The 72089-nt window shown below is 35.1% G+C and overlaps 1 pseudogene across 1 annotated transcript; it reads right to left on the reverse strand.

The window, feature by feature from the left end:
- Nucleotides 1–29202: 29202 nt before the first annotated feature.
- Nucleotides 29203–57564, reverse strand: LOC306669225 (enolase-phosphatase E1-like; annotated as a pseudogene). The gene is made up of 3 exons: nucleotides 56732–57564; nucleotides 30115–30245; nucleotides 29203–29331 (listed from the first exon to the last, which is right to left on the reverse strand). The product of its transcript is annotated as an enolase-phosphatase E1-like (transcript).
- Between the last annotated feature and the right edge of the window lie 14525 nt (nucleotides 57565–72089).

Consider the following 72089-nt stretch of genomic DNA (forward strand, 5'->3'; position numbering starts at 1 on the left):
TTAACACAACATTATCTATTTCTTCCCCCCCACAAAGACTTCTTTATGTAGCTTATAATTGCAGCGATTGAGTTGGTTATTAAAAGTCATTTTTCGATAAATTCTGTAATTTGAACATGTCACAGATTTGACAATACAGATTTTTACAGATACCACTCTTCTACCAGTCCAGCTGGGATGAAAACTATATTCTGCTTTTATTTGCTTATATTATTACTTACACCTCATGGGAGATAAATGATATTTTACCCATGATAATTGGGCTACAAGACAAGAATGATAAAGATCATGATTTATTTCTTAAATTTCCTGTCCTAACAATTTCAGTCACTGTAATTTAAAGGCATGAAATTCCATACTGATTAAAATACAAAATTCTCTTTCCTTGTTGATAACAAACCAACTCCCAGCATTGTCAATGACTATAAAGTTCCTTTGGTTCTTCCTTTGATTATTCCATAAAGATAAAGTTTCATCATTTCTGCCTGTCAATGTCTATCCATAGCCAGTTTTTCAGAAGAGAATTCCTACTAGTGATGCTATTTGGATAGCAAGTCTTGTTCATCATGATGATGAGTCTCTGGGAATATTTTTATCTACCTGACTCAGTCCTTCAGAAACCTGTGGAAGGTTTGCAATGACAAACTCAGTGCCAGTTAACCTGTTGTATAATTTATTGACATAGTATACTGATGAAATTCATGCAATGAGGAAGATAATCTGAACCAAAATACATGTGTCTTGTGCTGCCAGTGAGTACAGAAAACAAGAAAATACTTGCTTCCTGGCACAAAGATTACCACAATGTCCCTTATCAAAGTAACCTGTGGTGTGCTACTCCCGAGGTCCAACAAAGCCTATCTCTCTCACGGTTCCATTTCTACTTTCCTGTAATGATTTTATCCACATTCATATCTGATCTACCCCAAGGAGCATATTGAGCTCTAAGATGCCACCCACTCAGCAGCAATCTGCTTCCCATCTCACCCTGGCACTAATTTAGCAGCAAGATCTCTTTGGTGTAGGGCCACAGAAAGTGTGAATGCTCAACCCCTCAGCTTCTTCTGCCCCATCTAATTGATAGCACTTGCTTTAGTACCTCCTGAACTTGACCAGAATGGTAAGCAAAACATATAGACCATGGACTGAGTAGCCATGATAGTCTGCTACGAGAAATCAAATCATTACGTTTTGTATGACTTCTTCCATGTTTTAAGGAGACGTTCTTCACAGAGCTTAAAGATAGCAGGAACCCAAAGGGGGGAAAAAAGTCTGTAGATGTCGCTCGATATCAGCTCCTACTACATATCATGTTTGAAGAAAATACTGAGTTTTTGTTTGTTTGTTTGTTTTTTATGGTACTGAGATCATAGCAAGCATGATTGCAATTCTCCCTGGATCAATATGTAGTTGGGATCATTTCCCTCTGCTAGGATCTCTCCCAGTTTGCATTAGTTCACTGTTTATATTCTACCGCTCTTCTTCCTCCTGCCCACAACCATGCTCTCTCTCATAGCTCAGCAGAGGCGCTATCATCAACAGAGCTGATCGTGACACCAGATTTTCATACTTCCACATTGTCCCACAACAGGCAGATGCAGGATTTGGTAGATTCAGAATCAAGGAACATACAAATATAAGGAAGGTCATTATTAAACAGAGAAGTTCTTGCGAACCTTGTGAAGCCAGAATTAAAGACAGGCAGTGTAGGTAAGTGATCTGGTGGGATAGAGAAAATAGAGGTTGATTTGGATCCAGAAAGTTGGAGACCACCCCCAGGAGATTGGAATGTCAAAGTCTCCAGAGTCCTTTGATTACCGAGATTACCTGTGTCTACTACCCCTCCCAAAAGGTTGTAGGCAGGGAGTTGTTAATGAATGCCCCCTGGGCTGATTCCTGCCTGGATCACTCATCCTTTCCCCTCCCCATCTGCTTCCCACCTGTTGGCCATCCCACCGGCATCTCCTGGGCCTGGTCATGCAGGCAGGAAGGAGAGAGGTAAGAGTGAGAAAGCAGGAGAACAAAGAAAATCTAAAACATATAAAAGGGGCAGGACACTCACTTGTGGGGATACCAGAATACCCCCTGCTCCTTCCTAGGTTTTTAAATAAATCCTGCTTTCTACACTTGCTTTGTCACTTCTCTAATGTTCAAACTTCAACTTTGGAGGAGGCAGAAGTCGTCATCAACGACCAGCAGTATCAAAGGCAAATCTCCCCACTCTCCGTTTCCCATCTCTCCCTTTCCTTCTGTCTCATTCTGATTTCTCACCCTCACTGTCTTGCTTGCTAGTTCTCTTCTTCCATCTCAGTATGGATGAACAGAAAACTGATGTCTAAATGCTGAATAAACAGAAGCTTAAGGCAACATTAAATATAATTAAAATAAGCAGATTCAAAATCACTATCATTATTTAACATATATTTTTTCCTGGAATTACAAGTAAATTCAAACTTTGGAGAAAAATAAATAAATTAAAATAATAGAAATGTGACAAATTTAGCAGAGGGGTCACAGATCATGGGAAACTGCTAAAGGTCACTTTACTTTTACTCTAAAAGAAATGTCGAGCAGCCAGGTGGTTTTGAGTGTTTATGCCATTAAACACACCTCCATATCAGAGATAAAAATTATGGTTTTAGACCTTATTTATGTATTTTTAGTTTTCTTGGAAGATCCAAATAATTGCAAATGAATAGTCTCAGTTACCTTTTAATTATAATTTTTACTACTTTTAAATCACAAGCGAACATGGTATATAAGTATTAGACTATGGAGACTGGGCAAATATAGAAAAATTGATTTAGTTATACTAACCTAATCCTTTCAGCTTTCCCTCTCTCTCTCTCTCTCTCTCTCTCTCTCTCTCTCTCTCTCTCTCTCTCTCTCTCTCTCTCTCTCACACACACACACACACACACACACACACATCGTACAAACACAAACCACATATTTAGATGTCCAAGAAGGAGCTAATGTTCTATTACTAAACTGCTCATCTATCTTCCCCAGCAGCTAGTCTGGATATAGAGTAGATGTTCCAGGGAAGTTGGTAAGCTGTAATTTATGAGGTTCTGTAAACAGATGAATGAGGGGAACGGAGTACTCCTCAGATACACACCTGGGTCACAATGACTCACCAAATTCATTCATAAAGAGCTGATGGTTGGCTATGTCTTTCTTGTCTTGAAACCTTGAGAAATTGGCTAGACCCTTCAAAGGGACAGAAAGAAACCCAGTGGGTGAGAAGCCACAAAATCCCAAGCCAGCAGACAAGTGAGAGAAATACATTTTACATTCAGATAGATCCTAGTAAGTGTTTGTGTTTTTCACTGGAGATAAAGCATTCCATTCAATATGCAAAATCTTAGAGTGAAGTAACTGGAGATTTAGGAAACTGCTACAAATTAATATCAATTAGGCAACAATTAAAGGTAAAAGGTAGGGCTTTATATTCTCTGCAAAAGCTTGCAGACTAAAGACACTGTTACTTTGGTGAACTGAGGAAGTTCTCTTGATAGCTGTCAGAGATAAACCATTTTGTGATTAAAACTTATTGCTTTTCATTTTAATCATTTTTATTAAACTTTATTGTTTTCAGTTTGTCATCACAGCATGATAGATAAAATGCAGCATACTCATAAAAATCAATATAATTGCATATTAACTGTCAACATTTCTAAATCATGGGACCATAACAAATATTTTTGCATGTATTTATGAATGAAGAACAAATTAAACTATGTAATTGAAAAGTTGTCCTTACATTCAAACTCCATACAACCCCTTAACAATGTTTTTCTTAAAGTAACTTAAGAAAATTATAAAGTGATATTGTCTAAATAAGCATTATGAAAAAATTATACTTATGTCTTCTGTTATATTAGCAATATTTTAAAGCAGGACCTGCAGAACTGTTTTTTTAAAACTGTTTCTCTGGTAAATGAGCAAAATAAGAAATTGTATTGTCACAGTTGCTACTACTGTCTCATTTAATTAGGTGAATTTATTTTTACATCTCTTCAAGAGTTTATTTTGTTTTTATCTGAGTATTATACATGTTATATTAGACAATTATTCTAGATTCCTTAACAGCTGATTGTCACTTTGGTTTGATCAACAGTGTTGTAATTGATCATAAATATGGCCAATTACAAAATAACTAAAAAAAAAAGTGCTCAATTTAATGGTTATGTAGTAACTAGATTTTGACACCTCCAATAATGTGTCAGATCTGGTTCATTCTGGTGCAAATTTGATTCATGTTTCATGGAGCATATCTCTAAATTCACCTACTTTGAGAATGTAATTTCTGATGACATTGACAATTTTAAAAACACCACCTTGAAAATAATTATGACAATTATGAGTAAAATATTTGTAAAATAAATATATTCAGCTTATAATAACTAATACTTATTGTTGGGCTAGACAGATAAGTCTTTGAGGTTGACAAAGTCATAAGACATCACAAGTTGACGCTTTGTGTTGCTCTGTTGCCTAAGAACACATTTCTCAGAATCTGAGAACTCGACATAATGGAGTGCATTTGATATATGGGCATATAAAAGGACTTTGACAAGGTATTCATTCCTATTTGCACTTTTAATGATAAAAAATGGCTTAAGAAGAAAAAGAGTAGTGACTTCAGTAAGCCTGTATTTTTTTTTTTTAATTTTTTTTTTTTTGGAGTTGTAGATGGGCAGCATGCCTTTATTTTATTCATTTATTTATATGTGGTGCTGAGAATCGAACCCAGTGCCTCACACATGCTAGGCAAGTGCTCTACCACTGAGCCACGACCCCAGCCCAAGCCTGTATTTTTTTAATCAGAGCATAACAAATGTCAATCTAACAGATATATATTTTTGCATAAGCATGTGTTCTATTTAATTTTTAATTTTTTAAAATAAAGATAGGTATCTGCATAGTATTTCGAAGGTAGACTGAATAGTGTTTCTAAGATTCACCCATGTTGTGTCTTATAGTTCTCTGTTGTAAATATTATGTAGTACGCCATTGTGTGAATACAATGCCTCTGTTCACTCTATTCTGATCAGACATTGTGATAATGTCTAGTTTGGCACTTTTGCAGGTGGGTAGTAAAGGATTCTCATACTTTTTCTCCTTACCAATATACACGTCTGTTGCAGCCAGCAAGTCAGACATATTTCTATGGTACATACATTTGTTAAACTCCACTAAGCACAAACCACCAACAACATACCAGAGGTTAAGCAAAGTTGGACATATTGGTTTTTTGTAGCAATGGAGAAACCAGATAATCGGTTGGAGGAACCATGGAAAGTCGGTGAAAGCATTCATGTGGTACGGAGGGCTCCTCTTGGTGATAATATTGGAATTTGAAAACCAACAAGCAACTAACTGCAAGAAACATGTTCCTATTTTTGGCGATATGGTTATGTGAGGAATTGCTCTTAGCTCAGTACAATAGTGGCCTTGTCACCAAGACATGACTTAACACACTGTGGCTAAGTGTCAGGTTCATTGTCTCTTATGCTGTGGTTTATTATAAAATGTTTTCTCATTTTGCACTTAAATAAGAGTAAAACCTGGATAGTGTGGTTTGTTTCAATTATTAGTTCTTTAATCAGACTTTCAGCTAGTATATCTATTTTTTATTTTACTAATTTTCATGCCCCAGTAAGAAGACTGAAACAAGAGCAAGCAGGTTTCATACACTCAGAAACTCCCTGCTTCCATAAATATTTGACTTTGATTGTTAAAAATTACTATTCAGTCAAATACTTCCCCACACATTTATGCCCATACACTTAATCACACATGGTAAGAAGAAATCTATGCATTTTATACATGAAAATAATGATAAAGACATGGAGAATATTACTATTTCAAACTTTTTTTTGAAATCATACTTTAGATCAAACATTTAGAAAGGATTTATTTTAGGCATACTAAGTTTACCAAAAGGACTAATTATTACCATTAAAAAGGTAGACTCCAAATGGAGTGATTGTCAAGCAATTAAATATATTGCATCTTTGGGAGACCCATGCTGCTTCTCCATAGTGATTCTGCCCACTAACAAGACATTTTTGTACCAAAACAACAATGACATTATTATTGTGAATGTAAGCAAGACTTGATGATCTTCAACAATCATTGCATTTGGAAAATATCTTTTCTTTTGACATTAATCTCAGAAGAGGGATAAATCTTTATGTCAAGCTACACAGAAACTAGGTTTTCAGACAGTAGAGATGAAATAACAACTTGCTGACACACAATTAAAAATATAAAAATGTTTTCAATTGCAATGACTAAGTAGGAAAAATAATAAATAAAGAACCATGGTTAGTTAAAATCAAGTTTGTGGAGGTAGCTGCTAAAAATCTTTGACGATTTCAAAAACTTAATTATGTTCCATTCAGATGTTTCATAGTCCGCAACTCTGTGATTACACAGTTCTTATATATGCTTAAGTCAAAACTTTTGGAGAAGGTTTTGACTTTCATATCACATGATGACTTATTAGCAAAAGATGGCAGTTCACTCCTGAAAGAGTCTAGGTGTCTGAGGCTTGTGGAAAAAGTGGAGTCTGTATAAATAAGAAAGATGCAAATCAAAATCACAAGGATATGTCACGTACACATCATCAAGCAAGGGGAAGGAAAGGGAAAGAGGAAGAGGAGGAGAAGGAAAAAGAGAAGACAGGTCTTGGTGAGTACGTGGAGAGATTAGAACTTGCACACCTGTATGGTGTTGCTGGGACTGTAAAATGGTGCAGTCATGGAAAACTGCACTGCAATAGCTCAGACAAACAAACAAACAAACAACAACAAGTTCCACATGAGCCAGCAGCAATCTGACGTTTGTGTACAGAGCCAAAGGAACTGAAGGTAGCATCTCAAAGAGATGTCTGCTGTACAATGTTTGTTGCGGCATTGTGCACAATAAGTAAGATTCAGACATTAAATTATATGCATCTAAAGTTCATGAATAAAAATACAATATGGGTATAAAATATCATCTTATAAAACCTGAAAAGGAATATTATCCAGTATTTGCCACACCAGGGATGAAACTAGAGGACCTTATCCTAAGAAATAAGTCATTCATAGAAGAAAAGTGCTGCATGATTTGACTTATCTGAGATATCACTCTTGTAGAATGGTGCTCAGGAGCTGGGGAGACAGGAAAGTAGGTAATTGTTATTCAGCAAGTATGAAATTACAGATATTTCTCCAAATCTGTTTTACAACATTGTGCCTGTAATTAACAATACTGTATTGTGCCCTTAAGAGTTTGTTGAGGATTTGTCTTATGTTAACTGTTATTACTACTATAAAATAATTAAGAAAAATTAAAAATTCTCACTTCTCAAAGCATTCTCAGCCTTGCATTAGAACTCATAATTTGGAAAATGAAGAGCTGTCCCTCCAATTACAGATCATTATTCAAATGTTAATCTTCACAAAGATGCAACATCATAGCATAAACTCCAACAGCAAATCCTGTTGATTTTGTCCTCAAATTATACTAACAATATGACAATATGACTACTATTTTCTTCTCCATTATGATAAGCAATTGACATCTTGTTCCATGTAGATTAATAATATTCCCCATAAAAAAGTCTTCCTGCTACCTCTTTTGTTTTCTCATATACTATCCTTGACAAAACTATCCTGTATAAGATAAACCAATACCCTCTCACATCCATTAGAATAAGAATGATTATTTTTGAGCCTTAGAATAAGGCTCAAAAATGAATGAATTAATCTCTTCAGTAATGTCCAAGAAAACCTATCACAGATTTGATTCAGAGTTAGAACTTTAGTGGTTCTGCTTTGAATGATTTCTCATACAATTGAAGGTGAATGCATGAATATTTCATTTAAATGTGACCCTTTCTATGTATTTAAAATTGCAACTACAATGATACAATATTTAAATTGAAATAGAATAACTGACTAAATTCACAACAATTACCAATGGTTAGGTGCTTAAACAGTCATAAAAACAGTAGCAATGAAAATCTAAACCAACAAAAATGGCATATACAATTATGACAAGGGTATTTTGAGTGCTAATTACTTATATCTTCATAACGAACTGGAATATATCTATTATCTCAAAATTTTAAATGAGCAAACTGAATTTCAGAGGTGTTGAGTCACATGCCTCTGAACTAAGTATTTCAGAGTACCAGGTAAACTCTGAGTCATTCTGAATTAGCACACTCAGGAACGGTGTAAAGGATCTCATGGTAAATTAGTCAACATGTGTTTCCTTATTATTTGTCATTGAATATTACAAGATACACTAGACATTGGCTTCCTTCTTGAAAGACTGTCCATCTCATCACCAATTAGGAAATGAAAGTGAAAAATCTAAAACTGCTTATTTGTCCAGTGGCTCCTTTATCTTCTCTAGCATTCTGACTATATATAGACATTATGCAGCCCTTTATGAATAGAAGGATTCATACCTTTTCTATATTTAAAATATTCTAATTTTTTTCTAGTTCAACTATCTCCAAATTGCATAAATGCAGATGAAATCACAACATGATATCCCCTTGGCCTCCTCATTTGCTTGCAGGCCTTCAGGGCATACAGGTGCTCCAGGCTAGACACTGCTGCTGCTGCTTACCTAGTGAAACCGTCCACTTTGGGATACTGATATGGAGGGTTGCTGCAGCCCCATCTCCACTCTTAGTCGTAGCCCTTATTTAAAACAGGACAAGGGGTGATGGCAGATGAAGAAAAGGCAAACAGACACACGCAGAGAAAAAGCCGTGGCCAGGTGGACAGTCAACCCCTGATAGAGTTTCACCACTTTTATTATACAGGTTTCATCAAAAGGTTATTTGTGGGAATGTTTCAGCAAAGCAGGCAGATTGAAGGATGCAGGAGTGGCAGTACATTAGGGTCATCTTGTTTTGCTCAGAATTCTCTATCCCTGGGAGCCGGGGCCTGAGCTCAAGGTCCTGACTGAGAACTCAACCTTTGCACAGTTTCCTTGGCCTGCATCACCATAGCAACTGGGCCATCTAGACCTATACTTTTGCATAGGTCGGAACGCAGCCAGGAGGGAGTCAGAAATGATTCCAATCACCACTCTCCACACAGGGTAATGACATCAAATAGTCATTCCTCTCTAGGTGTTACAGAGCTGAAATAAATCTTTGGAATTCTGCATTTTCTTTCCTCTTTCCACTATTTTACAATCTCTTACCAAATGGTTGATTAAATATCGATGCACAAATAGACAGTCCAAGCTTCTCAGTGAAATCTAAGTACACATCTTCGATTGCACTTGTGATCTTACACTACAGGCATGACCTAACATGCATGTGAAGGAAATGTCATATTTTTCACCACACATTCCTTTACTTCTTCCTCTGTAGCTTTCCTTTCCATTTTTAGTAGACAAACTTACTCTCTTGTATGTAACACATAACTTTAGAGACGTTTTAAATTCTTTTGATCTTTACTATGAACTACTCAGTAACTTCTTTGATAAAGATTTACTCCTTTATTTCGTCTTTTATTTAATAACTAATACTTTCCTTGATATCCACTGTACAAGTACTCTGTTTTTTCCATGATATTTTATGGTCATCACAAAAGACAGTTGCTCAAAAAGTAAACTTTCTACCAGTCTCTCCAAGCCTCACTAATTACTGTGTGGATTAAGAAAAGTAAATATTTATTCACTTCTTGTGATGTGTCAAGGGTTGCTCCTTACTACCAGACTCACTGTTTGTTGCTTTCATTATCACTTTTTATTTCTTATTGTAATTGCTGCAAATGTTATCTTACTGGTAATTTGTTTTGTTTTGTTTATGTCCAGAACCTACTTTTGCTTGATAGTAACTCCTTGAAAAAATTATTAAGAACACACTCTGGAATATGGAAATACTCTTTCAATTTCCAAAGCAAAAAAATAAGTGATTCATATGAAGGTCAAGCATGACAATATCTAACCCAAGTATTGTGCCTAACATCTAATGTTCTGAGGTTGGAGGGTCTAATTTCCCCTGTGGGAGTATAGGGTTAACAGGCTACTTAAGAAATGCAAAGTATGTTTGATAGAAGTAGGAAGATTTACCTCATTCAATGAATGATAGGAAGAAGATAATTGATTTGAAGTAACTATTATGATTAACAGTTGTCTTTGTCTTTTGCTCCAAAGACCTTGGGTGAGATGATGGAACACTAGATAACTAAGAGACCTGGAAAGAACAAATTCAGATAAATGAGCCAACTCCTTAAGACTCCTGACCTGAGTTGGAGGTGGCATCTTCTCCTCTGGGTATAGAGAAAGATGTAATATCTCACAAATGATTTAGAGGTTGGACCTTATTGATAGATAATCAATCTGTCTTTTAAGGAATTAAAGAGAAAAAATAAATAGTTTGCAGAAAATGCCTGTATTCTCAACGGTAAAGATAGAAGTGAATCTGAAAAACTCTACCCTAAGTCATTCTACCTACCAAGGATTTTTTATTTTGGTATCCTCTATAACATAATCCTCAATTACGTAGTTATTATAGTTAAATTTCTATCACTGGCTTCTTGCACATCATTTTAAATATGTCATAGCACATTTATTTGACATTATTTTTATTTTAAAAAATAGCTTAATTTAATGTCACTACTTTTATACTATGTGCTTTCTTTGAAAGATATTCACCTACCTAGAGTACAGTTTTTAATATTTATCTTCGGAATCAACAACTTTGTCTGTCAATTCTATAAGTCTGTTCTAATAGATCATTTCATATATATTTGTGCTTTATACTATTAATATTATAGAGAGCTGAAGGTAGAACATATATTTTATTCTTTTGTTTATCACTTCTATTCATTCTAGAACTTCAATTCATTAGAAGATAAATCATTTAAATTGATTAACAGTTTTCCAAATGTTATCAGTCCATTTCTAAATATAAAAGGGAAAATCCAAATACTCATTAACTGTGGACTCACAGTTACTAAAGTTTTAAAATTTCTTCTTAGGAATTTTCAGGTATATCTTTCCCAAAGCAGAACTGTAGAATCAAGAAAAAATTAATATTCTTAACACAACAAACAGAATTCAGTGACTTATCATTTATGTAACTAATTACTATTTCAAAACTTAGTGCTAAAAGTAAAATAGATGATACCTTTATTTATATGTAACACAAAAGCATAATAATTTTATGAGAAGTAAAAACTTTTTTCTTAGTGATATATAATCCATAAATGAAGAAAATTATATGATTTTGTTTTTATAAATATGTATTTGGTATTTATTTTACATGTAAAAATAATTCTTTAACAATTGAAATAATACTGCTACTTTGCCAGGCTAAATACACTGGATACTTCAAAGAAAAAAAATAAAATAAAATGTATTGGCATAACTATTTCATTAAACATGTATCAGTAGTCAAATTGTTAATATGTATCAATATTAATGTGTACCAGTAATCAAATTGTTGCATAAAATTACATGGATTGTCCTCTTTTACACAAGATCAACTTAATCAGTATGTTTTCCACTATAAAAGATGGTTTTCATGACTCCTTAGTTGAGGGATTGTAAATATCTTAGCAGTAAATAAAAATGAGCTATGTACTTTAGAGTTGTAGTTCTAGTATCCACTTATTTGAAGAAATCTACATTTTTATATTAATGCTTTTCTTAATTTATAATATTAACTATTATAATAAAGTATCAAGACATTATAAAAACAGAACACATTAGCAACCATTATTCAAAAAAATTAGAGCAAGGAGAGAAACAGAGACAAGGAAGCCAAGTACACAGAGAATGAAAGGGTTGGTGCAGGGATCATCCTGCTTTTTCTGGACATGGAACTGCAAGAATTAAAGCACGCAGGCTTAACGTGGACACTGAGAGTGACTGTAACAGCACTCAGGAGTCATCAACTCGTCATAACTAACTTTATCCCACCATTAAATTCTGATTGTAACAAGGCAGTGGCCATGACCTGGTGTGTCTTGAGGAACAATTATTCATACAACAATTAGTGGTTTATATTGCTATGTATTTCAAGTCAAGTCAAATGTTTCCTGAAGGATTAATTAGTCAAGTTCATATATGGGTGGAAAATAACTAAACACATAAAATAATTTAAACGAAAACATTAGAACCAGATACTGTTATGTAAATATATCAATGTGCTATACATATATTTCATTATGAATATACAATTTTGCAAACTTTTGTCTCCACTAACTTTATGGGAAGTTCCACATCCTTTGACTGGGGAAAGGAGATAATCCCTGTCATGCTATTAACTTTGTTCACCTAATGATTAATATAGGTATGGAAATTAAATATATTTCTGCAGCCATGCATAGAACATCAGCACAGATGGAATTTCTTCTTTTGATCAAAAATATACTCCAGTTAATACTAAATTTGACCTTGTGTACACCTGAGGACCTTCAGTAGACAACTAATTTACAAAGCTGATTTTCTGAAGACAAACTGGAGAGTAAGTTATTAAAGCAATTATCTCTAAATGAGGAAGGAGTAATCTTAAATCCCTTTTATACAAATCTCAAGTGATTAATACATGACTCTGCATGAATCAAAAAAGAATCTTGATTTTCAAGATGACCTCATCTAAAACACTGAATTTGCTATTAAAACGTACCATCTTCTGGCATGAAAAGAACAAAAAAACAAAATATCTTTGGTCCTTTGTCAACATCTATTTCATAAATATCTAAAAGTATATGGAATGGATAACAGTTTAAAGGCAATATAAATCAATTTGTAATGAAAAGCTATTATTAATTTTGATCTTGCTCCAGTTTTATCTGTAACATACAACTGCTACTTTTATCAATTTAACTTCTATTTTCTTTTGAATACCTAGGGTCAAGATTTAATTTTTGACTTTTTAATTAAGATTGTTAAATTATTATAATTATATTTGGTATAAGGTTTTTCTAAACCTAATCATCACCTGAATTCTAGGATAAATTACGGTTTTTCCTAACATGGAATATCTTGACATTAATGCCTGTTTTTCTCATTATGCATTTTTTGTGGGTATTTCAAAGACAGAAAAATGATACCTGTGGAATTTATTGCCATATGAGGGTGAAATAGGGAGAGAGTAGGAAAGTTTAGAAGAATTTAGAGATAGGCAGAGAGGAGTGAAAAGTATCTTGGAAGACCTTTGTTTCCTAACATATGCAGAAATCTCTCAGAATGCATTGGGTCATGGGTGGGTAATCGCTGTTCACAAGGCTTCCAGAATAAGGGCACTCACATGAGAATGAAGTAAAAGTAGTTTTTCCTACATTGATATCAAGTTTTTGTTTGTTTTTTGTTTAAGTACTGGGGATTAAACCCAGGGGCACTTAATCACTGAGCCACATACCCAGTCCTTTTTTCACATTTTTATTTAGAGACAGAGTCTCACTAAGATGCTTAGGGCCTCGCTAAGTTGCTGAGACTGGCTTCGAGCTTGGGCTCCTACTGCTACAGCCTCCCAAGCCACTGGGATTACAGGGTGTGCCACTGTGCCTAGCTGATATCAAGTTTTTAACTGGAAAGATGAGTAATGATTATTGGAAGATGATACAAGTGGGCAATAGTTTTTCACCTTTTATATTTCCTTCTCTTGGGTCTTCCTTGACAAAAGTGTTGCGTAAGATGTTAATAATTCCAATCATAAATATGCAGAAATAGTGATAACAGCATCATATATCATGATGGACTTAATATTCATGTATAACATACATATAAAGAAGAGCATAAATTACTAGTGTACAACTTTATGAATTCTAATGAAGAGAACAGGCTCTGCTGCCATAAAACCAGGAATATTCTCTTATTTTCCCCAATTGGCCACTCAGTCCTCCTCCTAAGAAGTAAACTTCTATAAAATCATAGATTAGTTTGTTTACGTTGGAAATGCAAATGATGGAAACTCTGCAAATGTATTTTTTGGGGACTAGCTTAATATTTTGTTTAATTTGTCACACATTTTGGAAATGATCCATCATTATTTCAATTAATGTTTCTTTCCCCATCCTCCTCATTTTATCTGTGACCCTAAATCATTTCTAATGCATTATTATGATTTATTTAAATTATTGAAGACTATTATTAAGGAAAGTTCTTTTTCATTATTAATTATATAATTATTATTCTGAGCTTTGGACTCTGTAGTTTATTTGATGTATTTTGCAGTTCGCTCATTCTTTCTTGAGTTGTTTTTTTTTTTTTTTTTTAAATCCACTGTAAAATCCACCACGAGATTCTGAGTTTCATTTTATATATTTTACATTTTAGAATTTCCATTTAGCTATTGCCTTACAATTTATCTTTCTCTGCTAAAAAACTTTACCATGTCAGTTATCATCTTGTACATACAGTTTAATAAAAATTATTGCCTATAACTGATAAATATATATCTCCATACCTTTGTATTATTTTTATTTCTTTCAGTTGGTTTCGTGTCAATTCATAAGTAATGGTGTATTGCCTGGATTTTTATTGTCAGATAGTTTGTAAGACAATATAGAGATCTTTTGAGCAATGTTTTACAAAAACTGACCATGGTAAATGTTAGATTGGTATTCTGGGAACATATCTTCTCAATCTATTCAGATACTAAACTACTCTTGAATCTATGACCACTTTCTGGAAAATATTGTCTCATTAGTACAACTTGTCCTAGAGTGATCTTCTTCATATTTCCCACTCTAAGCTATTTTTATTTTTATAATCATTTTCCTCTTTGGAATACATTTGGCTTTGATTTTGTCTTGCTTAGTAAAATCTCCCAAAAACTCTGAAGTTCTGTAGAGTCTTCTTAACAGATTTTCTTATTCAGCTTATTGAATTTTCATTTACTCCCTTTTTTAATGAAATCAAGATTTTAATAAAAGCATGTTTAAAGTGATCAGCAGTGCCAAGTTTGCCTTTCATCTCTTCTTCAATTTCTGTCATCTTGGTTATAAAGTTTTCATTATTTGATAGGTCTCTGATCCCAGCAAGCACATTTTTTTAATATTCTTTTAAGATTTCAAAGTCGTTCTTATTGGCCATCCTAGTTCAAAATCCTCTTTGCCAGGAATCAGACTCCCACATTATAATATTTATTCACAAGGAAGTGGGATAGGCAATTTACATTCTCTATGTCAGACAATCTTCATAAGAATCGTACAAGTATGAATAGTTGATGTTATAAATCTCCATTTCTACAGTGGTATTTGAAATTAAGGATAAAGATGGAATATATGGGTACTCTCCCCTTTCTCTTCCTCTGTGTGTTTAGGATGTATAAATTCGCATATATTTCCCAAAGATTATATAAACAGTACCAAAATGTACACAATCCCATTGGCATATACTTGTCAATATTTACACCAGATAAGAATGAAAAGCCTATATGAGATTTCTCCTGAAAGAAAGATTCAGATAGATGACTCTATATGGAGATGTATTCTAAGGAACCGGCTCTTGTGATTGCAGGGTTGACAAGCATGAGCTCCTGAACAGACTGGCACTCTAGATACCCAAGGAAAGTTGATGGTACGGTACCAAGCCCAGATCTAATCTGCAGTTAGAATTCTCTCTTCCTCAGAGGACGTCTATCCTTTCTCTTAACATTTGCAACAGATTGAAAGGGACCCATCCACAATATGGAATTAACTTGTTTGAATTGAAGTCCACTGACTTAAATGTTAATCTAATCTCAAAATACCTTCATAGCAACATCTAACTTGGTGTTTGCCTACATGTCTGGGTTCCATGACATAGCAAAGGTGACAGGTAAAATGAACCATCACTGTTAGCACAAAAAGACTGGGCAGCACACAAACCTCACAAAACAACTCAGCAGTTTATTCAGGAAAGTAATCTCACTTGGGATCAGGGGGTGCAGGGATGAAAGAGCATCCATGGACCCACTTTCCTGGTGGAAAATGAGGCAGTGAACGAAGAAAGGGACTGGGATTATTTAGGTTCTTTTGAGGTGTGGTCTAGTGAACATATTAATTTTCTTGGGCACTCAAGAATTTGGGGTCTATTTTATTGATTAATGAATGGGTCAGTTTGAGTGCTCAGGAATTTGAACTCTTTGGTTCGGGGGTCTATGCTCTGCATTTGGGGGAGATCACTGCCTCCCAGAGACTGTCATTTCAGGTGTGATGACATCTCCTCCCAGGCCTCCTATACGGAGGGTTTGTAATTTTCAATATCTAATAATCACATTCTCTCCACACTCCCTAATTCAGGATCTTACAAGTACATACAGAATGTTTAGCTGTAGGCCGGATTAACAGAGCCTTGTGATCACAGACCAAAGCCCTTAAAGCATAAGCCCAAATAAATTTTTCCTCTTTTAAGTTGTTTTTCTAACTCAGAAAGCATAGGAGGAGGATTAGTTAGAGATAACCAATGGATTTTGGTTCAGATAGGAGTGGTCAACCCAGTCAGAGCTCCAGAGTGAAAATTCCTTCTTGAGAAAGGTGAAGTTGGATGGTATTGAATGGGCCATTGTACTACTGCTCTCAGTTCCTGACTGGGGTCATCTGGGAAAGAGGCTGTTCTCAATCACTACCTTGCTGTTCATTGGCTAAGGCTCAGGATGGGAAAAAAATAATCTTGGCTTAAAAGTCAGGGCAAACTTTAGATCATGTAGAAGGAAATAAGAGGGAGGGGGTATGATAAATGGTGGAATGAGACAGACATCATTATGCTATGTACATGCAAGATTACATGAATGGTATGCATCTACATTGTGCACAACCATAAAAGTGAAATGATGTACCTCATTTGTGTACAATGAATCAAAATGCAGTCTGTAAAAAAATAAAAAAAATAAATAAATAATTAAAATTTTAAAAATCAGTGCAGCTGGCCACACTGTAGGCTTTGGATAAATAAGCATTTCTTAAGGGAAATCTGAGGGCACACCACTTATTGGCCATGATGCATTCCATGACACTATTTCAAATGATTATTTGGATAGTCCATTGTATAAAATGTGTGATGGGATTTTCAAACTGAAAAAAACACTGCCTAAATTAATAATATTTACTCATACTAATGTCTGCCTTCTCCCATTTTTCTTTCCAAATTTATATTTATAATACAGAAATTTGTCTTTTGTATTTCCAAATGAAGGTAAAGCTTAATTTAGTTTTTATGTTGCATTTGTACTTCTATACTTTAAGTTTCTAAAATGTTTTTGACTTAATGACTTAAACTTTACTTAGCAGCTGGGAAGAAATAATTCAGTTTCTATAAAGTATTTCATTTACTGTCAGGGGCTATTTTAGACCCCGGGAGAATCTACCTTATCTTTTTTATTTTCACTCTCTTCAAAGTAAACAGGGGCAGGTATTGTTATCACATCTTGGAAATAGGAAAATTGAGCTCTGGAAAGTTAATGGCTTGCCAAGGTCACTTTAACTTGAAAACACTGCTGAATCCATATTTCATGTGTAAAATAAAGACGTAAAACATTCAATGTAAGCATATATTGGGGTATTTGCAAAATATTACAATCTTTAAAAATCAACACAACTTTAAGCTAGTTTATGGCACCTAGGTCACTGATGATAATAAATATTATGTAAATTTATGTGCAAAAATAAGCAGCTAGACAAGGTTTGGAATACATGAAAATATACTATAATTTCCCATTTCCATGAACTCATTGGTAAAGAAGAGGACCTCCTCTTTCCTACAACTCAGTTCTACTCTAATAGCATCAATTACATTGGTTAGGCAAACTAATAAAATGTTAACTACTAACCATATTATTGAAAAATATAAGCTTCCATTAACCAATTTCATGGAAAAATAATCCTTATTACAACTTTCAGGACAAAATTATTCATATTCCCTAGCAAATTGTACTATTAGGTGAATTATATGGCAAGTAGTATTATCCTGATAGCATAATTTAAAGCTTATATTTATGTAAGAATTAAGATTAACTATAAAAATCACAAAAAGTACCATTTTTTGACATTTCACTTTATGAAATATACCATTTTCCATTAAATCTTCTGAAGAATTTCTAGTTATAATATATTTGATGTTGGGAGAATTTTCATACTCTTGTTCATGGAATTTTTGCCTGCTAAGAAACATGAGAAGTAATTTCTGGCCCAGGTTGAATACTATGTCTTTAAATAAGTATATTTCATGGGAAATTATGACTGATAAAGACTATAGCTATTTGTGTAATGATTATGTGATGTTTAAGAGGTTACAAAAAGCAAAGTGTCTCTTTCTATACCAGCTTTACTGACCACACAAAAGGAAGCACAGGACTGTTTATATCATCAGGTCCAAGCAACCAAAACACACACTGGGTCACTTTACACAGCAATTTATAAGAATATAGTATTGCAAGGACTTAGCAGTTGTTCTCTTCTTACAGTACTTTTTCCCTTTATTTTCAGATTCTTGAGGGTTTTGTGATTAGAATTTGAATGCAAAAGACAGCTATTTATTTGGAAAAAAAAGTTTTCTTTCCTTTCAAGAGGTAGTAAGAAAAAATTAAAAATATATTTGTAATCAAATCAAAAACAACTTTCAAAATTTTGTTTGTGAAGTCATTACACATTTCCCTTAAGATAGCATTCAGGTGTCTTTAAGTCATTATTTTTAAGTTTGCACATGTAATCTCTTCCTCTCTCACAAATTGCAGTGAGTTAATGACTCACTGGTCATTAAATTTATTTTTCTATTTCCCAAAAGATTCTTTCATTCTTGAAAAATGACTTTTATAAATTCATTGGTTTTATCTTGGATGCAAATGGTTTACTTTAGTTCTACTACCTCTGTGAACATCAAAGGGTTGAAACATTTGTATATATTTTCAAATCTTTATTGTTGAGAAAAGTACTTCACAACAGATTAAATGTTAGATTATATTTTTAACAAAATTACAAATGTCTGTATTTTAAAATACATATAATTTGAATTACAGCTCAAGTTTCTTAAGTTAGTATATTGTGCATATAACTAAGAACTCTCTACACGGTGTATGCAAAAATAATTTTTGTATCTAATATATAAAAAGCAAACTACATTATCGAGTTACCTAGTGAAGAGTTGTAATGCAAAGTAAAATTTGACCTTGTAGCTGAAGTAAATTTAGTATTCTGAGTTTGCCATAATTATGTGAATTATGAGTGGGAAATGTGGAACACATAAATATACCTTGTACAGAGCAGCCAACAAAACCCAATCATAGAAATGTATAGATTCTGACCTTGGAGACTGAATTAACAGCTGACCCTGGGCCCTACTAAGTCAGACAATCTAGGGCAATTTTCTTTTCTTTTGTTTTCTTTTTTTTTTTTTTTTCCTATGTAAGTACAACTAAGGAGAATAAATTTATATTTTATATAATGAAAGTCTAATAATATTGCCACAAACTTATGACTTGATTTAAAATAATAACACTGATTAAAAACAAACAAGAATGTATTCTTCCCCTTGTCGTTAATACAGTGTACTTTCCTTTTGTTTATTTAACTTCTATAGTTCTGTCTTGAAATATTATCCTCGCCTGTTTTCTTTCCTCCTAGAGAGAGCCTGAAATTCACATTCATTCTAGGAGAACAGCATACAACTCAGCTGGGGCAAATCTTATACCTCAGGCTTGTTTTCCTGCCACTCTTAAGAATTTAATTAGTTAATTAGCTTTCTCAGGTGTAAGCAGCAGCTGTGCACATCTGCCTGGGATAGTGATACATGACTAGCCAGAGGCGATACCCCTCCACTTTGGCCTGAAGAAAAGCCCTGTGTCTCCTCAGTCTGCCTTTCCATGCACACATGAATATAACTGGTGTAGACACCAATATGTTGGCCATAGTGTCCTTTCTCCCCAAGGAAATCGGTCTGCTTTGTCGCTTTGATTATGCTTTATGACCAGTTATCGTTCCTCACTTTCTCTCCCTCTGTTCTTAGCTTTTCTTGCATCTCCATAATATCTATATTTCAAGAGGAAGACTTTTTGTTCTGGAGTAATTTTTCTTTTACAAAACAGATATTTCCTCCATGGTTCCCACCTACAACAAAGAGTTACCTGTTTATTTATTTTAGTTCTTAGGAACAAGAAACAAAAATGACTGACTAATTTGAATGTAAAATATTTTGTGGACTTTGATTAACTTAGAGAAGCAGTCAGAAAAATGAATAAATCTGTTATGAAATAGAAAAATAAAAGGACGTCCACAAAGACAGAAATAAACAAAATCATGTCCAAGAAATGACTGTGAGGAAAACTTGTGCATGCGTGCGCACATACACACACACACACACACACACACACACACACACAGATCAATAAATGCACATCATTTGGAAAAATAACATTGTGTTAGAATTTTACTTAAGACATTTTGGCATATAGTGCTAAATACATTTGATATAATCACAGTGCACATCTAAATTTTCAAATGCTTAATTTAAAAATGTGCTGTTTTTATCACAATTCACAGATATACCTAGAAAAAAAATTATGCTGTGCATAATCTTTAAAAAATGTTAGAGTGTTCCAGAGCCCATCAGATATTTATCTTTTTCTCAGTCAAAATCTCCTATTTTAAATTTTATTCAATTTCTTAATTTAAACCTACAAACCATTTGTCAGCAACTGCTTAAAGATAAAAAACAATAATTAGCCTGCAATTCAAGTTTTATAGTGATACACTTGAACTGCTCTAATTAAGGATTTTCAAGGTTCTCAATTTACTCATGTTATGTCTTGTTATTGATAAGTATGCTTCAAGAAAATCACCATTTTTTCAAAATTGAAAGTAAATTCAATTTCTTTACTACATTATCAATTATTTTGCAAAGAAATGAATATTTCTTCAAGTACATGGAAACTTTATCTTTCCTACAATATCAGCTTGATTAACAATATTTTGTATTATACCTGTATAGTATAAACTCCTCAGAATTATTGCACATAAACTACACCAACTGAATAATTTGTGAATATTTGCTACGCATGCAGCTAATATAAGCAAAATATATTCCTGAAGACTTAAAACAACTTAATGATATAAAATGATATAAATGATTATATGTATTCTTAAAATGATAATTTAATGATATAAACTAATTTATTTAAAAAAAAGTAAAAACTCATTTGTAATAGTTAATCTTACATGTTAGCTAGATGGACTAAGAGGTGAGCAAAGAATTGGTAAGATATTATATTTGGGTGTGTCTGTGAAGGTAAATCCAGAAGAATGAATGAACACTTTCCATCCTCATCAATTTTTGGAGGAATCATTCAATACATTAATGCACAAATAGAACAAAAACTGCAGGAAGATCTCTCTCTCTCTCTCTCTCTCTCTCTCTCTCTCTCACTCTCTCTCTCTATTATTGAACAGGGACATCCATCTCCTGCTCTTACACATTGAAGCCTCTGGTTCCTGGACCTTAGACTCACTTTTAATAAATCTCCTTTTTAAAATCAATACATCCTTGGTCTGTTTCTCTGGAAAACTTCACTATTACATCATGTAAAAACAAGAGATTATTGTCAAATTCTACATTATGTATTATATAGTACAAATATATATGGGTGCATATTTTTATATGTAGGTACTTACACATTTTTTTTTTGTTTTTAAAAATATCTGTTTAGATTCCATGATGACTGTAAGATTTTCAGGGTAATTTCTTAAAAGAGAGCTGCAGAATTTCAACACTGAATACTGTCAAGTAAGTCAGGCATTCAGGAAGCGGAAAGAGTGCTCCTTGAGCTGAGTCCTCCTCCTCCACCTGCATTGTACTCCTGTAGTGCGAAGATTTTCCATCCTCTACCCCAACCTTTTCTGTTTCTTACCTGTGTGTGTGTGTGAGTTGGGAAAATTTGATATTTTACCAGTTCAACATACACATTAAATTCTAAAATATAGACTTCTCATTCCTTCTTAGAAATTAAATGAAGCTATAAAACTGAATAAGGAATGAAGTTAAAGCTTTATCATCTCTGTAGTGGAGATAATTTTGTGATTCGATTTGCAGGTTTCCCTTTTTGTGTGAGGGAATGAGTGGTGGGACTGAGGGATGCGGATAAAAACCTCCACTGGCAACGTACTTAAAAGCTGAACTTTATTATGGTAGGAACAGAATGTAGCACCTAACTACTGCTCTGGAAATTTACATCTTCAAAGAAGTTTCAAAAAATAATCCTTAAAGGTGTTTAGATAAGATAACATTAAAAATATCTAGTCTAATTAAATACGTAATTTCATACAATTTCCAGTGTGCCAATGGTTTCAAGTGTGTGCTCTACCTCACGAAAATGTAATTTTATGTAGGAGAGCATTCATTCTTAAATCATTTCTCTTCATTGCAGATTGTGTACTGTAATAAATCAATGAACACCTTTCCACATCTAATTATTTAGACTTCAAATATTTTCAAATGTGACCATTAGTTAGCTTTCGATTACTGTGACAAAATACCTGAGATGAATCAGCAAAAAGGAGCAAAGGTTTATTGTGGCTCATGGTCAGAGGTTTCAATCCAGGGTCACTTGTCTCCATTGTGTCTGGGCCTGAGGTGAGGCAGAACATCATGGCAGAGAGGGCAGCGCAGAAAAGTTGCTCACCTTATAGAAGACAGAGGTAGAGAGAGAGGAAAGAAGAGCAGGAGCCAGGGACAATAGGCACCCTTCAAGGACACTTTCTCAGAGACCTATCCTTCATTAGGCCCCACCTCCCAAACTTTCCACCACCTCCCAACAGTGCCACCATTTGGAAACCAAAGCTTCAACACATGGCCTTTGGGGGACCTTCCAAATCCAAACCAGAATTGCAAGGAAATGAAAATGACATATTTTTAAATCCAGTGAAAAAAATTTGTTTTAAAGTGAATAAATTTTTCTTTCCCAAATATTAAATTTTTATCTTTGTGATATTGAGTCAACTTACAAAAAGGAAAAAATAAAAATAAAAATAAAATTTTTTAAATGTATTTTTTCAATACTATTTTTTTCTAGGAATTAAATGTATAAATTAATTTTTAATGTGTCACCCCCAAACCATTTATTAAGTTATATTAAGCAATCCAATCTTGAAGACAAATTCCCATTTTCTCATTATATTTCCTGGGTAGAGTTTTAAAAATAACTGTATGTTAATAAAAAAGTTAACTTATAGATAATACATTGGTGAATAATTAATATATATCAGCAAAGTCACTATTTGTTGCAATTATGCTTAATATCATAACTAACAAATAATGTTTTTTTTTATTGTGTATTAAAATGTGAATGTTGCTAATACTTTCAGCACTACTGGACACGTATATCATAGGAAAACAGCAACTCAGCATGCAATGACACCCCCCATACACACAATGCATCAGAAGAAACGAACAGTCTAAGATCTGCTGTAGTCTTTATTTCCCAAGAAAATAATAGTCTAAAGATAAAGTTTAGACATACTTCAAAAGGAATTAAAATAAATGTTATGAATCTGATTCTCAATTTTTAGCTGTTTGCTGACAAAAATGCAAGAAAAGCAAAGTTTGGCATAAAGCACAGACAGGCTAATTCTAAGCAATAAACTAACAATAGAACAAACTATGAAAAGCTGAATCCCCACCCCCTACTTTTCCTGGTGCTGTTTTAAGTAAAACAAATTACTTAATTTCCATAAAGCTGTTCTTTTCAAGAAAGCTCAAGTCGAAATCAAAAAGAAAATAAAACTGTATGATGCAGTGAACCTCAAAATTATTAAGATCTTAGTATGAAATCTACTTTTCAGAGGAAATGTATGTATGTGTAACTTCAATAGTAATAGTAATAATTATGATGATGATGATAAATATTACCATTTATAATCAGATATTGAATTGTGAACCTTTCTGTCAAAAGTTTATAGATTGAAAAATTATATCATATGTATTCTTTTTATGTTTTAAAATTTTTGATTTTTACATTTGTATTAGTATTGTGGGGGAAAAATAGATGTATTCTAGACAGTTAAGATAGTTTAATGGTCAGAATATTCAATAATTATAGAACTGTGATAATTCCACTAAGTGAAATGATAAAGTCATGATTAGAATATTGCAGGTTTCTGACTCCAAACAGGCCTAGAAGTTATAGATCCAGCTTCTCTGCATTGCACATTTTCTCCTTTATGGAAAACTTAGTTCTCTGTGCCAGACCCTTTGGGAAGTCTCAAAGTTCATGAAGCTATTGTTTTGACTTAGCTTTGCCTTCCTTTGACCCTTAGAGATTTTTCAGGTTGTTCTCCTTTTTTAACACTCAGACAGGCATATTTATATTACAGATCACAAATGAGAAATGTAAAATAATACAGTTCAATATTTCATTAAAATATTTAATTTCCCATTGAATCTAAGTTCCTGGAAGTATTTTGTGACTGTATTATTCCCTTTGCTCATTCAAAGAAGAATACAGATAAGATATTTAAAATATTCCAGTGGAAGAAACTTAGAAAATTTGCTTTAGCAAATATTAAAACGGTAGATAAATGACCAAGATTTTCAGAGTGGGATGAATTCTTCTTGATACCAAAAATATACATTACTTTATGATTTCATAAAATAATATGTTGTGTGGCCAAGAGGGAAAAGAGAAAGAAGAAACCTTTTTCTTAATAGGAAGATCAAAAATAGTTTCCAGGAAAACATCCTGTAAGAATTGAATAGTTACTGGATTTAACTATTCTCCTAAAGTTCAGGATGAGGTTACTATTAAAATATTTATTCATGGGTTTAACATGAATTCAGCATATATTTTTTTTTCTTAGGTGTTTTGAGACATCAGGAACACAACTGATTTCTCCTTGGAAACTTGGAATCCATCCAGAAGAGACAATGAATTACAAAAAGTGAAGAGACAAACAGGTTCTATAAAGAAAAATCATGCTGGCCAGATGTACTAAGTGCTGGTTTAGATAAGATAGGAAGGTATATGACATGGCAGGACCCAGAAGAGGAACTCACCCACACCTACCTCAGGACAGCACTTTCCAGAAGGCTGTGCAGGATAGCATTCTAAGATTCTTGAGTCTCCCGTCTGTGCCTGAAGAGTCTGAAGTTCCAAGAACGTGGGGCTTATACCTATAAGTGTGGTAGGGCACCAAATTAGAGAAGTACTCAGAGGTGAGCACCTTCAGGCAAAAGGAAGAACTTAGAGTTCTATTCCAAGCGAGAGGGAAAACATTCAAAAGATGAGAGCAGACAAGTGGCATCCTGTAATTAAAAGGAAGAAAGTTTCCCATTGTGTTACAGAGAGTTGACTGGGAGACCTTACACAGATACTCGCAAGAGCAGAAACAAGGAATTATAAAGATAGTTATTTTAGTACCCCAGATGAGAGATGTTTGTTTTGATGTTGATGATTTAAAGATGTTTAGAATGTGGTCATATTTTTAATATGCATCTGAAACAATTTTCTAAAAGATTGAACATAAGTTTCAAGAACAGACAGGATCAACTGATGATAGTTGGGAAATACAGTATACTCGACTCTTGAAAATTTCATAAAATATCCATAAGACAGTGATATTCTCTCTCTCTCTCTCTCTCTCTCTCTCTCTCTCTTCCTCTCACCATATATATAAAGGATGATGTCCTTGGTTTGGGACAATCCCACATAATGATTTGCATCCTGCCTTGAACAAATGAACAAAACCCTCAATTAAAACATCCCCAGTGTTACGATGTAGATCTGGAATGTGTCCCCAGAAGCACCCTTGCTAGTAATGTAATAACAGGTAAAATGTAATGCAACAATGTTCATAGGTAAAATGATCATATCTTTTTGAATTTTATTAAAAGACTGTATTTCTTATTTCATATGATTGTCAGTCACATAATTTACAATTTTAATAATGTTAAGAATGGCATTATAGCCAGGTGGGGTGGTGCATGCCTGTAAGTCCAGGCTTGGGAGGCTGAGCCAGGATGATCTCTACTTCAAAGCAGCCTTGCTTCACATGCACAAAGCCCTGGGTCCAATACCTAGCACCACAAAAACAAAAATGAAAACAAAGAGCCTCAGGAACTTAGAGAGACCCAGTCTTAAAATAAAAAAAAAAATAATAAGAAGAAGAAAAAGGGCTAGGGGCATGTCTCAGAGGTTAAGCACCTCTAGGTTCAATTCCTGGGACCAAAAAAAAAAAAAAGATATTATAAAATATACATTGAAATTATTCACTTTTTTCTCTGCATGCTAGATATTTGCTTATCCCAATGTAATGAAGAGCAACTCTCTTTCAAAGTATCGTTTACCCTTCCTGACTCCCTTGTAAAATTTGAGTGCGAACGTATAATGCTTTTATGGTTCTGTGTAAACTTGTCCACCTCAGACTTTCTGAGCTCTTTTCAGGTTAAGGCTGTGTTCCATGGCAAATATACTCAGCCAGTTTGGGTCTCCTTGCTCGCTTGGACCAGCGTGTGAATGTCCTCTCTTCTAGGAAAGCATCTCCCTGACTTGCCCTTATATTCCTTTCTGTGCTATTAAACCTCATTATAAAACACATTGAGAAACAGCATTATTTTATTTCCTTTTTCTACATATTTGATTACTAACTCCATTTATATTAACCATGACAATAAATTTGTCCAGCATATGTTTAAAAAATATGTGTTGAATTAATGGCTATTCCTCTTGAGTTCATTTTAGTGGCCTGGTGCAAGAGTACCTAGAGCTCTTTTCTTAGAAATACACATTGAACACAATTGTCTACTTTGAAATTTGTACCTATATGAATAAAACAAAATTAAGAAACATATTCAAAACTAGCCCTAATGTATGTTCTTCAAAATTTTGTCTTAACAAATCGGTAAGAGTTTGATATTAGAAAAAGTGATTTCTAAATTAGGAATTGTATCATATTACATTATATACAGAGGCTTTATATTATTATGTAGGCCCCTTAAAATTTCAAGAAAAAAAAAAAAAACAGGTAAAGAAATACTGCTTTAGACTCATTTTTATATCTGGCAAGAAGAATAGTTACTTTTTTGTCACTACTGTTTTAAAAAGCTAAACCTTAGTTTTATCTTGTATGTCTTTAATTTTGTTAATTCTTATAAGGTTGAACGTTAAAATGAAAATAGTATTTATCCAAAAATATTAATATATATAAATAACATGTTTACTTTGAGAAATGTGAGTTTCCAAGTCTTAATATCGGTATAGAAATATATTTAGTTTTCCTTATATTATGTAAGCAGTGTGAAAACAATTCTCATTTAAAAATCCCTGAGAACTTAAATTCAAACCCTGGCTATCAAATTGCTTCAATATTAAGACAAGCTCTGGGGATGGATTTTAAATTCCAATCTTTTTAGAAATTTTTTGTCTTTGATGAACAATTTCTCATGTTCATTCCAATGAACAATAATGTCAGGGTAATCAAAACAAGAATTTCAATTCCAAACATATCCCTAGAGATGGCATCAATATAAAAGCAATTTTTATCTGGACAGGTTTTGAATTTTCACCATTTCTAGGGATTTTTTGTATTTCTTTATTGATGGTAAATAGCACAGAAATAGTTATTTTGATACTAAGGCAGATTAATGTGCTATGCCACATTGTATTTGTTTATATGACATTCTAGTGCAGAAAACTTAATTTGTAAATCTTTCTTATCTAGTCATTATCAGTTTACTACTGTGTATATATCTAAATATCTGTTTCAATTGTTATTTCACATTATTTCAGTCTTCTTTTACAAAATAGGCCATGACAGATTTGTTTTTAATTGTGGGCGTATCCTATGATGAGAATTAATTGTGTTAATTCACTCCCCAACCCCCAGTATTTCAACAAGAAACCAAGAACATTATACATAAAAGATTCAATTAGAGTCATGGATTTTATGTTACTATCTTGAATTTGAAGCCCACACTCCTATTCACTAATGGACACTTTCTAAACACAGGTTTTCCATTAACTAAATTTTGTGGGTTGATATGTGTGACTTTGTATCACATAGAATAAAACATAAGTGTAAGGAAAAATGCGGCTCAGTTCGGGACCAGCAATGGCTCCAGCCCTTCGGATGGAACTGGCGCTCTGTATGCCCAGTCTCAGTTGCTGCTCAACAGTAGCTCCCAGAAATCCATGAGGGACACAGGACCTCACGCAAGAGACTTTATTATGCTGACGACTAGCATGCCCACTCCGGGGTTGGAAAGAAGGGAAAGAGAAAGATGGCGAGGGGCTTCTCCCAGATATTGGAATCTCCCAAGCTGGAAGGAACCAATAGCGGAGGAGAATACTTGCAAGCTGACTGATAAACCAATAGGTAGATAGCATGTTTAGACTGACAAGCTAGGATGTAATGTGGGAAGCAGGAAATGGCTCTAGCGAAGGCCGGAAATTCCTGCAACTAAGGGGCGGGCAGAGCAACTTTTAGACTGGCAAGTTAGGTTGTGGTGCAACGGAAGGGGCGGGAGATCGGAGATCGGCTTTGTATTACAATATGTTTTATTATTTATACATTTTAAAGAATATTCTTGTATATTTATGCTAAGTACATGTTAGGAATTGGTTTTTTTTTTTTTTTTTTTTTTTTTAATCCTCCATGTCTGTGAACACAAATGTCAGGTCATTGGATAAAATAATACAAAAAAATCAAGTTTTACTTTTCATTTTAATAGGCAAAGTTAATAGAAAAGATCAAAGATAGCTCCACATATGCTCCTAGGAGCTAAAGCATATATTTTACAATTTCTGTTTAATGATCCACCTAGATTAATTTTACATAGATTTAAATTAAAACATAAAATTATCTATTTCTGGGAACAGTGGATAGATGGACAGATAGGTAAATAGATGTGACAAGGCGCAAGGGATGTACAGAACTTGAAAAGAGAAGACAATCATACCAAGACTAGAAACAAGGAGACAGAGAGACAGTCATTTTTGTTGAGTCACAATCAACGTTTGTGAAGGAGATTCATGGGAAGAGAGTTGTTCACAGCAATGTGGTCAGCTTTGCACTTTAGACTCGAGTCTTACTTATAATTTTACTATAGAAAATAGTAATTTCCATTACAGTGACCAGTTTGAGAAAACCAAAACCTAGCAAAAGACAGAGAAGTTCTATAGGTAAAGGGGGCTTAGGTATACCTGTAATAAATGGGATGAGTGATGAAGATATGAATAAAAGAAAGGGGGTCTGCAAACACACATCAGGCAGACACAGGTTGTGGGATATGGGTCATGATACCTCCAGGTACCTCGACAAGTTCTGCTTCCTCAAATGTTGAAGTATAGCACCAGAGAATCGCCGAGGCAAGCATAGAGTAGCGGGTAAGAAGCTTTATTTAAAGAACAGTAAAAGACTTCTGCGAGGAAGAAGGGGACCCAAAGGCGGAATCTGTGGACTAGGGAGTCTCCTTTTGTACATCTAAAGTTTCCTTTCTTCTCCTGTAGCCTTCTCCTTATCTTGTTCATTTCCCCCATTCTACATGTGTGAGGTTTAGAGATGCCGGAGCAGGCCAGAAGGTGAGGAGCAGTAGACTGGAAGGGCCTAGGTGGAGTGCTGGGCAGGAAGGGAGCAACAGCCAGCGGACATTAATTAAGAACTCCCTGTCTGTTTAGAAGTTGCTTCATTAACATCCTTTTGGGAGGGGAAGCACAGGCAGGTAATCTTGGTAGTCAAAGGGCTCTGGAGACATGAACATTCCAACCTCCCAGAGGCAGTCTTCAACTTCCTGGACCCAAATCAGCATACATTTTCTCCGTCCAACCTAATCACCTGTCTACACTAACTGCCTGTCTTTAATTCTTGCTTCAGTCATGCCTTCATGGATTCCAGAGTTCCTTAAATTTGATTCATTTTAACCTCAACTACTCCAACTGAGTTCTTCATATACGTTCTGACACCATTAGAGTTTAAATAACTTGGAGAATGCCTGCTTCATGTGTATCACAATTCTTACCCACAACGTATAGCTTAGAATGAGTGACTGCCAGTCAACCCCCTGCGTTGCTCCTGTCCACCAACGGAGTGGTAACAACCAGTGTGCCATAGCTTCCTTCTTGTTCTTTATTTTCAGTTAATACAGCAAGACCTGTGGACGCCATTGAGGAGCACTTACTCTGAGCTGCTTGAACTCATGATTCCGGGTATCCATCTTCATTTCGACTTGGATGAACTCTTTGTTCTCAAACTGGGTGCACCTCAGCTTGCCTTTTAGGTTGACAATGATGACAAACAAGAGTGCTGAATCTAGAAAGGTTTACAGTTAGGCATAACGTTTTTAGATTAAAATATGGATACATTCATATCTTCAAAATTGAATGGATATCGAGATAGCATCAGCTTGTTAACAGGAATGAATTATTATGGAAATCATACTCAACAAGAGACCGAGCACCACTCAGAGGACTGGAGAACTCAGGTTTATTTACACTGGCAGACCCAGATGAGCTAGTGATCTGAAGTTCTGGGTCCCAAGATGAGGTGACATGGGGCTTTTATAGGAAATAGGGCATCATTTCTTAATCATGACAATATTGGTGGGTTTGAATTCTTGGTCTAGGAGTCCAAAAACCATGCACAGGAAATTTATGATTAGTAGTTCACAGGTGTGGAACAAAGGGAGTAAAATACTTGTGAGTGGCCTTCACCACAGGCAGCAGTAACTTGAGATACCTTGAGTTTACCTCCCTAAAAGCTATATTTCTAAGATCTAAGCCTAGGAGGTTATAGTTTAGACAGCAGTTAACTGGCAATTAAATGATGTAGCTACATTCCTACAGAGTTCAAAAAGTTAGGAAGTAGAAGAAGAGAAGACTCTTCACACTACTTGTTGAGTGAGTCTCTGGCCTTGAAAGCCTGGCACAGATATGTTTACAACTCAATAGATAGGGCTCCAAGGTTAATTAGGTTCCCTGAAGAGAGGCTGCCAGAGGGGCTGGAGAGAGCATTAACCCTTTCCTCAGGCATTGTTTCCTCATCACGTTCTTAGGATTTCATTTTGCAATCAGGTCTGATTACTCCATCACAGAATTATAGATGAATAGATAAATTCAGAGATGACACAATTCATGCAGAGAAATGCTATGGAATTTACTGTATCTTATTAAAATCTGGAAAAAAAAAAATCTCAGTTCTTAAAACCAGCTTTCATGCTGACCCTACTCCAAGTCATGGAAGATAAAAGTTTTATGAGAATTTGCATCATTTAAATATCATAGGAGGTTGAAGTAATGGTTATGGTTTAAAGATAATATCATATGAAAGAAAGCACGCTGTGTTTAAATTTTTTAGTATGACTAAAATCGTGTCATCATTACAGTTGTATTAGACTTTTATTTCCAGGAAATCACTGCAAACTTAGTGAGCCACCCAAATTCAAATACATTCTGATGAGCTTCTCACTGGGTATAGTTAAAGCTTCTGCAGGACTGTATCTCTTTTGTTGGCTCTAGGGAAAAATCTGTTCCCTGGCCTTTTTGAAATTCTAGTGGCCACCCACGTTCTTTGTCTCTTTATCTCTTTTTCTATCCTTAAAACCAGCCAATAGCATCTCTCTGTCCTTTCTTTCCTTCTTATCACAGCCAGGAAAAGTTCTCATCTTTTAATGAACCATGTAATTAGATTGGGCCCACCCAGATAATCCAGGATTAAGTTTGAATCTCAAGGTCCTTGACCAAGTCATTCATGCAAAGTTTTTTTTCTTTTTCTTTGCCATTTAGGATAACACACTGAAAAATTCTGGGGGTTAGTATGTGGATGTCTTTGGGAGGTACTTGCCTGCTTCCAAAGGTTACCTACTACATTTAGAGAAACTATTGATGGAAGGATTATTTTGTTGTCATCAATTATCTTGTCCAAAATCGTAAGATAGACTGACTATGAGACTGACTAGAATCAGAAAAATGTAAGACAAATCCAACAGTGTAATTTTGTAGAGAGAGAATAAAGCATTCCAGGTGAGTAGATATGAAAAAATTTATGTCTGGTAGAAAAAATTCTCAAGTGGACAGTGATTCTCCATGTGAGCTCAGAATCTGAGAGTTCCATTGAATGACACTTTTCACCAAGCACTAGAACTTCAGAATGAGCTACTTCCTGCTCATTACTTTGTGCGAATATGTCCTCTGATATTCTTTTTGTTTTCATGTAATATTAGAGTTCATAGATTTATCTGAGTAAGTTCTCTCTAATTAAACCTGCCTAATTTCAGGGCAAATTCAGTTTCTTCCTTTTGTATACAATGTGTTTAAACTATACTTCAACCTTCATTTTTCTACCTTCTAAATGATCACAAAATAATATAATTTTCATTTTAGCAAAATTTAACCTAATATCACGTTTTTCTAAAGTTACAATTATTGTTAAAGGAACTAGCAATAATGTCATTAATTCTTAATTTTTTGGATCTTGGTATAATTATGGTGTCCAAATATGCTTACTGGATCTCTTTTGCTAATGTTATTTGTTGTGAAACCAGTCATAAGCGGTCAGATATTAGCACATGCTCCTTTAGGACTAAGGCCAGAGAGGAGAGACTGCATCGCTTGTGACCCCTATCCTCAGCCTACCCAGTCTTGATTCCACACTCTCCCGAGCATTAGTTATGTGACCTTAGACAACTTAGTTGACCTCTTAATGCTTCATATTCCTCATCTGTAAAATGTAGCTCAGCGTGGTGCCACACACCTGTAATCCCAGCAACTCAGGAGAGTGAGGCAGAAGGATCCCACCTCCAAGGCCAGCCTCAGCAACTTAGCAAGACCCTGTTTTAAAACCTAAATGTGGGGAGGGGTCGGGTGCAGGGAAGTTGGGAAATAGCTCTATGATAGAGCAAGTTCCACCGTCCTAAGTACCACATTTTTTTTAATTAAAAAAAGCACATAGTAATAATAATAAATTACCTCTTATAACTGTCATGTAGAATAAATGAGTTTACATTTATAAAACCTATGGGGTCTAATGACAGATCCTATATAAATGTTAAAACAGATGGGGCTCCGTTATTCAATGTGAAGATTACTTTCCAAGTTGTCAACTTAAATTTTGCATCATTGATTCTTTTTTCTATTATAAAGTTTAATTAGCCAATTTATGTAATAAGAATATCATAGTGTCTACTTCATAGAAAGTACTCAATAAATTCTATGTGTTATTCTTGTTATTATGAGACAAGTTAATTTTGTTTACAGTAAATCAATAATATTGAATATAAAAAACCATAAATTATCAAATTGGGTACAAATGAGTAATATAGTTTTTAAAATACACTTCTAAAAACAAAATATGTACATCAGGATTCAGAAAGAAGGAAGAAAAGAAAAGGATGTGCAATTATGTATTTTAATAGGAAAAAAATCTAGATGGTATGAAAAGGGCAAGCTACTCATTTTATGCTCCTCCAAAATTATCAGAAAAAAGTCAGTTGATAGAAATGATGAAACAACATACACAAAAACATTATTTGGAATATGGTACAATTGAAAGAATAGATTTAATGCTCTGAACATAAAAATTGCTTTTTATCTGAAAGTGAGGGAAGAATTGCTTGAGCAATGAAAAATGAATATCTACCTGTACCAGCTTTTTATTAAAATATGGGCCAGAAGGATCATCAGAAGAAAGGAGCATTCTTTTAGATTATGTTAGTAAGCAATGTATTTAAAGAATTCTGGCATAAAATGATAGGCAGCAAATAATGAATAATAAGCCATGGTATGAATAAGTCATTCTGGGATATATGTCATAACTGTTTAACACTAGGATATGTTTGAAAATCATACTTTATGTATAAATGTCTAGGGAATTAGAGGCTGAAATACTTAGAAGCAAATTAAAATATCTACTTACAAAACAGAACAACAAAGAGATTGCAATGATAGATTCAATCCAATCACTTTATTTTTAAGAAAGCAGAAGTATCTAAAACTAAAAATCATGGAGAACTGAAGGCAAAAGTTAATAATGAACACATTCTTTCAGAAAAATTTTCCACTTCCACACATATTGAAAATAAATACATTATAGGAATCCTGCAATGTTATATGACAGGGTGAAATTTACTAAATGCCTGAAATCAAAATCTCCATGGCCTTCAGAGTATACTTTAAACAAATTTATGAAAATCAACCATTGCTATAATTTAATAGATTTTTTCAATTAATTGAGTAACATACTAAAAGTTTGAGAATGACTTCCTTAGAAGTTCCCCAGAATTATATGATCAACACTTTCTTTTAATCTCATTTCCTCCTATACAACTTCAAACCAACAGAGCTACCAAACAGGTGCTATTTGTCTGCTCTGAAAGTTTTCTAAACCTGGTTGAAGTGACCCATCTTTATTATCTGACGTCTGCCTACATGACATTGAGTTTCATTATATTTCTTATATTTCTGAGTACAGAAAGGAAGTAATTTGTCTTTGATGCAAAATAGAAGGCAAAGAGCTCATTTGGGCATTTTAGAGAGAATAAAAAAAGGAAGAGACTGACCTGGTGAAGATTACGTATGCATGGAATATATTACATTAAATTGCTCTGTTTCTAAATGCAGTCCAGTAATCTCTAAATGGGAAATCTCCTTTGGCCATTGGGTTTGTCCTGCATCTGGATTACAATATCACATTTTTACTTGCTTTGTTAATGATATATGTTACTCATTTTTCAGAAGAAAGCCATTTGGGAAAGGAATAAAATATTTGAAAGTGAAAACAAAAACCTAGGCGATATGTTCTTTAGATGTTTATTTATTTAAATAGAATATTATTAGATTTTTTTCCTTAAAACATCTCAATGCCTAAGGATGAGTATAGTTTGTTTTGTTATTGTGAATAAACTGCAAATACCAAATTTATCAATTAAACATTTATTTTCACTTGTCAGAGAGAAATTATGATTGCTAATTTTTGGTTTCATAATTGATATGCAAGTAAGACCGTTTTAAATGTCTCTACCTGATAATATTTAAGATTGTATATATATATTTCAAAATAGAAAGAATATGGTATTTACATATTATCTCTGTGCACATAGATAAATACATACAAATAGATGGATTGCTAGGTACAAATCATAAATATATATTTGATAAACACACATGTACAAATAATTATATATGTATACCCAAGTATATGCACAAGTACACACATACATATATATACATTAATATATTCTGATTATTCCCACATATGAATAGGTAGAAATTCCTCTGAATTAAAAGTTTGTGATCAATGTGACATAAATTTTGTAGATTACCAGATTTCTTCCCAATACATGCTACGACTGATAAAAAAGATTTGGAGAATTGAGTAGTGCAAACTCATTGCTAATAAAATAAAAACAGAAAAGCTCAGTATATTATCTACTAATTATGGATCATTAACTTTAAATCAATAAGTAAGACAAAGTCAATTATTGTGACATATCTTTATTGTTAATGTAGACTTTTAAATATTTTTCTTATATGAAAATTTATATTTCCTTCAATGAGGACAAAAGAACTAATGTGTGATCTTATGCAACTATGGATATGTCCTGAGAAAAGTTACTAAAATGTCTGCCAGGCACTGTGCATAATATTAGCATGCCGATTTATAGGAAATAAGTGAAGATAACTCTTTCTGGGGGGGGTGGGTACCAAGGATAGAACTCAGGCACTTGACCACAGAGCCACATGCCCAGCCCTACTTTGCATTTTATTTAGAGACAGGATTTCTCTAAGTTGCTCATTGCCTCACTGTTGCTGAGCCTGTCTTTGAACTTGTGATCCTCCTGCTTCCAACTCCTGAGCCGCAGGGATTACAGGGGTGCCCCACAGTGCCCAGCCAATAACTCTTGTTTTTATGAATGGAGCTAAACCCAATTTGTGTACAATGGATGTGTCCAAAAGTGTGTATGGCCCAGATCCTGTGGAGATAATATTAAATCCCTCTTTCCTAATGATTAAGTATTATTACATATACAAATTCTGGGCACAGAAAAATAGATATTCCTTTATCTTACAAACAACATTCTTTTTCTAAAGATAGTCAATGATTTTATCCTGTTTCTTTAGGGATAAAATTATAAATATTACAAATGTTAGGATATATCCATGGAGGGGGAATCATTTTTAAGTGAATTAGAGTGGATTCTATGAAAACAAAAACACTCTTGTGGAATGCATAAAATTTTTACTTATGCGCTATTATTGAAGCATTATTTGCAAAGTACACAGAAGATCAGATACAACATACAACCTTTTTCCTTACTTGGAACATGAATTAGAAGATAGAATGTACATATGTAAATAGGGAATTACTATTGCACTTAGAATGTATATATAATACATATCTATACATATACATATATACTAATACACTAAAACACACACATACTTTATATATGTAAAGTGTGTGTGTGTGTGTATACTATGCACACATAGCCTTAGCAAATGAAACAATTTATGCATGCATAATTTAAAATCAAGTTGAAATATGAATTCAATCATATGTTTTAGCTTCACCTTAAATAAAATTCTAATTCCTAATTAGCATTCACAAATAACCAAACTATCTGTTAAATACAAAGCTACAAAATCAATACCTTTTTTTTTGAAAATTTCTATGGATTCCAGTGTAAATATCTTTGAGGTTATACTCTTTTTCTACCTTCTCATTTCTGTTAAAATTATGGTCCAAATTTTTTATGTTTTGAATTTCTGTATATATTTATGTCTATATCACCAATGTATAGGGTAAATTGGCTGAGTTAAATAGCATATTCAGTCTCCTCTGAAAACTCTACAGTGTTCTATAATGCTTGCAATGTTAATTAATTATGTAATGTGAAATTTAGCTCTCAATTATTTATACTAATGAAGAAAGCAGATATGAATAACCTAATTCAATCTTTATTCATCCATAGAGAATTCATATTAGAATGTGGAAGTGTTGAAGATCTGTAAACTCCTTTAACATATGATAACAACATGAACAAGAACATAATTAGAAATTGTCAAATATCCTCAATTTTCTCCTATACAAAAGTAGTCCTTGAAACTTGCTCTCAGAAGGAACCATGCTCTTTTTGCATTTTTTCTTGCAAAACTATAAAGCAATGAATGTGCTGTAACAATTAATTTGCATAAGATCTGGGGTGAAAATATTCAGAGTGGTAACAAATGAATATGAAGGCAAAAAAAGGTCACAATGAAAGCCAGTTTTATAACTTTAGAAACATGAATATACATACTAATTAACACTAAGAATGCATGTTAAGAAGACCAGCAAAAAAATGCTAAAGAATGTAAATAAATATTTATGTACATAATAAATTACCTAATAGAATATATTGCCTCAAAATTGTTCAGAATATAAATCCTCCCTATAATGTTGGCTACCAAAAAACAAAGTAAATGACAGTGAAATCCAGTATACCTTAGAATCAGAAAAAAAAAAAAAAAAAAAAAAAAACTTTACTAACTTTACTTAGCCAAGTAGCTCACTGTACAAATAGCCAAACAACACTGACTTTCATTCATAGTAATAATGAAGTAAAATACATGTTACAAAGGCATGAAGATTAGACATGATATTAATAAAATGTTATGTAAAAATTTCATCTATAACTAACCCACCACAAATTCAGAATCATAAACACAAATTATTTCTTCTTTTCTTTAACTTGTTCAAATTTTCTGCTGTGGGTATGTCTCGGTTTCTTGCTCCCTCATGTCCTCTGTGAAATGCATAATCTCCCCAAGGCTAAATCTGTTGAACTGATTTCAGGTGACATTTTTTTATTATTTCAGAGATCTAAAACTTTAACCTTTCTTTTTTTTTTGGGGCGGGGGGGAGGACCAGGAATTGAACTCAGGAGCACTCGACCTCTGATCCACGTCCCCAGCCCTATGTTGTATTTTATTTAGAAATAGGGTCTCACTGAGTTGCTTAGTGCCTCACTTTGCTGAGGCTGGCTTTGAACTAGTGATCCTCCTGCCTCAACCTCATGAGCCACTGGGATTACAAACATACCTCACCACACCTGGTAAAATTATCCTTCCTAGTATTCTTTTTGAATCAATCTGTGCAACTGGAATCATGAATTAATTTTACTGTTACTGAATTTGTGTAAATTACTGACTGCATGATGTTCTATTGCATTTCTAGTGCTTAGAAATAATCTGCCTTGCACTAAGAAAATAATTTTTTAAAAAAAGCTTGTGGATTTGAATTTTTCCATTCCAAGTGATTTGCTGAATTTTTACAAGTATGTAAATAACTTTAAAAGAAGGCATCATGAGAGTGCTCTGGAGGTTGACAGAGTCCAGTGGAAACTTGGTTCTTATAGACAGTTACTTTAGAAATTAAGGTCAAGCCTGATGTGATGGTGCACATCCACCATCCTAGCGACTCAGGAGGCTGAGGAGGAAGGATCACAAGTTCGAGGCCAGCCTCAGCAACTCAGAAAAACCCTGCCTGAAAAGAAAAACTAAAAAGTGCTGGGGATATAGTTCAGTGATAAAGAGCCTCTGGGTTCAGTTCAAAACAAAACAAAAGCTAAGGTTAAACACAGGCAGAGGTTGAAAGCCTGTTATGCAGACACTGGGCTAAGGTGTGCCAGGTGTGCCAGCCCAGGGAAGACATGGCCAGCAGGCATCAGTTAGATAGGAGAATGAGTAAAGGAAATGTATTGTTCAATGTAATCACTACAGTTAGCAATAAATTATATTCTGGAAAATGCTAACCAAGTGGATAACAAGTGTTCTCATCACTGTTAATTAGCTCTATTTACTAATTACATTATACATATAAATATAATTACCTCACATATATATTTAATTATGTCTGAACTTTGAAATTAATAATATGGGCTTTCTGATAGTAATCAGAATGGTAAGTTCCAATACAATAAATTCAACATCTGGTGTTTAACTATAAGCTGCAATTGGTATATCATTAAAATTACTAGCAAGTTTAGCTGGGCACATTGGTGTACCCTTGCAATCTCAGCCACTGGGGAGACAGAAGGAGAAGGGTCACAATTTTGAGTCCAGCCTGGGCCATTTAGCAAGACTCCGTCTTAAAATTAAAAAAAGAAAAAGGAGGTGAGCTGGAAGCTAGTGTATAGCTTAGTGATAAAGTGCCCTTTGATTCAATACTCAGTACCACAAACACCAATAATAATAATAATAATAATAATAATAATAAAATTAATAAAAATAAACAAATAAAGAAACTAAAATATTTAGCAAATACAAAGTGGTACCCATGGTCACCATAGGGGTCTAATCAATTAGGTCAATGGAAATGCTTGATACATACAAGCATTCATTAGGAGTAAGATAGATGATCACAGCAAGAATGTTGCTCCATCTGTCCAACCAAAAGCAATCAAAGGTGGATAATGATAGGACAGTGATTGTCCCAATAAAAGTCAAGATCCCTCATATATATTCTGGACCTGACCTAGTGTGGTGGCAAAATCAGACCTCGTTGTGAAATGAAATTACAGGAGCCACCCCACCACACTGAGGTCAGACACTGTTGAACCCCCCAACCTGCCCCCACACCAAGGATGGGAGGCCAGTAGCTGAGCCTGCCCGCCTGCCCCCCTACTGCTGAGGAACACTGTTTTGCCTTTGTGCTGACTCAGCACATCCTTGCTGGGACTCCCCAGCTTCTTTGGAGGCTGGTGCAGGCATTTTGAATTATTCCTGAGGGCATGGTCATCATCATTGGAAGGGCACGGCTCCCTTCCTGAGACACCTACAGGAGACTGGAGGTCCTTTGACAGGTACCTCTATTTACTTAATTACATCCTGCACCCTTCAACCATCCTCTTGTTCTCAACTAGAAATACTCTACATAGTAATTGAATGGATCCTGTTCATTACAATAATGTTAAAGTCTCTATAGGGGCTATCTGTTTAGGGCTGCATTTTCTCTGTATTGGATACTACTGGTATTGATCTCCCATTCAAAGGAGAGGTAGTGGAAAACTGCAGGATCATAATAAGGCTGCAAGGGGGGAAATTCAGTATCTCTGATCTTCACTGCTAGAGGGGACTATATAGAAACAATATGAAAAAACATGGGAAAAAATGTCCCTAACAAACCAAGATGCTATTGTGATAGAATTTAATGACAGCATCACAGTAGAAATGACAGGAAAAGAGTTTAGAATCTGCATACTTAAAGTGATCTGTGAAGCAAAAAGATTAGATAAGAGAGCAAATACAGGCAATGCATGACCATTCCACTAAAGAGTTAAAAGGGCAAATGCAGGAAGCAAAAGAACACTTCAATAAAGAGATAGAGATTCTGAAAAAAAAAAAAAAAAGAAAAAGAAAAAAGAAAAAACGGAAATACTTGAATTGAAAGAATGATATACCAAATTAAAACTCAATAGAAAGTATCACCAACATAATAGATCTCATGGAAGACAGAATCTCAGACAATGAAGACAAAATATTTAATCTTGAAAATAAAGTTGAACAAACCAAGAAGATGTTAAGAAGTCATGAATGGAACCTCCAAGAATTATGGGATATCATGAAGAATGAATTTAAGAATTATTGAGATTGAGGAAGGCACAATATATACAAACCAAAGGCATAAGCAACCTGTTCAATGAAATAATATCAGAAAATTTCCCAAACCTGAAAAATGAAATGGAAAATCAAATACAAGAGGCTTACAGAATGCCAGGTGCACAAAATTAAAACATATCCACAACAAGACACATTATAATGAAAATAACTCACATACAAAATAAAGATAGTATTTTAAAGGCTGCAAGAGAAAAGCATCAGATTACATATAAGGGGAAACCAATACGAATATCAGCAGATTTCTCAGCCCAGACTCCAAAAGCAAGAAGGTGCCTGGAACAATATATTTCAAGCTCTGAAAGAACATGGATTCCAACCAAGAATCTTATACCCAGTAAAACTAACCTTCAGATCTGACAATGAAATAAAATCTTTCCACAATAAACAAAAGTTAAAAGAATTTACAAATAGAAAGCCTGACCTACAGAACATGCAGAGCAAAATATTTCATGAGAAGGAAGTGAAAAACAATACAAGTCAGCAAAGGGAGAAACTACCCTAAAGGAAAAACCAATCAAAGGAGAAACGAAGTCAAGTTAAAAACCAAAAGTAAGCCAAAATGACCAAAATCATATCACAATAATAACCCTAAATGTCAATGACCTAAACTCAATAATCAAGAGACATAGACTGGCAGATTGGATAAAAAAGAAGGACCCAACAATATGCTACCTTCAGAGACTCATCTCATAGAAAAAGACATCCACAGACTAACGGTGAAAGGATGGAGAAAAACATACCATGCACATGGACCTAGTAAAAAAGCAGGGATCTCCATCATCATATCAGATAAAGTGGACTTCAAACCTAAGTTAGTCAGAAGGGATAGAAAAGGACATTTCATACTGCTTAAGGGAAGCATAAAACAGCAAGATAATAATTTTAAATATTTATGCCCCGAACATTGGAGCATCTATGTATATCAAACAAACACTTCTCAATTTTAAGAATCAAATAGACCAAAACACATTAATATTGGGGGACTTTAACACACTGCTCTCACCACTGGAGAGATCCTCCAAACAAAAATGGAACAAGGAAACTGTAGAAATAAATAATACAATCAATGATATAGACTTAATGGATATTTACAGAGCATTTCATCCATCATCAAGCAAATATACTTTCTTCACAGCAGTTCATGGATCCTTCTCCAAAATAGACTATATGCTATGCCACAAAGAAGCCATTATTAAATACAAAAAAATATAGATACTACCCTGTATCCTATCAGATCATAATGGAATGCAATCAGAAATGAATGATAAAATAACAAACAAAAACTACTCATACACCTGGAGACTAAATAATATGCTACTGAATGATGCAATGATAACAAAGGACATCAGGGAAGAAATTTAAAAAGTTTTAAATGTAAATGAGAATAATGACACAACATATCAAAATCTCAGGGACACTATGAAAGCAGTACTAAGAGGCAAGTTCATTGCATTGAGCTCATACATTAAAAAAATAAAAAGTCAACAACTAAATGACCTAACATTATACCTCAAAGCCCCAGAAAAAGAAGAATAGATCAACACCAAAAAGAGTAGAAGTCAGGAAATTATTAAAATCAGAGCTGAAATCAATGGAATTGAAACAAGTGAAACCATTCAAAAAATTGACAAAACAAAAAGTTGGTTCTTTGAAAAACTAAACAAAATTCATAAACCCTTAGCCACACTAACAAAGAGAAGGAGAGGGAAAACTCCAATTATTAGAATTCATAAAGAAAACGAAAGATCACAACAAACACCATTGAAATACACAATATAATCAGAAGCTACTTTGAAAATCTATAGTCCGAAAAAATAGAAAATATCCAAGACATTGATAAATTCTTAGAGACAAATGATCCGCCCAAACTGAAGCAGGAAGATGTAAACAATTTAAACAAATCAATTTCAAGCACTGAAATAGAAGAAGCCATCAAAAGCCTAACAACCAAGAAAAGCCCAGGATGAGATAGATTCTCAGTCAAATTCTACAAGACCTTTAAAGAAGTACTGATACCAATACCGCTCAAGATATTCAAGGAAGCAGAAAAGGAGGGAACCCTTCCAAATTCATTCTATGAGGCTAGTATAACTCTGATATAAAAACCAGAAAAAAACACATCAAGGAAAGAAAACTTTACACCAATATCCCTGATGAATATATATCCTTAACAAAAAATACTGGCAAATCACATACAAAAATATATTAAAAAGATAGTGCACCATGATCAAGGGCATTTGTCCCAGGGATGCAAGGTTGGTTCAACATCTGGAAATCAATAAATGTAATTCACCACATCAGTAGGCTTAAAGTTAAGAATCGCATGATTATTTTAATAGATGCTGAGAAAGCATTTGATAAAATACAGCATCCCTTCATGCTTAAAACACTAGAAAAAATAGGAATAGTAGGAACATACCTCAACATTGTAAAGGCTATCTATGCGAAGCCCACGGCCAACATTCTTAATGGAGAAAAACTGAAAACATTCCCTCTAAAACTGGAACAAGACAGGGATGCCCTCTTTCACCACTTCTATTCAACATATGATTGCCAGAGCAATTAGACAGACCAAAGAAATTAAAGGGATACAACTAGGAAAAGAAGAACTAAAGCTGTCACTATTTGCTGATGACATGATCCTATATTTAGAAGATACAAAAAACTCCACTAGAAAACTTCTAGAACTAATAAGTGAATTCAGCAAAGTAGCAGGATATAAAATCAATACGCGTAAGTCTAATGCACTTCTATTCATCAGTGATGAATCCTCTGAAAGAGAAATTATGAAAACCACTCCATTCACATTAACCAAAAAAAATATGTAAAATAAAATACTTGGGAATTAATCTAACAAAACAGGTGAAAGAGCTATACAATGAAAACTACAGAACATTAAAGAAAGAAATTGGAAAAAAACTTCTAAGATGGAAAGATCTCCCATGTTCTTGGACAGACAGAATTAACACTGTCAACATAGCCATTCTACCAAACATACTATACAGATTCAATGCAATTCCAATTAAAATCCCAATGACAGTCCTTGTAATAATAGGGAAAGCAATCATGAACTTCATCTGGAAGAACAAGAGGTCTTGAAGAGCCAAAACAATTCTGAGTAGAAAAAGTGAATCAGGAGGTATCACAATACCAGACATTAAACTATAGTGCAGAGCAATCGTAACAAACATAGCATGGTATTGCACCAAAACAGACAGGTAGACCAATGGTACAGAATAGAAGAAACAGAGACAAAACCACATAAATACAGTCACCTCATACTAGACAAAGGAGTCAAAAACATACAATGGAGAAAAAATAGCCTGTTCAACAAATGGTGCTGCCAAAACTGGAAATCCATATGCAGTAAAATGAAATTAAACCTCTATCTTTCACCTTGCACAAAACTCAACTCAAAATGGATTAGGGATATAGGAATTAGGCCAGAGACCCTGCACCTAATAGGAGACAAAACAGGCCCAAATCTTCATCATGTTGGCCTAAGAGCAGACTTCCTCAAGAAGACTCCCAAAGCACAAGAAATCAAAGCAATAAATGGGATGAACTCAAACTAAAAACTTTTTGTCAGCAAATGATACAATCAAGAGAGCCTAAGAGTAGGAGAAATCTTTTCCACATGCACCTCAGATTAGAGCACTAATCTCCAAACTTTATAAAGAACTTACACAATTTTACACCCAAAATACAAAGAACCCAATGAATAAATGGACCAAGGAACTGGATAGATACTTTACAGAGGAAGACATACAGGAAATTAATAAATACATGAAAAAGTATTCAACATCTCTAGTAATTAGACAAACTCAAATTAAAACAACTCTAAGATTTCATCTTACTCCAATTAGAAATGGCTAATATCAAGAACACAAAAATAATAGATGTTGGTGTGGATGTGGGGGAAAAGGAACACTTCTACATTGCTGGTGGAGTTGCAAATTGGTGCAGTCACTATGGAAAGCAGTGTGGAGAATCCTCAGAAAACTTGGAATGGACCTATATTTTGACCCAGTTATCCCATCCTCATTTTATACCCAAAGGACTTAAAATCAGCATACTATAGTAATGTGACCATATCAATGTTTATAGCAGCTAAGTTCACAATAGCTAGATTGTGGAACCAACCTAGATGCCCTTCAACAGATGAATGGATAATGAAACTGTAGTAATATATATATAATGGAGTATTATTCATCCATAAAGAAGAATAACATTATGGCATTTGCAGATAAATGGATGAAACTGCAGAATATCATGCTAAGTGAAATAAACCAATCCCAAAAAACCAAAGGCCGAGTGAATTCCCTGATAAGTCGAGAATGATGTATAATGGGGGTGAAGGGGTGGGGAGGGAGAGAAGAATGGGGGAACTTTAGATTATGTAGAAGGAAATGAGAGGGAGGGGGTATGAAAGAAGACGGAATGAGACAGACATCATTACTCTATGTAAATGTGTGATTACATGAATTGTATGAATCTACACCGTGCACAACCATAGAAACAAAAAGATGTACCCATTTGTGTACAATGAATCAAAATGCAGTCTGTAAAAAATTAAAAGATAAATAAAAAAAAAAGAAATTACAAAAACTTTATGGTAAGAGTTCAATGCCTGGGGAAGGGGTCAGTTCTCCTCCCTTCTCTTAGGCTTTCCCCAGGAGGGTCCCTGCCTATTGTATTATCAATAACTGCATTCAGAGTCTGACTACTCCTTCCTGAAATGTAATAGATGTCTGTGAAAAGAGCCGTTTCTTCTTATCTGTTCTGTGAGCATGCTTTATGTTAGAGACCCTGCACAGGGCCTTCAGTTGCACAGGTTAAGAATTTTTTTAAAAAAGAGGAAAAAATCCCAATGATAGGATGGGTCCAAGAAGATGTCAAGTAACTATAAATTTTGTGAGAAGCTTTGGATCAGGGCTCAGAATCTCGGAGTATTCATCTCCTCTGGGCCCACAGCGTAGAATAAAGTTTGGTTTCCCCTACTTTCCGAGTACCATTTTGTCATTTCCGCACTAGTTTTCAGACATGGAATTCATTTTTCTGCAGGAGAAGATGAGCCCTATGAGAAAGCATGCTGAATTGTGCAGTAAATAGGTACAGCAATTAATGCCTAGATCCTTCTCCAAGTGTCCGATCGTCATTTACTCGGTATCACTGAGAAAATGAACTATCTCAACATGCCGAGGACCCCTTGGCACAGTCTGAGTTCACACTGGGGTTAGAAGCATCTCCTCGGCTCCTCGTTTAGAAGAGCATTTGCACACAGGGTGGAAAACAGTGATTTCCTAACCTTGGTGAGGCTCACGGACGGCCCACTGGGTATGGGGGTCCTATTACAAGCCCCCAGATGTATAATTCTTACAGCTTCCTTGGCAGTTGACAGATGCTACTTGATCCTTAGACTGAAACAAATGGTAGTTATACAGAGAAGGGGGCAAAGAGAAAAGCCTGAAACTGCTTCACTCAGTCAACCCACTAAGTGAAGAATGATACCATGTTCCTGGAAAGGTGGTGAAATTAGCGCCAAGCTTAATGACTTGAAGGACTCAAAGGAGGATGCTCATCCTATTCCCATTTACTTCAGCAGCATAAACCTTGAAATGAAGAAAAAGGATAATCTCAGAGTATGACCAAACAGTAGAATCCTTGGTAAATTGCTGCGGCAGTTGGCCATATGTAATGTCTTTGTTAAATTAACATGAGCTCAGTCTTTCCATGTCCTTTTATTGGACACACAAAATCAATGATGAATTGATATTTATCAATATCAAGATAGAGTAACAAATAAATCGTATCTGAACATTTTGAAGAAAAGTATATTGTGGGAGTTTCTCAGACACGTCCCCATGGATGAGAAAAGGGTTAACTGCCCAAGGACAATGTTGACTATATATCAATCAATTACCCGTAAAGTTATCTAATCAATAAACATACAAGAGCCAATACTCTTTTTAAATGAGAGGGGGCGTGACAGGTCTGGCCATACCAGCTCTGGCTTCTAACACGGAGTAGCCCAACTCTCTTTTAATTATAATCACACAGGTAAAGGGAGACAAGACAGAGAGGAGCTTCTTCTGGGATGAACAGGATGGGGTGGAGTTAGGGAGCCACTTTCTTAGGGAAACTGTCATAGAACCAGACAGGGGACCAGTCCCCCAGTGCCACATACCCCCCAGCAATCTGGGACAGACCTCCGTGTCTGCCAGTTTGGAGAAGTCAGGCCTCTGTGTCAGGAGGCTCAACCTAGTCTGATTCTGCTAGGTGAGGTTGGCTTCCCACAGTATATTACGGTGTTGTCCTCAAGAGTTTATTTGACTCCCACACACCCTCTGAACAATGTATTCTGGAGAGACTTGAACCATGCGAACGTCATACAGGGAACACTACTGTTGTATCACACACTCTAATGACTCTGTCAGGTTTCCTGGACTGAATTGATACCACATGACAAGTACATTGGAAACTATGACAATGTTGCAGGGCTGGGGCCTTCTAGGAAACTGAGGCAGCATTTAGTTCCCTTCCTGTCTCAAATCCCAGTTCTTACAATCAAGTCAGAACTATTTCAGACATGTTGTGCAGAGTAACAATTAGGAGTTTATTGGAAAAGGGAAGAGGGTATATTTTTAAGGGAGGAGGTGGATCCTCTCAGAGAGGCGAGAGACAGCATGCCTCTCTTGAGCTGCAATTTTATTGGGAGTCCCAGGGAAGTTTCCAGAGCATCCCACTCACGTCCTCCTCTTGACTTTTGACTGACAGCAGAATGACATCAGACTTTTAAGTCCCCACTGCCATGACTTAGTTTGAGTCATTTTGTATCATGATTAATGGTTCTAATTAGGACCTGTTCTTACAGATTTTATGGTTAAGAGGGATCGTCCTGATCTCCCTGAATTCTGAGATCAGGCCTATTTAAGGTCATAAAATTGCCCCTCTTCAGGGTAACTTGTATTTGTTTTACTGACATTATTTCGGGTCTGCATTCTCCTGCAGAACAGGTAGTTTGCTGAGGAATGTAACATATCCTCTCCACTTAAGCCAGGCAGGGCTCCAGGTAAATTGCTTCTTGGAAATGAAATCATGTGGGGGTCAGCACAGTAGGTCCGGTTTATAGAATCATGCCCTTGGCCTGAGGTTCCCATCACTCATGTCTGCCTGTCCCCTGTAAAGAAAACATACTTGATCCCAGAGGATGGGAGAAGAAATCCAAAAATGTTTCAGATGCCCACAGAGTCACTAAATGCTTTGGGAAATGATCTATTAAACATAAACATACATGGACAATCGTTGAAAGCCACAAATTATTACATTACATACTCCCTATCACTAGGAACAAAGCAAAATACCTCTTTGACTTCTGAAGACACTATGTTTTAAACTTTAATACCAATTTGCTGATTAACAAAAATGTCTGGTAGATTTGGTTTACATCTGGGTCTTTTCATATCTACTTAATAGTCATGTTGGGTGGTCCCTGAAATAACCTATTAAAGATTGGGCAAGGCACTTATGCGACCAAGTATAGAAAAGTTCAAAGAACGAAAATATGTTATCAACTTCCTAGCTGTATTATTGTTTTTATTTAAACATTCAATTATCTCTTAAGACCTTTAAATAATACAACAAAGTTATAGAAAACCACACCTATTTGCCCACATAGCTACTATTCTCTGTGTTCTTTATTTCAATGTGTAAATTGAGATTTCTGTCTGATATTCCTTTCCTCCTGTCAAAAATATTTTCTTCAAAAGTTCTAGGAGAAATAGTTTCCCATTTTTGAAGTGAGACCTTTCTTTATACTCTGCCCATTGGAAAGTAAGAGTTTCCAAGCAGGCTCCTGGGAACTGGCTCTGGCCTTTAGCTACTGATTTTCCTTTCATGCCGTAGTTTCTCATCCCATGTGCTGAGCAGAACTCAGCTCAGCCGAATACTTAAGGGGACTCCTTTGCATAGTTCTGCATTTCTCTCTCACTGTGGCTTTCTTTGCTCCAATACTGTTTTGCAGATGACTGAGTTGGCCTCTGAATTCTCAGCTCAGTCTCATCTACTAGGTGACTCACCAGGTAAAGCCTGGCTGACCCTTGTCTGCTCCACACCCTGGAAGCTCTCACAAGGTCCTGAACTGAAGCAAGAACAGGGTTTATCTAATTTGCTTCCTGCTGCTCAGGGTCACTGTTCTTTGGCACCTCCTGTACAGTGTCATGACAACATTGCCATGCAAGAAGTACATACACATACAAATTCTTTCAAATGGGAGGGTGAATCTGGTCTCTGTAGTTTTATCATTCCTGAGACAAAAGTCTGTGTGTTAGGAGTTTGAATTTGATTGCTCTTGAGCTACAGATAATTTTTGGAGAACTTTTACATTAATAAGGCTTTTCCATTCCATCTTACAAATGCATTGTTTCTTTCTTTCTGAATTTCTTCAATTTTTTTTCACTACTGTTTATAGTTTTCAATAGACAGTACACTTTTGTTTAATTTGTTCCAAATACTTTTGTTTATGCTATTATATGCTACCAGGTTTTCATTCATTTTCACTTTCCAGTTCTTGTTATATATGTGTATATTCACCTTTATATACTAACCAGCTCTGTTAAATGTTTTTCACATTACTGAACTGGTAATATGTATTTCTTTGAAGATTTTTATTAACACGGTGAATTATATCAATTGATTTTTAACATTAAGAAATCTAATGTTACTGTAAAAACCTAATTAGGATATAACACCATTACAACATAATTTTTATTGCAATCTTGGACTCAATTTGACAAATTTTGTTAAAATTTGGTGTGTATATTCCTGTGTCATTGCTCACCATTTTCATTTTTAAATATCTATGTGTATATATATACATAATTATTTATATATACATATACATATATATGCATATATGTATGAACTTGGTATTAGGGTGAGTCTCACCTCATAAAATGAGAAGAAAAGTATTCCTTCATCTTCTGTTGCTGACATCTCTGTGTATGTATTTCTGTGTGTGTGTGTGTGTGACAGGTATGAGTTATGTTTCAGCACTTATACACTTTATAACATAAGATATTCCAGGCTAACAATCGAACTTTCCCTTTAGAACTCTCAAATCAGTCATCTCTCCATGGAGTCTTGTTTCACTCCAGTGAAAATAGTATGTAGAAATAAATAACGCAGTGTCTGGTCACTGCTCTCAGGACTTCTCAGTAAACAGAACAGGCAATGCACATGCACATGTACATATAAAATAAATAAAAGCAAAGTAATCACTCTTTTGTTGAAACAATTATTATAAATAACAACATTGACTGATGTTATCATTTGAAAGAGGTAAGTTCTTTGTGGACCAGCTACGTGTGAGTTGCTAATATAAAGGAACATCAAGAACTGGGCCTCTGAACTGTAAATTGTTGCCATGTTACAGCATGCAAAAGAATTTCTTTCATCTCTTTTCTTTTTTTAAAATAGACTTTATTTGTTATTACCATTATTATTTGGGGGTAGTACTAGGAATTGAGTCCAGGGATTCTGAACCACTGAGCAACATGCCCTGCCCTTTTCTGTAATTTATTTAGAGATAGGGCCTCACTAAGTCGCTGAGGTTGGCTTCGAACTTGTAATCCTCGTGCCTCAGCCTCCTAAACTGCTGGGATTACAGGTGTGCACACTGCACCCAGCTAGACTTTATTTTTTTCAAATAGCAAACTTGAGTAGAAGGTCCAGATATTTCCTATTTGCCTCTGTTCCTCACACATAATCTCCTCCATTATCAGTATCTTCCACCAGTGTGGTATATTTGTTACCACTGATTAATCTATATTAACAAGACTCTCATCCAGAGTCAGTGTTTCCCATTAGGATTTACTTTTGTTTTGTACATTCTATGGGTTTGGACAGATATATAAACAATACAATTCTATACACTATATATAAACAAAACAATTCTATACACTAAACAATATAGAATCATATACAAGTAGTATCAGTGCCTTACACATCCTCCTTGCTCCTCCTAGTCATCTCTCTCTTCTCTCTAAGCACTGGAACCATTGTTCTTGTTTTGTTTTGTCTGTCTGTTTGTTTGTTTGTTTGTTTGTGATTACAGTGCCAGGGTTTGAACCCAGGACCTCATACAGGCTGGTGAAATACTCTGCCACTGAACTATATCCCCAGCTCTTTTGATTGTTTACTTTTTGAGACAACCACTGATATTTTTATTAGTTCCATAATTTTTCAGTTTTCAGTATGCCTTGTAACTGGAATCTACACAATGTAATCTTTTCTGGTTGGTCTCATTCATTAGTAATATTTTCCTTCATGTCTTTTGTTGCCTGGATAGCTCATTTTTTAATGTCATTTTTTAAATATTCTTTTATCTCAGTGTATCATAGTTTATCCATTCACCTATTAATAAATATCTCAATTATTTCCAAATTTTGGCCATTATAAAGAAAGCACCTATAGATATCCATGTTTGTGTGTGTGTGTGTGTGTGTGTGCAGGCATGTGTGTTTAAATGAGTTTGTAACTCTTTATCAAGATGCATAATTGCTGGGTAGTATGGTAGTATTAAGTTTAGTTTTGTCATAAAGTATCCAACTATCTTTCCAAGGTGACTGAATCAATTTGCATGTCTACCAGCAATAGATGAGATTCTGTTGCTCCCATCCTCACAAGTCTTTGGGGTTGACAATATTCTGGACTTAGGCCATTCAATAGGTTTGTAGAGATATCTCATTGTTTTAGTTTGCAATTCCAGGATGACATATGATGTATGGCATCTTTTCCTGTGCTTGTTTAACATATGGATATCTTCTTTGATGACATGTCCATTAAGATCTTTGACCCAATTTCAATTTTGTGTGTGTGTGTGTGTGTGTGTGTATGTGTGTGTGTGTTCTAATTGTTAAGTTGTAAGAGTTCTTTGTGTATTTGGATTACAATTTTCTACTGAACTCTTTTGTGAATATTCTCTCCCAGTTTATGTCTTGTTTTTGCGTTCTCTTCACAGTGTTTTATGTAGAGCAGAAAGTTTTAATTTTAATGATAGGTTACTACTTGTTTCAAGAGATAATGTCTTTGGTTTTGCACCAAAAAGTCATTACCAAGCCCAAGATCATCTATTTTTTTCTCTTATATTATCTTCTGGAAGTTTAACAGTTTTGTAGTTTTCTCTTAGATCTGTGATCTATTTTTGGTTAATTTTCATGAAAGATGTAAACTCTGTCTAAATTAATTTTTTTTTCCATGTGGATGTCCAGTTGGCCTAATACTATTTGTTGGAAAGTTCATATATATATATATATATATATATATGTATATATATATATATATATATTTTTTTTTTTTTTGCCTTTGCTCCTTTGTCAAAAGATAATTGACTATACTGACGTAGGTGTATATGTAGGCTCTCTCTCTGTTCCATTGACCCACTAGCTTACTCTTTCCTCAGAAAACACAGTCTTGACTTTTGTAGCTTTACGGTGTATCTTTAAGACATGTATTGTCACTCCTCCAACTCGTTTTGTTCTCTTCAGTATTGTTTTAGCTATTCTAAGTCTTTTGCCTCTCCTATATATATTTGATAAGCTTGGAGATCTATTAAACCACTTTGTGAGATTTTCTTTTAGATTTACTGATCAATTTCAGCAGAACTGGCTTCTCAACCACTTGAGTCCTTCTATCCGTGAACATGGAATATCTTGCAATTTGTTTAGGTCTTCTTTGATTTCTTTCACTAGTTTTGTACTTTTTCCTCATATGGATTTTGTAAATACTTTGTTAATTTTATACCTATGTATTTCAGTCTGGAGGATGCTAGTCTAAAGAATACTCTGTTTATTCTGTTTTTAACTTCAAATTTTGCTGATTCATTGCTTATATGTAGGAAAATAATTGACATTTTTTAAAAAAACCCTTGTATCCTATAACTCTACTATAATTGTTTACTATTTTAGGAGATGTTTTCTTTTGTAAAATCTTTCAGATTTTCTATATAGTTTATTATGCCACTTATGAACAGAAATATATTCATCTATCTTTTCCAAATCTGTATAACATGTATTTTATTTTTATTTTATATCAACTGGGAGTTCAAATAAGATATTGAAGAGAAGTGGTCAGTAGAGAATTTCTTTAGCTTTTTAATGTTCTCAGAAAACAAGGGCCAGAACAGTAAAGCAGCATAAAAAGCAGAATCTAACCTGGCTTGGTGGCACACACCTATATTCCCAGTGACTTTGCAGACTGAGGCAGGAGGGTTGCAAATGTAATGATAGTCATGGAAAGTTAGTGAGATGCTGTTTCAAAATAAAAAGTTGGAGGGGAGGGATGTAGCTCTGTAATCTGGATTTCAAGACTGAAGTTAGAGTGAATGTTTCTAAATATCTATATTTTCTCCAAAATTTGTTTCTTTCTTCCTTGCTCTTATGAAGTAGAAATCATCTTCTTTCTTTTCCATACAAATTATTTTACTTTTATTTGCATTAAACCATGTTTATTATATTCTGTTTCTGATATGTAATATAACCAATATAGCCGAGCATTGTCCATTACTTCAACCACATTCACCTCAATACTTGCAACATCATTAGCACACATTCATACTTTCTACATTGATTTTGCAAAATCAATATTTAAATGACCAGATGGTCATCATTCTGCAACCTCCTCACCAAATACAACACCCAAATTCTTGAGTTTAGACCAAATGAGTGTTAGTGCTTGAGATCACAAGTGACTTATTCACTGTGACCAACAGTCCTTTGCTATTTCCCTAGCCTTGATCTGGTCCATTCCAAATAGAAACTATGTCAAAGTTCAGCACTTTTTAAAAAAATCTAATACTATGATTTTACCTGACATGTTCTGCAACCAATTGCAATCTCTCTCTGTCTATCTCTCTCTTTCTCTAACACATGAAAGCACAGAACACATTAATGTGTATATGGAATTCCATCATGGATGTTCCATGAAAACTATAAACTTGACTATATCCACATCCCCTCTCCTGTTAGAGAGAAATAAATGTTACTATTGAGTTGCACATATTTTGCCAGGTTCTGAATCATTTCATCAACTTCTTCTGTATCAGGTCCTGAATTACTTCTCCATTATTGTTTCTATGATTTCTAATATTGTGTATATATGCAATGCTTTTTAACTTTAAGAAAATTTTCAAACATACATGCATTAAGGAGTTCAGTGCACTGAACCACAATGGTAAATACCTTAAAAATATCTCCTTTGTTATCTTTTTACTTTTCTTAGTTGCATTTTATTTTGTCTCAAACCTCATAATATCATTAAATACGTATGTGTATATATAAGGCATATGTGTATATATATATATGTATTTATATATGTATCATGGATATTTTACAAGCTACAATGCTATTTTTATAACATTAACACTAATAATTTGATTCTTCTTGGAAGTAGTTTATATTTAAATTTCTACTCTTTGTAGAATAATTTATTATTTTTCCTCACTGATATGCAACACTGTGTGCATCTTACATTTGTTTGTTATATCTCTTGTATCATTTTACCTATAAAAACCTTTTATTTCTACTTCCTACCATTGACACATAGAGTGTTTCTTCAGTTATTTACCTCTTAATAAATGTTCCAATATTTATTAAAGAAATATGTTATAAAATACAATTTCTAATAGATTCAATTAACATATTTTATTTTTCTTGTATAGAAACCCTATGACATAGTCAGGTGTGGTGATGTGTGCCTGTAATCCCAGCAGTTTGAGAGGCTGAGGCAGGAGGCTCTCAAGTTTAAATCCAGCCTCAGCAACTTAGTGAAGCCTGAATCAGCTTAGGAGAAACTGTGTCAAAAAAAAAATTAAAATTAAAAAGGGCCAGGGAAGTAGCTCAGTGGTTGAGTCCCCTTGGGTTCAATCCCTGGAGAAAACAACAGCAACAACAACAGCAAAATCCTATGATACGGCTGCAACTTGAAGCCTGAGTCCTTTTCATTGGAATTTTTATTTGGGTCTCTAGAATATGATTAATGTATTTCATACAGGAAGACTTTATGAACTCAATCTCCTTTTGAGATTGAGGAGTAGGGTAACTGTAGGTCTTGGTGAAGGTATCAAAGTCTGCCTTTGCAAGGAATCTCAACATAGTACTGCAACCCCAGAGCAGCCCTTGGATGAGGTAAAGCAGACATGAAAGTGGCCATCATCAGCAGCATCCTGGGTAGTGTGGGTAGGAGTCCAATGTCTTTGAGGAAGGGAATAATCCATGCAAACAGAAGTGTACTGGACTGTCAATTTTCAATAGATACTGTGGGGCTGTGCCTATCTTATTCCCCCAGTGTCCTCTCCACAAGGGACAATGGAGAGTGCAGCCTAGATGATGAATTTTCTACAGCAGGAGCTGCTGTCTCGGAGATGTAGGTCCCAGAACAACACCCAGAGCAACTTGGCTACTGAAGTTCAAATAAATTAACCTTGGTTTATTGCCCAGCATTGATTGATCTGCTTTTGTACTAGCATCATTTTCAGAATCCCATTCTCGAAAGATACACGTTAATGATTTCAGACTCCTTGATGGAAAGGGAGAAGGGGTAAGTCTCCTCCAAGGCCTTGATCTTAATGTCCTTGACCAGGAAGTTCAGCTTGCTGACTAGAAGCCAGTCTTGTGCTCTGAAGCCTCCCTTTCTAGAACCCCAACGGTTTCCAGACCCTCCAGCCCCACTTGACATTTGCTTATTCTCTTCAAGAGCAATTTTAAATATTTTTCTGGTTCAATACTTTTTCTTGCCAGCAATTTCTGTTATATGGATATTTGACCTCTTTTGCCTTTCTCCTATGTATATTTTCTTGACTCTATAAAATCTTTGATTCTGTGGTTTGTCTTATTACTTTATTGGACATCATCAAATTTTTATATGTAGTAAGTTTACTGTCATATAAATTTAAGTTTAGGTTTTGTTTTCTTTTTTTCTTTTGTTTGCTTTTTATGAATATCTAGTTCAGAGAAATTTTAACCAACTTATATCATGAATTGAGAAAAGGACTTATGCCTTCTGGATTATATATTAAGAACTTTTGTATTCATTCCCATTGACGCCCTCCAAATGCAAAATAATGTCATTATCCTGTGAGACTGCAATGTTATGAGTTTTCTAATGAGTTTCATTGCATGTCATCATATCATCTTTAATAAACAGTAAACATTATCAGGTTAAGAACTCATGATGTCTACTATATTGTTTTTAAACCAGTGTGCTCCTGGCACCATATATTAAAATTAACATTGTTTCTTTTTCTTTTTTTAAAAGAAGAGAATGGTTTTATTAATCACAACATAAAACTGACATGGAATCCTATTAGAATGAAACCAGGATAAATAATACTGTTATAAAATTTATGTTTCTTACATTCAAGGGGAAAATACTACATATTAGGGCTCTTCTTGGTGTTATGCACTAATTTCAGCAAAACTTTATTTTGAAAATACTAAGTAGCAATTAATACATATTCTTAAACTGTGCTAAGATAAAGTTAGAAAGGCAACTGGTAACAACCAGCAGAATAGAATACATTTCGTTAAATATTAAGAATCATATTCTTTTTTAGCTGTTATATATGCATATCTTTTTCATCGATAAGGCAAGTACTGGCTAAGGGTACCATATGATTAATAAGTTTCTTATTAAGCAACAAATACTTGGCTAATCAAGACTCAAGTGAGTTTCCTTTCTTAATTTTGCTCTTTTGTACCAAGTGAGGCAAATATGAAATACAGCTGTTGTAAATCTTCTAACTCACCATTGAATGAGGGTAATGAATTATTAAGAATGCCTCTGAAGTATTTGCAGTATTAAAAATAATAGGCCTCTGCATAATTTTCAAAATTAAGCTCTCATTTTGGTATAGGATTTGATAATCATAACACATTTGACCTGTATTTTCTTCTATCAACTACATTTTGCCCGCAATAAGGGTTAGTGTATGGTCTCAGACTATTTCTACATATAAAGCATCTTTAAATAAGTTTTGTTTTCACTTAAATGAAGACTTTCCTCACTTTTGTGTCCATGAAAATTAATGAGCATACACATACATATACTTGCATACATATGTATGTGTATATAAGTAAGTTACTTTACTGTTAGAATAAACTAGACAACTCTGAGGAATAGTTCGGTCTTCTGTAGAAATCTTCCTCTGTGCTGAGGAAGGCAGGTATAGTTCAATGAAGGATGTGATGAGGCTGTAGTGAGTTTTCTCATCATCTGTTCATCCTGCATTGCCAGGTCTCAGCACCACAGCTACGTGCACATCTGCTTCCTCAGCAGCACCGGCCTCTAAAGTAACATCTGTTAAAAACAAGATGTTGTCGTGTTGAACATCCAGTGCTGTTTGCAATCCTTCGATAACTCTCACTGTCCACTTTGTGTCCAATCTTGGTATCACAGTGACCCTCAAAAAGCTCAAGAATATTTCCCTCTGTAGAATGCCCAAGTAATAGTTTCTACACTTCCCGAAGAATAGATACACACCTTCATCCCAGCTTCTCTCCACTTCCTGATTGCTGAACGACGTCTTCGAAGAACTAGACTTTCATATTCCCAGCTGTCAATGCTGCCCTCCGCATGTGGCCCTGCAGCTGTTTGAGAGCTGTCGTCTTTCAGTCCAGAGACGTCTGCCAGCACACGCTCTACCACGGCCTGGATCATCTGCCGAGGGTCATCGACCCCATGCCCAGCTGCTGCAGGGATTGGAACAGCCCCATGCAGGTGGGCATCTTCTTCTTCTTGTTTCCTCACAAGATTGACATCCTGCTGGCACTCCTCCTCCTCCCAATGTGTCTGCAGATATTCTTCAACCTTTTCTTTGATGTAAGGAAATAAAATGTCCTTCATAAAAGTGATCGGGGTTGTAGTACCTTGGATATCGAACAAGATCACGTGCCTTCAGCGGGCACCGAAAGCATGACCATCTCCCTACCAGATGTTACCACGGAAATCTGTCTGCTGGTGTGGAGGGTGGAGGGCAGTGCCGGCTGCGCCCCAGGTCAGTCTTGGGTTTCGGAAATCAGATCCCGCAACAATCTCAGAGGTGGCCACCACGTGGGACCTGAAGAGCACAGGGGAGGGTACCTCTGCGGACAAGCAAGTGGAGAGGCCTGCCGCCCAGGGCTTAACATTGTTTCTTAAAATAAAAATAGAATGGGTGAAAGTGTATCTTAAAGTGACAACATTATTGTACTATCATGTCCCCAATTTACTCAATAAATAAGTTTAGGTTGTAACCTTTATCAATTGAAGTTATTTATTTGGCACTTAGTCCTTTATCACAGATTTGTGTGACATATGGTTATTGGGAGATTGTTCTCCTGGTTAAAATTCTCTAATAACAAGGGGGAAAAAAACTTACTAACCTGGCTCATATAGCCCTAAACAATTTGTTCACAAATTACTTATCTGATATCTCTTACCACACTTCCTTTTACCTTTTATTTTGCTATCTCTGTGATTTGAACTTAGCTGATAGTCATTCTGCTATCCAGATTGTTCTTGCCCCTGCTGCTGTATTACTGATCTTTCCAGCAATTCAAATTGCTTACTCATGTAAGTTGCATCTTTCAAAAGACTTTCTCTAATCACTAAAAATACTTTCTCTAATCATTAAACAAACAAATCTCAAAGTTGTCATGAATTACATCTTCCTATTTTAATTGTCTCCCTAACACTGGTAATTTCCTGTTACTTTTTTTTTTTTTTTTCACTCATACTCCCATTTTATTATAAGCTGTTTGAATGAAGGAAATTGTCTTAGGATTTCACCAGTAGTTAGGCATATGTAATGGATTCTAAGCATACAGTAGATATATAATAGAAGTTTTTAAAATGACTATTTTATAAAATTTGAACAGAGAAAATCACATTCATAGAATATTAGTAAAGGATTACATAAACCACTAATTGTTCTGGGATATCAATAACATATTCTGACCTAAGCAGATCTCCTTGCCGGGTCCATGTTTGGAAATCTATTGATGCTATTTAGAATTGATTTAACAAAACCAATACTGACATTTTGCCAAGGGTTCAAATTAAGAAATATTGTAAGAAATACTCCATGGAACTTATTTACTGTGAGAGTCTGGTTGAATGTAAAATTCACTTCATTGTACAATTTGTTCTTTGTAAAGACACAGAGGATAATTTTTCTAGTTTCTTGTTTTAATGCCAAGAATAACTTGATTCTTCGGGGAAAAAATTATTACCATTACTACTTATATTGTAATATTTTTCTCAGAAGATGATATTCGAAATCATAACTCTAAAGTATCATGTGAAAGTTACATAATAACATATTTCTGTAAAGTAAACTTATTACTACATAATTGTTTTTCTGTTCCCTATTATTTAAATCTTATCAATTGTGGGTGGGTTTTATTGAAGTTCTCCAAAACAAGGACAATATCCCAAGATCACCCATATGCATGTTTTAAGATATTTAGAAAGTAATAAACCTGGATTCATGTTCCACCCTGGAAATCACCATTGATCAATAAATAAAAGAAGTTATGCAATGAAAAATAGATAACAGAGCAAATTTATTTGTTGAGTAGACATTGTACTTATTTTTAAATCAGTCTAATTTGCCAAATGTATTATCTACATTGAAGTATTGCACTATTGCGTCTTTACTTTCCCTTTATTACTTTGAATATTTTGCTTCTGTTGTCAAGGCAAAGCAAAATCATAATTGCTACTAGTTGACATTTTATATACCTGCATATTCAATTTAATTCTTTCAAGTATAGAACTAAGCAATTGCATTATCAATTAGTCTTTACACTTTTGTCATTTCAAATAATTTAAATACAATTAAAGCTACATGTCTGTAATGATGCTATTTTAAATTTGACAATGTTTTAAGGAAAAAGGTCATTATGAACAGACCTACAAAGAATCTTTTTTGTTTTGCTTTTTGTTTTTCATTAGCAAAAACAACCATAAAAAAGATTTTTAAAAATGATTCCTCCTGCAGTTGGGTATAAAGAATAATTTCTAATGTCGTACAATGCAGTAGAATAACTACCGACAATGGTTAATTGTCCCTTTCAAATCGCCAGTAGAGAAAATTTTGAATGGTTTGAACACAAAGAAATGATGTTTGAGGTGAAATATAGGTGTTAATTACAAATAAAAAAAATTCAAAAGGAAATTGTAGAAGACATTTTCATAACAGCAAATTTTGCGTTTTCTAATGTAGAGTCCAGTTACTTTTTGCGATCTGTACAGTTGTGTAATCACCACCACAATAAAGATGCACAATTGATCAATCACCTCAAGAAATTCCTCATGCCCCTTTCCGGGTAGCCCTAGTTACCTCCCCAGCTGCTGGCAACCAAGGATCACTCAGTATGTGACGTTTTGAGACTCCATTATTTTACTTGGTGTAATGCTTTTGAGATTCATTTTTTTTTCTTTTCTTCTTTTTTTTTTATTGTAAACAAATGGGATACATGTTTTTCTGTTTGTACATGGCGTAAAGGCATACCATTTGTGTAATCATAAATTTACATAGGGTATTGTTGTTTGATTCATTCTGTTATTTTTTTCCCTTCCCTCCACCCCTCCCACCCCTCTTTTCCCTCTATACAGATCTTCCTTCCTCCATTCTTGCCCCCCTCCCTAACCCTAACTCTAACCCTAACACTAACCCCTCCCTCCCCCCATTATGTGTCCTCATCCACTTATTAGCAATATCATTCGACCTTTGGTTTTTTGAGATTGGCTTATCTCAATTAGCATGATATTCTCCAATTTCATCCATTTGCCTGCAAATGCCATAATTTTATCATTCTTTATGGCTGAGTAATATTCCACTGTATATATATATATACTACAGTTTCTTTATCCATTCATCAATTGAAGGACATCTAGGCTGGTTCCACAATCTGGCTATTGTGAATTGAGCAGCTATGAACATTGATGTGGCTGTATCTCTGTAGTATGCTGATTTTAAGTCCTTTGGGTATAGGCCAAGGAGTGGGATAGCTGGGTCAAATGGAGGGTCCATTCCAAGTTTTCTAAGGAATCTACACACTGCTTTCCAGAGTGGCTGCACTAATTTGCAGCCCCACCAGCAATGTATGAGTGTACCTTTTTCCCCACATCCTCGCTAACACCTGTTGCTTGTATTCTTGATAATCGCCATTCTAATTGGGGTGAGATGGAATCTTAGGGTGGTTTTGATTTGCATTTCTCTTATTACTAGAGATGTTGAACATTTTTCCATATGTTGATGCTGCATATCAACATTCTAATAGTTTCCCTTTTGGCTGCTGCATAGGCATTCCATGTGCAGATGTATTAGTTTGCTTGCTCATTCTCCAGTGAATAGGACATTGGAGTATTATTTTGCATTGTGTTATAATTGTGAAAAAAGTCACCAGAAGTATATGTGAAGAACAACAACAACAATGACAAAATGGTCACCTTATCTTTCAGGTAACATCTGGGCATATTTTAGAATTTATTAATAATATTATATTATTTACTAATATGTTTCCTAAATGCATCCATAGGATTGTTTCCAGAGGATCTTTTCTTTGGAATAGTGCCATTCCCTCAATGTAAAATTATTAAATTTTAGATTTAAAATTGAAGTGCTTTATAAAAATATTTGTCAGTGTCTAAAGATTTTGTGCTCTTTCTTCACAGTCAATTTATCTTGCAGTTACATTATGTATTCCCATTAATTTATTTTACAATAGCAATGAACTCTCTCTTACAAATATTTAACTCCTGTGGTTAATAAATTGTAGTACTTAATTTTAGAAGGACAGTGATCTCCAGAAATGATAGTATATGCCACATAAAAAATAGGATTTTTGTAAGGGTTATTTTCTAGGATGTGTTTTTAAAGATGAAAGAGAGAGAAAGAAAAAATGATATTTCCCTTCTGGAGTCAGGTAATTAATAAAATACAGCAAATGTTGGAAATGTATCTCTGATAAATTAGTATATAGCATCATTATTATAATTACTGTTATTTTGGCTAAAGTATACAGAATTTCTTAAATGTAATATATTAGGAAATATATAAGATATTATTTGTAATAATAATCATGTTTCACACAATACTGAGTGTGTATAATAGATTTTGAGCATATTAGGTGAGTGGATTGATTGAATTTTATATTTTTTATGGCATAATCACTGAATATACACAAGAGAAAATATGAAGTTAAATACTGCAATCCTTCTTTGTACAGATTGTATATAATTTCTATGTTGTTCTGTTGTTTAGATATCAATTAGACCTTGAAAATTAGAGAAGTGAGCTATTTTAACTAAGTGTTCAAACTACTTGCCTTCTTTTCTATAAATTCAAATTTTATTTTCAACTTCCTAAAAAGAGATCTTTAAAATGTTTTCTCTAGTAAACTGCACATTTTAAATTTTGCTCCATTGATTTGAATGTTTTCAGCATTTTTTGTTCATTAAAACATTTCTCTTTTTATGATTACCATAAGAGAAGCATAAATTAATATCATGGCCTCCTCTCATTTTAATCAGTGCTAGGATGATACCAATCATAAGCTTAACTAATTTTTTATTATTTCATTTTTTGGGTACTGGGGGTTGAACTCAGGGGCGCTTAAACACTGAGCCACATCCCCAACTCTATTTTTCATTTTATTTAGAGACAGGGTCTCACTGAGTTGCTTAGTGTCTCCCTTTTGCTGAGACTGGCTTTGAAGTCATGATTCTCCTTCCTCAGCCTCCCGAGCTGCTGGGATTAAAGGCCTGTGACAGTATGTCCAGCAATTAAAATATTTTAAAAATAAAGATTTCAACCAATTTTTCTGAAAGGTATCTGATTCTGAAGCACACCAAATTTGGAGGCCCCTGCTGAGATTAGGAACAACTTCCTCATACTGGAAATGGAAGTTGGAGGACTGCGCCCCCCTAAGGAAGATGACTGGAAATTGCACTTCCACTGGCCTGTGTAACACAGGTCTACTAAATCTACACACGTACATCTTCAGCCTCTATGTCTTTAAAAGCTTTGTTTTACTCCAGAGATTTCAAAGATGGGATTTTTGAAAGGATAATTTCTTCTTTTTTCTCTCAAAGCTGACTTCGAATAAGAATATACATTCCTATCAGTTTGACTCCAAACACATCTGGAGCAGCTGATGCCGTAGTCTAGCCTCTCTCCAGTACTGCAGGCCAGTACTGATGCTGCCCTGTAACATTTCCAACATCCTGGGTGATAGCTTTCAGCTGATAGCTATCAGGAATTTCAACAATTGAATCATAATATCCATGACATCAACTAAACTTATATAATTCCATCATATCACTTAATCAATGTCCTTGAAATTTTCACCCATTCGCATAAACAAAGTGATAAGAAGGTAAATAGCAACCAGTGTGGGAGACACAGGGCAGGTAAAATCTCTGTCCTTAATTCATAATCTTTTACTACTCCCCTACTTTGGGAAACTGTCTTTATTGAGCAGAATCAGACTAGGTTCAGCCATGGGATGCAGAGGCCTGGCTTCTAGGAACTGCCGGGGAGCATGTGGCACTGCGTGGGAGTGGTTCCCTGTCTCCTTCTGGAATGTTCCCCCTAAGAGAATGGCTTCCCTAACTCCATCCTAGCCTGTCTATCTCAGAGGAAGCTCCTCCTGGTCCTGGCCCCCTTTACCTGTCTGTTATAAATAAAGGAGAGCTGGGCGACTTCATATTGCTGTAAGAGGTCAGAGCTGGTATGACCAGATCAGTCTCACTCCCTTTCATATAAAAAGAGTATTGGCTTTTGTATGTTACTGAGTAGATAAGTTTTTTAGGTAGATAGAAAAACTGCCAACACCCTCCTCCAGTAGATAACCCTTTTCTCCTCCATGGGGGACATGGCAGAGAAGACCCTCACACCCTATCTTTTAAAATATTTTTCTTAGTGCATTATATTATACAAAATGTAGTTCATTCTGATACATTCATAAATGCATATACTATGATTTACTTCATTTCAGCCCTCAGTATTTGTCCTTTTCCTCCCCTCCCCTATCCCTGTGATTCCCTTCCACTGCCATACTGGCCTTCCTTCTATTTATCCATTGGTTTTTACATTGGCACATTACAGTTATATATAAAGATGGCATTCATTGTGATATATCCATGCAAACAATAGCATTATTTGGTCAACCTCACTCCATAATCGCTCACTTGCCGGTTGCTCCTTCCTCCATCTGAATTCCCTTTTACTCCACTATTCTCTTGTCTCTTTTGATGAGGTCCCCTTTTTTATTCCTTATTTCTCTACAACGTTAACATATGAGAGAAAACATACAACCTTTATCTTTTCTGAGTCTGGCTTATTTCAATTAGAATGATCTTTTCCACTTACATCTTTTACCGGCCACTGATAGAGTTTTGTTCTCCTTTAAGGCTGACTAAAACTCCATTAGGTATAAGTTCCATATTTTTTAAATTTATTCATCTGCTGATGGGCACCTAGTTAGTATCCTTGATACTTTTTCAAACTCTACTTATCATAGATTTTGATCACTAACCTTGGTATCTTTTCCAATACCTGTTTAACATGAATTTTGATCAATGCCCATAACAGAAACTATATAAGCCCCTAGACTAGCACATGTAAATGGCAACCTGCTATCCAGTCTTCTCCCCCATTGTGGAAGTTCTGTCTCTTTTCTTCTCACTTAAATAAATCCTACTCCAGTCACCCTTGCCTTCTGTTATTATTCATGGGTTTTTTCTTTGAATTTGTGGGAGAAGAATCCAGAAAGAAATTGGCAGTGAGCTGTGGGGTCTCCTCCAATACTGGAGGGCACAGACTGCCATTATGAGCTGCAGTGTGCCTCTCAATAGCAGAAGAGAAGGATCTGATTTTGCAAACTACAGCCCTCACCACTGATGACGATGAGCATCCCCGGCAGTGATTAAACCTGCAGTGATTAGCTGCTAACACTAACCTGGCATTCTCAGTTAAAGAGACCCACACCTTATGCAGATTCTACTCACCAGCAGAGGCAGAGAATCAAGCTTTTTTTCAACTCTGGTTTCATCTTGAGGAATCTCCGCACTGCTTTCCAAAGTGGTACTAATTTGCAGTCTCACCAACAGTGCACCATTATAACTTTTTCTCATTAGCAATTATTATTGTTTGCATTCTTATGGTTGCCATCCTAACTGATGTGACTTTTAGAAGAAAACATATGGCCAGCATTCCAAAAATACCAACTTCCTTAACAAGACACCTGAAGCTCAAAATAATAAAACCAATCTCTCCTTTTTCACCAGAGGCAGAGAAAGATGGTAGGAGGACACAATAGAGACTTGAGCATAGTTACCAGGATGGGAGTGACTCCTCAACAAGCCCAGGAGCAAGGAGATGCAGATGTGCGGGGAGAAGGAGTATAACACAGGTCCAATTTCTCTGCTCACACAGCCAACAACAGTGCCCAAGTGTTCACCAGCATGCAACAACACAGAATCCTTGGGCCCTGTGAAGGCCTCTGACGGGCCCTGTAACACTGTGCTGCAGAAGGTGAGGGAGATGTGAACCAAGTTTCCCAACAGTGGAAAGAGTAAGAAGTTGAGGGCAGTCAGCAAGGACTGCTACATCTCCAAGATGTTTCTGCATGGGGACTCTGCCATTGGGGTCCTGCGGAACTCCCTCATCACTGCCAAGTAGGGGATCCTTCCTAGTGTTAGAACTTGTTTGCCTGTCCTGTGAAGACCTGCCCTTTGTGATTGAAATAATAAAGTCTTCTTTAAAAAAATAAAACCAAGAATCAATGAATGGGATGGCATAAAAATTCAATCAAAAATTTTTAAGAATTCAGTATAGCAAAAGAAATGAGTGTAATGAGAAAGCCTATAGAAGTGGAGAGAATATCCGCCAGCTACTCTTCCAACAGGAGTTTAAAATCCTAAATAGATAAAGAACTCAAATGTCTCATCAACAAAGAAGCAAATAATCCAATCAGCAAACAGACAAATGACATAAACAGCCATTTCTCAAAAGAAGAAATACAGATCACCAGCAAAAATATTAAGGAAAAAAGTCTTTCAACATTCTTAGCAATCAGGGATAAACACCCCCAGAATCTTTCTCCCCACTCTTACAATGTGTGAAAGGTGCCTTTTCTTATTTTCCTATTCTTAATTAAATTAACCATAAAAGTCAGCCATAGTGTGACGCCAGGAGATACGCAAGAGTCTCTTAAAAAATAAAGTTATCTCTCTAGCTCCATTTAAAGTATTTATAAATTCCCAAATATATATTTATGTGCATTTCATAAATATGAATTTAATACATTTATATATTTTTATAATATGGCAAATTTATTTTTTATTTTTATTTTTTATTTTATTGTGAACAAATGGGATACATGTCGTTTCTCTGTTTCTACATGGCGTAAAGGCATACCATTTGTGTAATCATAAATTTACGTAGAGCAATGTTGTTTGATTCATTCTGTTATTTTTTCCCTTCCCTCCACCCTCCCACCCCTCTTTTCCCTCTATACAGTCCTTCCTTCCTCCATACATGCCCCCCTCCCTAACCCTAACTCTAACCCTAACACTAACCCTTCCCTCCCCCCCATTATGTGTCATCATCCACTTATTAGCGATATCATTTGACCTTTGGCTTTTTGAGCTTGACTTATTTCACTTAGCATGCTATTCTCCAATTTCATCCATTTGCCTGCAAATGCCATAATTTTATCATTCTTTATGGCTGAGTAATATTCAATTGTATATATATATATACCACAGTTTCTTTATCTACTCATCAATTGAAGGGCATCTAGGTTGGTTCCACAGTCTGGCTATAGTGAATTGAGCAGCTATGAACATTGATATGGCTGTATCTCTGTAGTATGCTGATTTTAAGTCCTTTGGGTATAGGCCAAGGAGTGGGATAGCTGGGTCAAATGGAGGGTCCATTCCAAGTTTTCTAAGGAATCTCCACACTACTTTCCATAGTGGCTGCACTAATTTGCAGCCCCACCAGCAATGTATGAGTGTACCTTTCTCCCCACATCCACGCCAACAACTGTTGTTGCTCGTATTCTTGATAATCGCCATTCTAATTGGGGTGAGATGGAATCTTAGGGTGATTTTGATTTGCATTTCTCTTATTACTAGAGATGTTGAACATTTTTCCATATGTTTGTTGATTGCTTGTAGATCTTCTTCTGTGAAGTGTCTATTCATTTCCTTAGCCCATTTGTCGACTGGATTATTTGTATTCTTGGAGTAGAGTTTTTTGAGTTCTTTATAGATTCTGGAGATTAGTGCTCTATCTGAAGTATGAGTGGCAAAGATATTCTCCCACTCTGTAGGCTCTTTCTTCGCATTGCTGATAGTTTCCTTTGCTGAGAGAAAGCTTTTTAGTTTGAATCTATCCCAGTTATTGATTCTTGCTTTTATTTCTTGTGCTATGGGAGTCCTGTTAAGGAAGTCTGGTCCTAAGTCGACATGTTGAAGATCTGGACCTACTTTTTCTTCTATAATCTGCAGGGTCTCTGGTCTGATTCCGAGGTCCTTAATCCATTTTGATTTTAGTTTCGTGCATGGTGAGAGATATGAGTTTAGTTTCATTCTGTTGCATATGGATTTCCAATTCTCCCAGCATCATTTGTTAAAGAGGCTATATTTTCTCCATTGCATATTTTTGGCCCCTTTGTCTAGTATGAGAAAATTGTATTTATTTGGGTTTGTGTCCATGTCCTCTATTCTGTACCATTGATCTACCTTACTATTTTGGTACCAATACCATGCCGTTTTTGTTACTATTGCTTTGTAGTAGAGTTGAAGATCTGGTATTGCAATACCCCCTGTTTCACTCTTCCTGCTAAGGATTGCTTTAGCTATTCTGGGTTTCTTATTCTTCCAGATGAATTTCATAATTGCTTGCTCTATTTCTTTAAGGTACATCATTGGGATTTTAACTGGAATTGCATTGAATTTGTATTGCACTTTAGGTAGTATGGCCATTTTGACAATATTAATTCTTCCTATCCAAGAACATGGAAGATCTTTCCATCTTCTAAGGTGTTCTTTAATTTCTTTCTTTAGTGTTGTATAGTTCTCATTGTAGAGGTCTTTCACCTCTTTTGTGAGATTGATTCCCTAGTATTTTATTTTCTTCAAAGCTATTGTGAATGGGGTAGTTTTCCTAATTTCTCTTTCTGAAGATTCATCACTTATGTATAAAAATGCATTGGATTTATGAGCATTGATCTTGTAACCTGCTACTTTACTGAATTCACTTATGAGTTCTAAGAGTTTTCTGGTGGAATTTCCCGGTTCCTCTAAATATATAATCATGTCATCAGCGAACAGGGATAGTTTGAGTTCTTCTTTTCCAATTCGTATCCATTTAATTTCTTTGGTTTGTCTAATTGCTCTGGCTAGAGTCTCAAGAACAATGTTGAATAGAAGTGGTGAAAGAGGGCATCCCTGCCTTGTTCCAGTTTTTAGGGGGAATGCTTTCAGTTTTTCACCATTTAGAATGATATTAGCCATGGGCTTAGCATAAATGGCCTTTACAATGTTAAGGAATGTTCCCACTATCCCTATTTTTTTCTAGTGTTTTGAGCATGAAGGGGTGCTGTATTTTATCAAATGCTTTTTCTGCATCTATTGAAATAATCATGTGATTCTTGACTTTAAGTCTATTGATATGGTGAATTACATTTATTGATTTCCTAATGTTGAACCAACCTTGCATCCCTGGGATAAAACCCACTTGATCGTGATGCACTATCTTTTTAATATATTTTTGTATGCGATTTGCTAAAATTTTGTTGCGAATTTTTGCGTCGATGTTCATTAAGGATATTGGTCTGAAATTTTCTTTCCTCGATGTATCTCTGTCTGGTTTAGGTATCAGGGTGATATTGGCTTCATAGAATGAGTTTGGGAGGGTTCCCTCCTCTTCTATTTTATGGAATACTTTGAGAAGTATTGGAATGAGCTCTTCTTTAAAGGTTTTGTAGAACTCGGCTGAGAACCCATCTGGTCCCGGACTTTTCTTCGTTGGTAGGCTTTTGATGACTCCTTCTATTTCATTACTTGAAATTGGTCTATTTAAATTGTGTATGTCCTCCTCGTTCAGTTTAGGCAATTCATATGTCTCTCTAGAAACCTGTTGATGTCTTCGAAATTTTCTATTTTGTTGGAGTATAGATTTTCAAAATAGCTTCTAATTGTGTTTTGTATTTCAATCGTGTCTCTTGTGATATTTCCTTGTTTATTCCGAATTTTAGTGATTTGGGTTTTCCCTCGTCTTCTCTTTGTTAGTGTGGCTAAAGGTTTATCAATTTTGTTTATTTTTTCGAAGAACCATCTATTTATTTTGTCAATTTTTTGTATTGTTTCTTTTGTTTCAATTTCATTGATTTCAGCTCTGAGTTTAACTATTTCCTGTCTTCTACTGTTTTTGGTGCTGGTCTGTTCTTCTTTTTCTAGGCTTTGAGCTGTAGTGTTAGGTCGTTTATTTGTTGAGTTTTACTTCTTTTATTAAATGGGCTCCATGAAATAAATTTCCCTCTAAGTCCTGCTTTCATAGTGTCCCAGAGATTTTGATATGATGTTTCTTTGTTCTCATTTACCTCTAAGAATTTTTTAATTTCCTACCTAATATCTTCTGTTATCCATTCATCATATAATAGCATATTGTTTAATCTCCAGATGTTGGAATAGTTTCTGTTTTTTACTCTTTCATTTATTTCTAACTTCAATCCATTATGATGATAGAATACAAGGTAGTGTCTCTATCTTCTTGTATTTGCTAACATTAGCTTTGTGGCATAATATATGGTCTATTTTAGAGAAGGATCCATGTGCTGCTGAGAAGAAAGTGTATTCGCTCTTGGTTGGATGGTATATTCAATAAATGTCTGTTAAGTCTAAATTATTGATTGTGTTATTGAGATCTATGGTTTCTTTGTTCAATTTTTGTCTGGAAGATCTGTCCAGTGGTGAGAGGCATGTTAAAACCACCTAGTATTATTGTGTTATGGTCTATTTGGTTTCTGAAATTGAGAAGGATTTGATTGACATACATGGATGAACCACTGTTTGGGGCATAGATGTTTATGATTGTTTTGTCTTGCTGACTTATGCTTACCTTAAACAGTATGAAATGACCTTCTTTATCCCTTCTGACTAACTTTGGCTTGAAGTGAACATTATCTGAAATGAGGATGGATACTCCAACTTTCTTGCTGAGTCCATGTGCATGGTATGTTTTTCCCCATCCTTTCACCTTTAGTCTATGGGTATCTTTTTCTATGAGGTGAGTCTCTTGTAGGCAACATATTGTTGAATCTTTCTTTTTAATCCCATCTGCCAGTCTATGTCTTTTGATTGATGAATTCAGGCCATTAACATTCAGGGTTATTATTGAGATATGATTTGGTTTCCCAGTTATTTGGTTCATTTTTAAAATTTTATTTATTTATTTGTTTGACAGAACTTGTTTCCTCCTTTATGACAATTCCTTTAGGATAATTCCTCCCTTTGCTGATTTGCTTCTTTGTTTTTCATCTCTTCCTCATGGAATATTTTGCTGAGAATATTCTGTAATGCTGGCTTTCTTTTTGTAAATTCTTTTAGCTTTTCTTTATCATGGAAGGATTTTATTTCATCTTCAAATTTGAAGGTAAGTTTTGCTGGGTATAAGATTCTTGGTTGGCATCCATTTTCTTTCAGGGCTTGAAAAATGTTGTTCCAGGCCCTTCTAGCTTTTAGGGTCTGGATTGAAAAATCTGCTGATATCCGTATTGGTTTTCCCCTGAATGTAATTTGATTACTCTCTCTTGCGGCCTTTAAAATTCTGTCTTTATTTTGTATGTTAGGTATTTTCATTATAATGTGTCTTGGTATGGGTCTGTTGTAATTTTGTGTATTTGGAGTCCTATAAGCCTCTTGAACTTGATTTTCCATTTCATTCTTGAGATTTGGGAAATTTTCTGATATTATTTTATTGAATAGATTGTTCTTTCCTTTGGTTTGTTTCTGTAGGCCTTCCTCAATCCCAATAACTCTTAAATTTGGCCTTTTCATGTTATCCCATAGTTCTTGTAGATTCTGTTCATGATTTCTTACTATCTTCTCTGTTTGTTCAACTCTGTTTTCAAGGTTAAATATTTTGTCTTCAATGTCTGAGGTTCTGTCTTCCAGGTGTTCTATCCTACTGGATATGCTTTCTATGGAGTTCTTAATTTGGTTTATTGTTTCCTTCATGTCAAGGATTTCTGTTTGGTTTTTTTTTCAATATCTCTAACTCTTTATTGAAATGATCTTTTGCTTCCTGTATTTGCTCTTTTAACTGTCGATTGGTGCGATCATTCAATGCCTGCATTTGCTCTTTCATCTCATAATTCAGTGTGTGCATTTGCTCTTTCATTTCATTGTTTGCTTCCCTGATCATTTTAATTATGTACATTCTGAACTCCTTTTCTGTCATTTCTTCTGCCATGCTGTCATTGGGTTTTATTGATGTAACATCTAGATTTGTTTGCAGTATTTTCTTTCCTTGTTTTCTCATATTGTTCAGGTATCAGTGGACTGCTGAGATATTGCAGATTTCCTCTATTGACTTACAATATCCCTGAAGATTTCTATATATATCCCCTCTTAGCCTTCAGTAGGATGAAGTCTTGGAGGAAGTTGATAATGCGGTGCTCCACAAGGAAGCTGCCTCTCTAGGAGTGGTGGCCTTCACGTGGGGTATATTCCCTGCTAGTGGGCAGAGGTGCCTCCACTTGTTGACCAATGATCCTCCAAAGTGGAACTAGGCTGCGGGCTGAGGCAAGGCCCGTTTGGGCCTGTGTCTCTGGTTTTACCATCCTTGTGGGAAACCTCACCCGGCAGGGAATACTCACCTGGTGGGGAGGTCTCGCTGGTCAGTTCCCTCCTAGAGGTTCCCCTCAATTTACAGCTACCGCCTGGGCTGGGCTGCCTTCCTCTGCAAAGTTCCCAGGGTCCCGGCCCTACCTCCTGGGCCTGGGAGCCTCACCCTTCGCAGATGAATCTCCTTAGGCTGCCTGTCCTCAGAGAATCTGCCCACAGTCCTTCGCTCCACCCCTAATCGTGTCTCTCTGAGGCTCTTCCACCAAGAATTCTCCTAGATCCTGGGACCCTGCTCTGCACCTAATCGCCTGGCTATGCGGCCCCTCCTCTGAGCAGCCACCTGGGGCCCCGTACAATCGCTCTGAGTCCCAGAGACCCGCCACATGCCTCTTCCTCCAGATAGCTGCCCAGTATTCCGGTGCGGTCACTAGGTGTCCAAGCAACTCACTGTGTGCCTCCTCCTCCCACCAACCACCCGTAGCCCTGGGCAATCAATCACTCCGAGTCGAAGTGACCCTCCCCGTTCCTCCTCCTCCTCTAGGTAACCCCCTGGGTGTTCAGGAGCGGTCACTCTGAGTGGCTCTGAATCCACGTGACCAGC

Source organism: Sciurus vulgaris (assembly GCF_902686455.1).
Source record: "Sciurus vulgaris genome assembly, chromosome: 9".
In the NCBI taxonomy this organism is placed as follows: Eukaryota; Metazoa; Chordata; class Mammalia; order Rodentia; family Sciuridae; genus Sciurus; species Sciurus vulgaris.